This window comes from Coffea eugenioides, unplaced genomic scaffold, assembly GCF_003713205.1.
Source record: "Coffea eugenioides isolate CCC68of unplaced genomic scaffold, Ceug_1.0 ScVebR1_3427;HRSCAF=4637, whole genome shotgun sequence".
Classification (NCBI taxonomy): domain Eukaryota; kingdom Viridiplantae; phylum Streptophyta; class Magnoliopsida; order Gentianales; family Rubiaceae; genus Coffea; species Coffea eugenioides.
Genome location: NW_020864003.1, coordinates 1 through 71407, shown reverse-complemented (window position 1 = coordinate 71407; position 71407 = coordinate 1). Strand labels below are relative to the sequence as shown.

At 34.1% G+C, this 71407-nt stretch overlaps 7 protein-coding genes across 8 annotated transcripts; 5 read left to right on the top strand and 2 right to left on the bottom strand.

Moving 5' to 3' along the window:
- Positions 1-15580: 15580 nt before the first annotated feature.
- LOC113757922 (berberine bridge enzyme-like 24) lies at positions 15581-17197 on the bottom strand. Its single transcript, XM_027300986.1, has 2 exons — positions 16447-17197; positions 15581-16290 (listed from the first exon to the last, which is right to left on the bottom strand). Exons 1-2 carry the CDS (start codon positions 17195-17197, stop codon positions 15581-15583), a joined length of 1461 nt encoding a protein of 486 aa, XP_027156787.1.
- A 20367-nt stretch (positions 17198-37564) lies between these two features.
- LOC113757927 (probable galacturonosyltransferase 10) lies at positions 37565-42662 on the top strand. The gene is made up of 2 exons (XM_027300991.1): positions 37565-37965; positions 40799-42662. Exons 1-2 carry the CDS (start codon positions 37813-37815, stop codon positions 42248-42250), a joined length of 1605 nt encoding a protein of 534 aa, XP_027156792.1. The 5' UTR covers positions 37565-37812; the 3' UTR covers positions 42251-42662.
- A 2316-nt stretch (positions 42663-44978) lies between these two features.
- On the top strand, positions 44979-48509 carry LOC113757921 (QWRF motif-containing protein 3-like). The gene is made up of 6 exons (XM_027300985.1): positions 44979-46217; positions 47330-47449; positions 47581-47697; positions 47796-47885; positions 47970-48077; positions 48414-48509. Exons 1-6 carry the CDS (start codon positions 44979-44981, stop codon positions 48507-48509), a joined length of 1770 nt encoding a protein of 589 aa, XP_027156786.1.
- A 1084-nt stretch (positions 48510-49593) lies between these two features.
- LOC113757920 (syntaxin-124-like) lies at positions 49594-50514 on the top strand. The gene has a single exon (XM_027300984.1). It carries the CDS (start codon positions 49594-49596, stop codon positions 50512-50514), a length of 921 nt encoding a protein of 306 aa, XP_027156785.1.
- A 4146-nt stretch (positions 50515-54660) lies between these two features.
- On the top strand, positions 54661-57497 carry LOC113757924. The gene is made up of 4 exons (XM_027300988.1): positions 54661-54900; positions 54986-55056; positions 56116-56202; positions 57136-57497. The coding sequence occupies exons 1-4, from the start codon at positions 54771-54773 to the stop codon at positions 57157-57159; spliced, it is 312 nt and encodes a 103-aa protein (XP_027156789.1). The 5' UTR covers positions 54661-54770; the 3' UTR covers positions 57160-57497.
- A 1261-nt stretch (positions 57498-58758) lies between these two features.
- Positions 58759-61767, bottom strand: LOC113757928 (centromere protein F-like). The gene is made up of 2 exons (XM_027300992.1): positions 61567-61767; positions 58759-60474 (listed from the first exon to the last, which is right to left on the bottom strand). Exons 1-2 carry the CDS (start codon positions 61765-61767, stop codon positions 58759-58761), a joined length of 1917 nt encoding a protein of 638 aa, XP_027156793.1.
- A 3028-nt stretch (positions 61768-64795) lies between these two features.
- LOC113757929 (formimidoyltransferase-cyclodeaminase-like) lies at positions 64796-68430 on the top strand. 2 transcript variants are annotated; one of them, XM_027300993.1, is made up of 3 exons: positions 64796-64837; positions 65178-65591; positions 67652-68430. In XM_027300993.1, exons 2-3 carry the CDS (start codon positions 65207-65209, stop codon positions 68164-68166), a joined length of 900 nt encoding a protein of 299 aa, XP_027156794.1. In that variant the 5' UTR covers positions 64796-64837; positions 65178-65206; the 3' UTR covers positions 68167-68430. The 2 variants fall into 2 exon arrangements, with proteins under 2 accessions (XP_027156794.1, XP_027156795.1); XM_027300994.1 differs by having other exon boundaries at positions 64798-64830.
- The last annotated feature ends 2977 nt before the right edge of the window (positions 68431-71407 follow it).

Here is a 71407-nt window from a genome sequence, read left to right as displayed (position 1 = left end):
CTTCACCCTAATGCAACCAATGATCGCCCTCTCTCAATATAATGTTGATGTTGGAAATGATAATGACTCTCATGATGATGTACTTGTTGAGTCCAATGATTAGAAGGCAAAAATAGCTAATTCGTGCTAATCAAGTGAATAACATATGTTTAGAGTAATATTGACAAGTTAACCTGGCTTTTAAAAACAAGAGTGGCCTAATGTACTTGTTTATGTCTTTGTTCTCAGCATGTGTCTTTGTTTTCTTTTCCATTTTAGTGTGTTTCTAACTTGTTTTTAGTATGTGTCTTTGTTCTAATGTACTCATTTGTATTTTTCATCTTAGTATGTGTGGAAGTCTACTTTTTTGCAATTTGCTTAATTCACGTGTGTATCTTGTTTGATAGGGCATGGGTATACTGTTTTTGTTCTCTGTTGTTTGTGATGAATTTAATCTAATACAACCATTGAGCTTAATTTTCAGATTGGTACAAGAATTTCTATACAATATTGATTAAATTTAATTATTCTCAAAGCAATTCAATTTTTTCATTACAATGTCATTTTTGAGGTTGATTTATCAATTCAAGAGTATTTGCAAGAACTTGATGTTAAACGTCAATGATTTTCTGTATTTTGAGATGGTTAAATATGTCGAAACAAAACACTTTTTTTAAATGCCCATTTGCAGCCCAATGCATCGTCAATTGCCAATCATATTACTGCTTATAGGAAAGGCAGAAGCGGTTATTGAATGTTGAAACTATCGATACAATAGTTTCTAGATAGTTTCACAGCAAACTAATTTATATATTTTTATAACAGAAATGTTATATATATGAAAGTAACTATTTTAATTAGAAAGTTTCTCATTCCTACGTGGCATACCTAATTGATGAGAATTAACGAATTATGAGTCATTTGGATTTTATCCATATTGAATATTATATTATATGTTTAAAAATTATCCCTAATTTTAAAATAAATTTAAAAAATAACTAATCTTATCTTAGTGATATCTAAAATGATTTTTTAAAAAAACTAATCTTATCTTAATAATATCTGTTTTCTATCAAACTATTACATAGAACTATAGTAAAGCCACGACATACTGTAATTACAATTAGGATTAACAACATAAAAGCCCCCTGTGGTATAACTATCATACATAAAAGCCCCCTGTGGTATAACTATCATACATAAAAGCCCCCTGTGGTTTCATATCATACGCGTCGGTACCCTATGGTTTGAATTATTCTGAAAAGTCAACGAAAATCGTTAAAACATACGGAGTTGAGTGAAAAGACGAAAATACCCTTTTGATATAAGCGAAAATTGCAGAAGTAATTTTGAGGTGCGAGGGAGGATGAGTCCAAGATAGGGAGGGACAGAGCAATCCAAAGCAAAAAGGCAGAAACTTTGATATCAGAAGCTATTGGAAAGAGAAGAAGAAGGGTTCCCGAATACTGTGGGTGTTTCTGAGGAATGGCAGAGCTTTGCTTGGTGGCTTCACATGGCTCCCATCCTGGGCTATTTGTCCATCCAACTGAACAAGGAGGCTTAGGCAGGGTCTTTAAGTCTGCTTTATTTCAGCTCAAATTCAACTTACTGAGCTCCCTTCCCAGTGCTGGACTTGATTACTAGTTTCAACATGTTCAACATTTTTGGTTTATTGTAGGTTGCCACACTGTTAGTTGTCAAGTGGATAAGAGGGTTATCAAACTTTCCTCACAAACACTGGATCCTATCAGGGTTCTTTGCAGCCATGGTATTACAAACCAAGGCTGCATTGGACAGAGGATCAATCAGAAGCAGTGGGCAAATCCCAAACAGAAAGAACTTTGATCTGATCCCAAGTGAGCTTGAGGAAGACATCGTCGACCACTTTCTGCACTTTCCCTTCAATATTTACAAACAAAATATAAGCAGATATATTTTCCCCAGCTGGTTGCTGCACTTTCCGTTTCCTTTGCTGGCTTTGAGAACTACATCATCCTTTGCTGGCTTGCAACCTCTGGTTGATTGATTACTTACAATTTTTCACAGGCTTCGAATGCTGGCTTGAGAACTGCTCTATGTCCTTCAATTTTGGCCGAAGCCGAAGACCAGAACAAGTTCTCTTTTCATTAAAGGGTGAAGGGTAAAGTAGGCATATCAGGTGAAAGTTTGTGGTAGAAATCTATTTTCCGCAAGAAACACGCGCCTTTCCACTTTCCAGTGCGTTTAAGACAAACGCCGTAAATTTGACGATTTCCATCGACTTTTCAGAATAATTCAAACCATGGAATACCGACGCGTATGATATGAAATCACAAGGGGCTTTTCTGTATGATGGCTATACCACAGGGGCTTTTTTGTTTTTAACCCTTACAATTATTAAAATCTTATATATTCCATAAATTACTTACTTTCATCACCATATCGTTGATTATTATTTAAATTGTTCATCATCTCTTCACTTAATTTTGAATTAACTTAGTGTAAAAAAGAAAATTAATTGTTACACCAACAGAATTACCAATATTGTTGGAAAATAAATATTTATTGATGAAAAAAAGCAGATTGCTGGATCTTTTCTACTTAATTAAATGTGAATATATAGTTCTAGGTTTGTGGTCATTATAAAAATTTAAATTATCTAAAAGAATATTTATATAAAAAAAGAATATTTATCAAATTTTTGATATGTGATACATTATTTGATGTATACTATCATATTATAGTGACAGCATGTAAACAAATTTTTAAAAATTAGTAAATAATTAAACATTTAGAATACATTAATTTTTTAAAGTTAATATAAATGAACATGTAGGATTGTTGTTCATTTTCATATTTAAATTATTCATATTTGTATAAATTCACAATAAATAAAAAAAAAGACCGTGCTAAGGCAGGAACAAAATTCTAGTATTTAATTAGTTTTCACAATCATTTGTACATATCAAATTTTACAATATTTTGCCAAATAGTGATCATACATTATTTGGATACTTGTATTTGACAATTGCCCCACCCTTTGCCCTTTGCTACACAAACTCCATGCAATCCTCTATTTAACTTGCAATCTCAAGGACATTAGACCCAGGCATGGATATATCTTCAACTGGTCTAGTTAAGAATTTTGTGTTGTTATCCAATATCTTTTAATATTCTATAACTAAATGTTTTTATTGTATATGAAACTAACTAGTTTATAGTAGGATTTAAATTTTTTCAAATTTCATTATTTTCAATTTAGTTTCAGATACCATATTTTAGAGGTACAAGTAATAAGAAATTAGAATAAATGGAAAAAATTAAGTAATTCAAAGTAAGGGTAGTTCTCGTAATAACCACCTAAAATCATGGAATTTAGGAGCTGCCTGAAATTAAATAGTAATATATTTGCACTGATACTAAAAAATGGAGAAATGTGAAAAATATTACACCCTAGAGGCTTATATATCTCTCACTGTCAACTTAAGGATCTCCATTTTTATCCATTGATTTTATTACTCTAATCAACATTGACATTTATTAAAAACTTAGGATAGAAAAAAGTAATGAAAAACAATGGAAAAATTCTACAAGTTGACTGATGCACAAGATTGACATTGGTTTAAAAATTATAGTCTTTTCCTTTCTTGCCCTCAGCCAATATACTTTCATTGTAAATAACTTGCCTATGACATAATTCAAAAGTTATTTCCTTATTCCCTATTCTATTGTTATGGCATGCTGCCCTAGTGCAATTTTAATACAATGAAAGAAAAAAGAAAAAAGAAACTGCTTCTCTTGATAACATTCAAAGTGCGGACATCGTGCGACCAATTGAGTAGTTTGATCCTCAGCAGTTTAGGTCTAACAATGCATATATCTTCAGCTTCTTCACTCTTTATCATTCTGATTATATGTTGATATAAATTCCATAGTTACTATGACAAATATTAGCACATTTACTTTCACTTGGGAATTTCATTCTCATCCTACTGAGCTCATAACTCATGAGATTAAAAAAGTTAAAATATAATCTTGAATTAGTGATTAAATTCAAGTACTCTTACAACAAAAATTATTGTACTTTAATTTGACTCTCCATTTCTTCTTAGTCAAATTAGTTATCATTTGTCAAGACAAAAAACAACCACACCAATCATAAAGGAATTCCACCCCATTCTTGGACTTAGGAAGCGCCAGTCTACCCATCATTGTTTCAATCCTATCCATCCTTAGAATCCAAAGTCGAAACTAGCCAATAGTCCTGGAGAAGAAAATCTAGAGACTGCCAAAAGGTTGATATGTTGCAGATGCAAAATGAGCAAAACCCACAAGTGACTTTTTCTAAAAGGCTAGAAATATCTGCAGCCTTACTAGTTCAAAAAATCACCTTAGTGGTTTTCTCTTCTAGAGAAAAAGTTCATTGTTTTGGTAGCGTTGATGTAGTATTCAGAGATTTGAATCCCAAACTCCTATATCAATTGATCCCCAAACCCCTATACCAATTGATCACCTATGCCTTCTTTTGGAGGTTCATCACAAACTTAATGTTCAATATCTGAACAAAGAACTCACAACCCTTGAAAATCAGTTGGAGGCTCTAAAGAAAATAGTGAAAACCCTTAACCAGTATAGGGAAATCTGCTAAAATTATGTTAAAAGTGATCAATTGAAGAAAACAATACGTGAGCTAGTATGGAAATCAAAATCCAAATCTCCATGGGTTCAATCCTTATGGAATGAGTCAATTTGGCATCCATGCTAGGTAAAACCACTTGAGATCCTCGGTGACATGTTTTCTATGCCAATCCAATGCCACCTATAGTATTGCGCCAAGTGTCCTATTATTATTTACACTTGTGTTAAACCAAACCAAGTTGAATTATTTGAAAATTAAAGTGTAAATAATAACAGGACACTTGGCACAATACTATAGGTGGCATTGGATTGGTATAGAAAACATGTCACCGAGGATCCCAAGAGAGGTAAAACGGTCCTAGTGTTTTTGATCTTTTTCAATCTAAACCATCAAGCAGCATGGCATTTACCGCAGGGGCTGGTTCCTCTAGGGTAGTAAATACTAGCAGTTCAATCAACGGTGGCATGTAAAATGGTTTTTGCTGTGGAAAATGGCCAAACTTCAGTTTCTTTAAGTCCAAATTTTTCAGAACCTGCTAATGCAACTATGCCTCCTCAACCTTCTCAAGGATTCAGCAGTGGCTATGGTGGTTTCAACTGGTTCTAGATCTAGGTTACCAAAATCCCTTGGCTGCTATTAATTAATGGTTGTCATTTTTTTTCCTCTTTTTTTTCCGTCATTAATGCACGACTGGTTTTGTTGTTTTTTCCTTGTTATCTTTAGCACCCTTTGTATATCAAGGTGTAGGATTTGCTTCTTTTCTAATATTTGATGTATTTTCAGTTGTTATGTTGTTCAAATAGATCAGAATCTGGCAGGATTAATGCTTGTCATTTTCCTTTGCCTATTAATGCACGAAGATGGTTGTTTTGCCTTTAACATCCTGTATATCAAGGTGTAGGATTTGATTCTTTTTTATTTTCTGTTTCAGTTTTTCAATTGTAGTATTCTGATTTTTGTGCTGTACCTTGCCAATCCTGCTTTTAGCAGCGAACTATTTTCCTGTTTACTTAAACTTTTAAATCTACTTTCTTTGTTAACTTATATGTAATTGTTTCTATCCTATTCAGAACTTTCAGACTTGTACTAAAATTAAAAAAATTGAAACTCGATAATCTTATTAGGATAAATTTTGCTAGGAACATGTTTTGGTACTAAACTATTTTACAATCTTATTTAAAGAAAATTTGAGGAACCAACGTTTGTAAAACAATAAATTCTAATTCTATTGAAAAAAAATTGCATTTCAATGGTTCAGCATGGTAGTAAATTAATTTCACACAAGAACACTGAGAAACCAAGATCTACATGATCAAAAAAAAATTCAAGTTGCACCAAATTATGTAACCCATTATGAAACTTGGTAAAGTTTGACAACTTAGCCAATTTTTGGCGACTCAGTCTTATAGAATGACATCTTTGGTTCTTTTTTATAAGGTGCTATATACGCTTGATTTGTTTGATGTAATTATCCAAAATAAAAATCAAGAAGTAAAATATTCTCTTGTTTAGGACACCCAAGAAGAAGCGTACGAACATCGCACGTCATAGTTGTGAACTAAAAACTTTTCTTTTTCTTTGTTTGGGTAAGCTATTGTGAACTGAAATTATTTTGATTTTTTGAGTATCAATTAGGAAGAAGGAATTTAGCAATCATCATTTACAGTTCAATTAAGAATTCTTGGGACATTTTTTAGACCCTTTCATTTTTCAGCATAATTGATATTTTCTCTACAAATAAGAAAGCTCAGATGTTTACCTGCCTGATTAAATAGTAAACTCTTTTGTAATATCGGAGTTTTCGTGTCATGAAAAAAGAGCTAGTACAAATGACTACCACGAATTTTCACAATTTTTTCAACAATTAGTAATATTCCAATCGCATTTATATTTTTTGTCACGTCCTGAGCCCGTACGCGCCCGTCACGTGACATCCACCGTATTCCCAAGTCCCACTCAAGAATACAAGGCTACATTAATTAAATTACTTTTACAAGTATTAAAACAATATAATATAATTAAACAAAGTACGGTACACATCTCATATAAAAGGTAGTCTACGAATACCCAAAACGTTCGTACATTTATTTTCTAATTGAAACCATGAAAACAAAAGTAAATGAAGCTAACAACTAGAGTAGCTAGCCTACCAACTTCCAAACTAATAGAAGTCATCCTCAGGGTCTTCTACGTAAACCAATTTATGCTCCTCAGAATCTACAAAATGGTAAAAAGTGGGTTGAGCGACAAATTGCCCAGTAGGTAATATCTACCCCTCTATTGGACCATGTATTCGTAACTTTATAGATACATATCAAATCCTTTGCACATAAATCACCTCTATAATTTTGAAAGTAACGACATTTATAAAACAATCAGCAGTAAAGAATGACAAGGAATTTAAAAGCACTTTATTAACAACCATACATGAAAAATCGCAATGTCATAAATCACTTTGCAACAATTCATAAGTCTCTTCATATCCATTAATGAATCATCCCATAAAACGTCGCATATCCGTTCATAGATCATTTTAAAATAGTTCATAAATCATTTCATACCCGTTCATAAACCTTCTTTCAGTTCAGTTCATAACAAGTACATGCATTGACCGGCTACTAAGTACTCAACCTAGAGATTTTACCCCTTCTAGGTGGGCGACCAATAGGTTTCATGACTACCGATTGATCTCATTTCATACATGGGTCAATCGGCTAGACTTTATACCAGACTACCCTGACCTTGTCAATCGGCTGGACTTTATACCAGACTACCATGACTTTGTCAATTGGTCAATCGGCTGGGCTTTATACCAGACTACCATGACTTTATCAATCGGTCAATCGGCCAATCGGCCGGCTTTATACCAGGCTACCATGACCTCACCAATCGGCCGGACTTTATACCAGACTACTATGGCGATTAGACAGGACTGTAGCCTGGCCACTACCGTCTATTCCATGACTGCTCTGACCTTTACTTGTCAAAATTTATCTCATATACCGTATACATAAATCTTTGCTTTCATAAAAGATTCAGCTCATTTTGTATATAAGAAACATATCAAAACATTTCAAATAAGTCACATGGTCCATTTTTGTATAGTAAAATATAATTTTCATAAATATCCAAGCAAAGCATTTAATCAAACACCTTTCGAGTCACCACAACAAAATAGGATTGAAAACAAGAATTTCACTTTGCACATTTGAAATCTTAGAAGGGTAAGTACCACCTACCTCTGTTTGGCTGCTCGAGTGGAACTACCTTAGATCCTTGTATCGTACCTATCAAATGCATAAGCTTCCTAATTAGTTGTTATTTCCTATAGATGCATAAATATACAAACTCTAAACGAGTCGAAGATTCATGTCTAAACCATTATATGAACCCAAGCATCCTTTTCCTAAATTGAACAATTTCTATTTTTGAAAAATTTTCTAAATTGGAAAGTTTCTTAATTCGAAAAGTTCTCCATTTTGTAAAGTTTCTTAATTTAAAAGAAAATAATTATTCATAATCATGTTTATTAACTTGACTACTATCTTACTATATTTACTTATAATTTATAATTATTCATTATTATTATTATCGTCCCCGTCGTCGCTAATTTATTTTATTACCACTTATATATATATGTTAAATAGTTACTATTACCTTTCCCTTTATTTCCACTTTTATGCGTGTGTAGGTGTTATTATTATTTATGTATATATGTACATATATATATATATATATTGACTTATTATAATTATTATTGTCTTAGTTTATTCCACTCGTATTTATATTTTTATCTTCGTTTATATCCTTAATTTATTTCCTCCATGCCCATATTGTTAATATCCTTACTATTATTGTCTAATAATTATTATTTACTATTATTATTATTATTAGTGTTATCATCCGTATTATTATTTACTACTACTACTACTATTCTTATTATTATTTTAAGCGTCTCGTTTAACAACTTAAAATTTGTCTTACATTATCTAAATTAACCTAGTAAGGCTAGATTAAGATGTTTTAAATTTCCATTTAGGTACTTTAGACTTAATCAATTAAGTAAGATTTCAAATAACTAACCCTTTAATTCTAACGACTACTTTAGATTGGGTCCTAAATTTTAATACTCACGATAAACCATTAAAAAAAAGACTATTTATATTTAAAATTTATTTATTAAACATTTACTAAATTTTATACTATAGTTTGGTCCAAATTTAAATTTGTCGTTTTTCGTCCTTGGGTTGGACCCATGGTTGGCCAAAAGCCAACCTAGCCAACCATGTCTGACCATGGTCACAAGACTCTCTGGCGACCCAAATCTTCAATTGGTTGGCCGAAAAGGCCAACCATAATCTTATTCTATTGTCGCCAGCAGTTGCTAGTGACATCATCAATTTTTTTATTTTTTTTTTTGGTTCTTCGGCCAACCTTTCCTCTGTACCAAGGTTGCCGCACTTGCGAGCGACCTCTGTCTTCTTTTTTTTTTAATCGCTGAAGCTTGGCTTCAGCAATGGCAGAGAACAGCAACGGCGAGTTCTTTTCTTCTCCTTTTTTTTCCTCTTAATAACTTTCCAATCAATTTGGGTAAACCCTATTCATCCCATAATAAAATTTAATACCTTAATCCTACTAATTCAGATACAAATCCTCTTAAATCTCATATACCAGCATATATATCTATATATATATATAATATAATACATGTCCGTAAAATCTTTGGAATAATTAATCCGGCTACTAGAACTTAAAAGAGAAGTTTCACGTGAATTTGGGACTTACAGGTTTGGGGGTCTAGTCATCTGATCGATTGACGGTGTCGCCTACTTCTCCTTCTCTACTCTCTGACGGCTTTTGCTCTAAAGAGGCAGACGAAAGAAAGGTAAGTAGAGTGTTATTTTTCTTCTTAGGGTTTCAATAAAATCCTAAACCTAGCACCACCCACTAGTAGGTGGTTTGGATAAGAGTTTTAACTACTGTGAACTTTCACCCTATCTTATCTCATATTACCCCTTAATTAACCCTTTAACCTAACATGCAATTATTTTTTTTTCTTTTACCCATAGTAAATTACCATTTAATTAAATTGGGCAAGATAAAATGAGCCCAAAAACCGTGGGTTTTACATTTTTGTTCTAGAATAAGAAATTGAGAATCATATGTGTACAAATGGAAACTCTAGTTCCAAGTACAAGAATGAAAATGTTGTGCATGTGATGTTATAGGCAATGTTTTAAAACTTGAATTATTAAGTGAATTGGATGAGCTTTTTGTTTACAGTTCAAACTGGTTCAACCGGTTTAATTCAGTTGAAATGTTTTTCTTTTTATTCTTTTATTTACTACGTAAATTGGATTGACTTTAAAATTGAAAAAAAAAATAGTATGAATCAATACAAAAGTCTAATTTTTCTTTATCTATTTTGATCGATTCGACTTGTTCTTGACTTAATTTGGTTGATTTAATTGATTTTTTGGGTTCACTAGTGAACTGGACTAGTGCCATGGCTGCTTCATAGTTTGATCAGTCCAAACTGACCAATTTAGTCCAATTTTCAAAACACTACTTATAGGTAAAGTGCCGAAGACTTGAAGGTATTTTGACTATTGTTTGAATCATACCACTAAATTTAGTTTAAAATTTTTCAATAGAAACCAAATGATGATTTTATACCACTTTTTGAATCATACCACTTTCATTTTATTTTTTAAAATGAAATATATCAGTATTATTATGAATTGGACATATATGTATATATTGACAAACCAACGCAATTGTATAGTACATTAGACTAATGATCTACAGTGATACACAAATATAGGCACACAAAAAGTAGATATGTAACATGTAATAAACTGTATGTATGCATGTCTGAATATACAAATTATTTCTGCCTCTTTGTTACATATAAAGATATACTTAACAGGTATATATATTTTTTATTATGTAAAGTTTAAGAATTGAAAGAGAAGGTTAAGAACTTTTGTTATATTAAGAAGATAACCGAATAAAATCAAAACTCTAAATCATGTCTTGCTTGTGAGGTTAAAAAAGAAACGAAGATGAGAAATATTTTCAGTTAATTGGCAAGTTGGAGCAGCTTTAATTTTCAGTTAATTTCCAAAATTTTCAGTTAATTGCCATTTTCTCTCTCCGGTCCCACACTACCACGCCGTTCAAATTCGCCGGTTGATTGTGCGTAAAAATGGCCGCCACTTCACCATGATTTAAAAGATTCTGTTCATTTTTTAAAGCAAATCCCTTGCTACCTCAATCTCTTTACGACTTGCTCTACGCTCCCACGGAATAGTGGTGCCAGAGATGCAGCGAGGCGGCTCCGTCACTTGTTTAAAGGGAAGATCAAGAAATAAAAAAAAAGTCTGTGATTCTGTCCACCCTGTCCACCACCGGCGGCGATGCTGCTTCCAAGACTCCCAACAAACCCATTCCAGAGTCCACCACTACCGCCGAGAAGCGCACTGATACCAATAACAATGGTGACAAATCCGAAGAAGCACGAGGCAGAGGACGTAAAGGCGGCTTCTTTGGAGGAGGCATTCGGCACAAGTTGAGGAAGATATATCAACATGTTTCGGATTACCTCACAAGGAGATGAATCCACGTATTAGAAACAGAGAGTTCCCTGAAAGAGTCCGTAAAACAAATAGGTGGTGATGTGAAGGAGTTGAAATGAGGGATTGAAGAACTGAAGGATGAGGTTGAACGGGTCAACAAGAAGGTTGACGAGATGGAAAGTAAGGAGAAAAGATGGTGGTGGAAGATCTATTGGCTGTTCTGAGATGAGGTAATTCAGATTAATCAGAATTGTTAGATATGATCATTTTTCTTTTTCTTTTTTGCTTTTCTTATTAGAGATTAATCGGAATTGTTAGAGATGTAGTAATTCAGTTGATGTGATGCTAGCAATTGATGATAGCTAATGTACGGACAATTATTGGTGGTCGACTTTTAGGTCCTTCGTAAAGTTGCCTCTCTGTTTTTCTGAGAAGAAGCTTGTTGATCTTGTCAGTTTTCTTTCCCGAGGAAATTTCGGTCATTTAACAAAAAATTGTTTTTTTAATCTGAATAAAAAAAATATGTCATGTCTCAAATTGACTCATTCTCTTGGGTTAGGAGGGTCTACAGTTTTTATATTTGTTAAAATGTTGGTTTGTTAGTGGAATTTAGGACCATTTCTAATTGGGGTTCAACTTCATTGGGAACCCCATCCAATAATGATTAATACGTGTCCCATCCAATAATGATTTAGAATCTAACTTTTAAAATATCTCTCTTAACGAGACACTTGTTACTTTAAAAAGTTCTGCAATATAAAAACATGTATCTAACTTTTAAAATATCTCTCTTAATAAGACACTTGTTACTTTAAAAAGTTCTGTAATATAAAAATATGTAACAGAAGATCCAAACCAATTTCAGGTGTTGTTTGTGCACTTACGCTTTCCAGAGTTTGATATTTGGCCCATGTAGCATACCCAATGAAACAATTAGCTGATACATTTTCATAATGCCAAGATATCTAATACCTTTTACAACAAGTTGGTGTTTACTCTGTTGGAAATAGTTAGTGATAAATCCCATATTGAAAGTATGTGAAGGAAGAGGTTTATAATCAAGTGCACACCTATTTAAATCAATTTGGTTTATAGGAAATTTTGGAGGGAAACTTCAAAATTGCACATGCATTTGTCATGTTGACTATTAAATTAAAATATAAATTTAATGGTCAAAAGATTGGCATTTGGGTCTTAAGAACCGAAATTAATTTTAATTAATTTCATTTTAATATTTATTCTTAACTAAACAGTTTTCTTTTGGGGTTGTATCTGGTGATACAATGCATACAACCGTTAAATGTCCATTCATTTTAAAAGGTACCTATTCATGAAGAAATACATTTTCAAAAGACATGACATTTCTTTTGGGGTATCTGAACGTTATAAATAATAGTGTTCAGATAACATAGGCCTTACTTTTACTTCTGCTTTACTATTCTTCTATATTGTTCAAAACGAAATTCTCTAAACCGTTTTTGGGAGAATTTCTGCATACAACTGTGTGGAAATTCTGGTTGATTTTGTTAATTCTAGAGGGAATTGCTACAAACCAGGTAGTAGAATAGTGGGGGCAAATTTTTTTAAGGAAAGTGAATTTTCAGGTCAAAACCGTTTCCTATTATTGTAGTTATTACTGTTTTCCTATAAGCATTTTGGATGGGATTTAAGCTTAGACAAATCATAACGCTTTTTACTCTCCATCCTGGTTCAAGATGACGATCATACTTTTATATTTCTAGATCCATTAATCTTTTTTATCAATATAGATCTGGTCGTGGTACACACGGGTTTGTAGATTAGTGATACATTTAGCTGGGATCATCAACCTTATAAGAAACATTGAGAAAGACGTTCCAACAATTAATATGGATCTATTGGAATTATGGGCCCAAATATCCGGTGAGCAGCTCTCGATTTTAAACACGCTAAATGACTTGTCTTGACTCTTGATGGAGAGATTCTACAATATGCATGGAATAGATTATATTCAATCTCAAGTTGCCCCAGTTAAACACTAATTTATTTCATTGTCCGGTTTTTCACGTTTTCATATTTGAAAATGATGCATGCATCTACTTATAGATATCCTTCTAACCTTCCACAACATAGAGCATCTGTTTTTCTTGTAGTAAAGAACCATTTACACAGCAATAATGAACCGGCATGCGTTCAATTTTAGCAGCTGCTTCACAGCAGATATCAGTATCTTTTTTCTCCCTCTCCTCTTCCTACTGCCCATCTTCTTGTTCATCCTATACAAAAGAAGCTCTTCTCTCCCACCAGGTCCAAATCCATGGCCAATTATTGGAAATCTTCATCAAATAGGGAGCAGGCCACACATTGGCTTGGCTCAATTAGCACAAAACTTCGGTCCCCTCATGTCAGTTTATCAAGGGAGCCAACTTTTTATTGTTGGATTAATTCTTCTTTGCAAGAACTTTGTATCTTAATTAATTCATTACTTGCAAGGAATTCAAAGAACTAATACCAAAATTTTGAATCAGCTAACTTGTAAATAATTTTGAGACAATATAGTTCGTTATCATTGAGCATAAGTGCGTAATACGTGCAGCAATTTAGCAAGCATTAGGCATCACGGAAACAAATAAAACAATAATGTCTCGTTAGCCAAATTCTTTGCCAAACAAATTAAGCTACCATCAAGAGACGAAGACGGATACCTTAAATCACCAAATTTCTTCAACTCGTTCCTTGCATATGACCTCTACTAATTTGATAACCGATAAGGATATCGATCTCCTTAAATCTGCATGCAAAGAAGAAGCACAAAAAGACATGAATGAAATTCTCCAGTTCCAAATGTACTGAAAAACAAGATAATTTCTAGGAAAATGAATATCGTCGGAAAAAGGAAAATCCCAACCGGAAAAGAATTTAGACATCTCCATCACTAACAACAAATAAAAGGAGGAAGAAAATTATGGCAACTTTTCATGCATAATAGTCAAGAAACTCAGGTCACTGCAACTTTCCTTGACCATCTAGGCATTTTAAGGTTAGCTCTTGGAATAAACAGAAATGGTTATTATCTGTGAAGTTATCATTACGATGTGAGCTATAGGTCATCACATTTTAGTGTTGATTTACTCAACTCATCCATAAGAAATTAAACGAACGACAGCTTGAACACAAAGTCAAGTTTTAAGTTATTACAAAATCAAATAAATGGAGCCATAACTACCAGAAGGTTAATTATGTAATCTCTTGGTTTCTTGTAAACTAACTGATGATTTTTCACATTAGTTTGAAATGTTGGATGCAAGCAAATGTATGTTCGAAAATATTAGAGTTTGCAAAGTAGACGTAAAGTCCATTGTCATGACCACTTGATTATGGACTTCAGCAACTGCATTAATTGAATTAAATCTTCGTGTAAATTGGACGAAAGGCTATTAAATTGTTTCAAAATCTCTATTAGTTTCTATATAATTTTTATGTCAATTGACCCACTAAACTCCTAAAAGTGATCAATTGGGTCATTTCGGCTATTCTTTTGTTATAACATAGAGCTCGTGGCACACTAGCTGCACACGACATTTGTTAGGGTATTTTTGTCATTTCGTAGATGAAAAATATTATAAAGGGTTAACTAAGACTTAGAAAAGATTAATGACTATGGAAGCGCTCAATAAAGAAAAGAAATTTCTTAGAAAAAAAAAGCTATTACAAAGATGATTCTCGTGATCCTTAATCTTTTGGAAAAAGAATATAAGTATGTTAGAAATAAAGTAATTGGATTTACATTTCGAGAACCACAAAGGAAGAAAAATTACAAAAAATAGTCATGATAAAACTATTATATTCTTGAATGGGTAAAAAGGAATAAAAAGAAACTATTTTTAATTAGAAAAAGCAATGCAAAATTCTTATTCTAAGAAATTTCATCTCTTCTAAGAAATTCCTTTTTTTTAAAAAAATTTCTTTACCTATTTGCCAATTCAATAGTTACTTTCTTCTCGACTTTTTTCCCCCTTTTTTCATACTATTTTGGTTCCACCCCATTCTTAGACTTAGGAAGAACCATTTCCATCCTACCTCATCCTTGTTTGTTTCCACCCCATTCTAATTAGACTTGAGAAGCACCATTTCAATCCTATCCCATCCATTACTGTTTTGAAGACCATATGAAGTAGTACGTTGTAACTACGCTTGATTCAGAGAGTAAAATTTCCATAGCATACGAAGTATATAAATAGTTGACCCCAAGTAGTTGTTTGACAAAAAAAAAAAAAAAAAAAGTAGTTGTTGGATTTTATTTTTGCTGGCTTCCCTCATCGTTGAGTAAAAAAAAAACACAACACTAAAACAAATACAACAATCATAATTCTTCATCTCCTGGATACACTAAGATACCAACGTTTTTCTTCTTCAAACATAATGATCATTGAGAAATTGGGATACTCTGTTCATTCTTGAAGAAATTATAAGGATCAACTTTGGTTTTCACTTGGACCAATCTATCAAAATTATCCTTGAAATATGGAGCACCCCAGATCCTTGCTTTTTCAACACTTGTTTTACCTTTGTTATTCACACCCAAATCGAGGTCCCGACTGTTAGCATAGCCAGCTCTTGGATTGTTAGGAACATATTTTCCAATGACCTTGTAAAGCTTTCTCAGCCAATCAATACGCTGCTTGGACACCACTTGTTCATCCCACGAAACCCCTTCACACATGAGGTACAAATTTCCTCTATGTGGGAATGGAGTTGCTGATTCGGGAATTGTTTCCATTACCCCTCCTCCAAAATGATTCCACTCCAGCATTCCCATAAAGGGAGGTAATTCATTAAGCTTTCTCAATATCTCTTCAATCCCATTTTCAGGGATAGGCTCTTTGACAAAATCGGATTTAGCCTTGTAATACAGTTTAGCTGAAGAGACTCTGCTGGTCAGGGACTCTGTAATGTTACTAGTTGGTAGACCGCTGGCATAAGCAAAATATTGGATCCATAGCCATTTCGGTGGCAGATCCTGCTTCTTCAACCCCAACTCAAGGAAGATTGTTGGGTCATGATTGAAACAGACAGTTACACACTTCGCCACGGGAAAACAGAACACAAATGTATCCTTGTTACAGGTTCTCTTACCTGTTTGATTTGAATTGATACTGACAATTTTGGGGTGGTGATAACAACGGTTTAGTGGGTTAGCTTTGGGGCAATAATCTTGGCCACTTTATATAGAAGTTTTGAGTTGGCATTTTTGTCCCAAGGTTCTGTTGATTGGAAACATGGCAGGTAAACTTTCCTCTGGAATTTCAACCAATTTCAACTTGTATCCAAGAATGACAGCAAAACTAGCACCGCCTCCACCTCTAATAGCCCAAAAGAGATCCTCACCCATGCTCGTTCTGTCGAGAACTCTTCCGTTTGCATCGATGACACGAGCATCGATGACATTGTCTGCGGCCAGGCCAAATTGCCTTACCAATGGACCATAGCCTCCGCCACTGATGTGCCCACCAATGCCAACAGTAGGGCAGTAGGCAGCTGGAAATCCCAGAGTGCTATTCGCCTCATAAATGCTGTAGTATACTTCCCCAACGGTTGCTCCAGCTCCAACCCATGCGGTTTGACCTTTAACATCTATGGAGATTGAACGAAAGTTGGACATGTCAAGGACGAAAAATGGGACGTTAGAAGTGTAGGAGCTCCCCTCAAAGTCATGGCCACCGCTTCGAATTCTCATTTGTAAGCGGTACTTCTTAGAGCAAAATATTGCTGTTTGAATCTGATTTTCAGTCAAAGCAGTGATAATGACTAGGGGCTTTGGAACTTCGGGTAAAAGGAAGCGTAAATTGTGGATGTACTGGTCCAAGACTGATGTGAAAGAAGAGCTGTTTTGGGTGTATATTGCTTTTGCAAAATATGAGGGGCTATCGGTATAATTCAAAAGGCACTGAACAAAATCTCCGCGGGAAGGATGAGAAGCAGAAGCCCACGAGATGGAACAGAGGAGGAGGAAAGCAAATTGAAACATTGTTGAATAGGACATTTTCCTCATTTTTGGGTGATTTTGGCACGATTCCTGAGTATGGTATTTATAGCGTTTCTTGAATGAATTGACTTCAAATCTAGTGATTAAAAAAAAAAGAGTGTCCATGGTTTCACTCCTAACTTACCGCCTAACTTTGATGGCTTCAGTCATGTGCAAGCTGCAAAACCACATGAGCAGCTCTTATCACGAAGAGCAGCTCTGCAGATTGGCAAGAAAAATTTCTGACCACTATTTTCAAAGAATTATAACTAGCATGCATGCATCGTTAATTTTCTTGCCAAAGAGAAACATTAAATTGGTAAGCAGCTCATCCTTAAGTAACCGTACACGTTAGTATTTCTTTATGACAGGTTGTCTTGCAATTTCTATGGATAATTTCAGAAACCTCCCTTGAAATCTTTGACAATTTCACTAATCTCCCTCAAGGTTTTTAAAATTACATGTACCTCCCTTTCCATTTAAAATGACAATACTACCCTTAAACATTTTTATGAAATTCCCTTGTTTGGTAATATACTAAGAATGAGTTTTAAAATAATTTTTTCATTCTTTTTCCTTCTTATTCCTCTTTTTTTTTTATTTTTTTGCCAATATAATATATCAAGAACTACTACTATTGCTTCTAGTTCCTATTGTAACCAAATGTCGAATTATTGATTTTTTTTTGACAAGTTAACTTAAATGTGATCCAGAACTTTTGCTGATCATTGTTTCCTTTTTTTTTATTATCAAAATCAATAATAAATCAAAATGAAATGGCCCAAAAGCACAGCCAAATTATGGCACTTTTTCCTTATATATTTAGATCCCTAGTAAAACATGATAAAAAATATCCTATCATAGTGGTAAAATCATCATTATTATTATGGTTGTTTATCAAATAATAGATTTGGACATGACAAATTTGGCACATGTTCCTTATTATTATGCTAGACAATCTTATAGTTGTATAAGAAAGTAAATTAAAATACATTAAACAGGAGCATTTTAGGTTATTCATTTAAAAATTTGACCAAATCAATGTCATTTTAAGGTTTGGTTACTAAAAACTATGAAATGAAGGGGATATGTGTAATTTCATAAAGCTCAAGGGGTCTAAGTGAAATTGTCAAAAATGTCAAGGGAGGTTTCTAAAATTATCCCAATTTCCGTTTAACTTTGGACTACTTTCTTTTTCCATACTTAATTACTACTTCTGGAGATTTATGCTTGCCATAATGGTTTTGCAGACATGAGTGATGCCAGTATAACAATGTGATTAATCCTTGCTTTGTAGCAGATTTGATGGCGCGTGATTTATTCGAATAACAATGTGGTACAGCTCAAATGGAAAGTTATAGAAAATCAGAAAATATTGCTTCCATTTTTGTTTGTCAGCAATACACCTTGTATCATAAGAGCACCTAGATGCTAGATACTTTATTTTTCTGTTCTCTTCCCCTACTTTGAGCATAGAAGTAATAATAGATTAGAACATTGAAAGAGGCAAGTATGGTAACTACATGTATTATAATTCAATTAGACTATATGGTACCAAGGACATTTCGTTTGATTATTATAATTCAATTAGACTCTATGCGCAAATGGTCTTACATGTGTTTCTGAAAATGAGAAATTGAAAAATCAGATGCTTTGTCAACTCAGTCAGAGATTAGAGTCTTAAATAAATACCCAATTGTGCTTGAATTAAAATGGTTCAATCTTCAAAATGTCCCCCAACAAGATAGGTACTTCTTCTCTTTGGCAGTTTTTCGAGGTCGACTTACTAAAATTGCGATCTGTAGTTTTGACCTGGAGTCCGTGGAGACCAATATACACACAAAAAGGAGAATGAGAAGGGGAAAAAAAAATCAAATGTGACCCAAAATAATTAATTTAATCCTGAAGAGAGATGTAATTCTGTCAAATCATTAAATATGGAACTTTCGAGAATGATAATTTTGGATTCAATTTCTCGAAAATCAAGATTTTGACTAAAAAAAAAAATTTCTCATGTGGTTAGTATTGTGTTAAAAGTCAACTTTCGATGAGGCATTAATTCAATGGCCAAAATTAAAGTTTTAGGAGTTAAAAATCCTAAATCCAAGTTTTGCTAAATGTGAATTTTTTCTAATTAAATGGTACTTCATATCACTGTTTGTTGGTTCTTATTTGTAATACTAATAAATTATAGAGTAAATTTTTTATGCACTGAAATATATACACACTAACAAGTTTGGATGCATGCTTATATATATATATATAATTATATAATTTGGTGTTCAAATTTAAATTTAGACTATGTGGTATGCATTCAAAAAAAATTAATCTTAAACTAAAATATATTGACAGTATATAAAAGATTAATTCTAAACTAAAGTATAAATATATTGATCCCACCATGATGTTCATGTTAAAAAGGAAAATAAAAGGTTGATACTAGTAAGTCGAAGTTTAAATTTGAAATGCCAATTAAAAAAAAAAAGCCTCGTTGCTACTATTGATGAGATAAAAATGAAGTTGAAACTCAAGATACTACGTCCACGTTCATGATACTTAAGCTTACAATTAATACTGGCAGTGGCGAGAGGTTGACTCCTTTATTTTATACTGCTATTGCCCAATGAAGAAGGTTTCATTGTCCAATAAGGTCCTAAAACTTTATAGAGTAGAGTGCAGACAAAACAAGTTGACTTTTTTTACTTTAATCTTGGCCGTTGAATTAATGCCTCATCGAGCGTTGACATGTGGTCATCAAACAAGTTGACATGTGGGGGTGCAGACAAATAAATCGACGTACAATTTTTTTCCCCCCTGCTTTCGGATAATCAGCTGAAGAAAGGGTGCGGTGGGAACATGTGGTTCTGTGCACAGAAAAGCTGTTTCTGATAAGAAGTCAAGTCAACCATTGAAAATTATGGCAACTAGTCTTAGCTTCGGATTAGCAGCTTTAGAATATATTAACAATACATTAATCACTGTCAAGATAACTTTTATTTGCCCAAGTGATTTGAGTTATCAATCCCTATTAATTCCTCATTGAATGAAATAGCACAATTTTCCGTGTGGAAGCAAAATGGCCAAAAATTATTCAAGAAGTGACGTGCATTTCGTAAGGGAAACCACATAAGATAAGAACACGAATTAATACTTCATTTATCTTTTCTAAGGAAAATTGATGAAATCAAACACAACTAATTAAGGTTGTAGGTAGAGAAACTAATTTTTGTACATTACAGTTTTCATCTAATACTGTGTCTATGGACATTACAGTTTTCATCTAATCCCAACAGCTATAATTCTCTTTCTTTAAGGTCTATTTTAAATGCCCAACTGCTAGCTGATTGATCTTCATTTCAAAGTTTTGCAATTTGCTCATTCTTTTGAACATGCGATGGTAATATTTAGTTGAAAAAAAAAATTCAAACAAACTTACTGGATTCTCATATGTCTTGTTTCCAATGGTTATATTAAAGCCAACTTTCTAGTAATTTCTTTTTGTTCAGCATTTAGCGTCGTATTTAGTAATTGTTACCTTACTAAGTTATTTCTTGTGCAAGTCAACTCTCCTTCACCAATCCTAGTAAGTCAATTTCACCCTATTTGTTGAAGTATTTTCTGCAGGAGTTTAGAATGTTTATGTATATATAACCCAAAGGGACTATTCTTTGCTTTTTATTGATGTCGCAATTTTTTCATCATTTGAAATATTTGTAATTCCGCGACTTTGTTTGTTCTATCCCAAAGATAACATCGTGTTATTATTCTCTCTCAATTTCATATTATTGCAAGTTGATATTATAATTCTAGAATATTAGTTCTACATTCTCCAAACATATATGATCGAGAAGCTTTTAGATCATTTGATACATGATTCGACCTTTTTTTTTTAAGAGGATCAATATTGACTCTCTACTTACTCTTTAATGACCTTGAACTTTTGACCTGTTCGTTACAAATAAAGAATTTTATCAATTAGGTTACCAACTGGGTTATAGTGAATCGTTTTACCAACTAGGTTGCATTTCATTATCAATATTCAACTTAATCTCATGCACATTTGTTTTACAATACACTATTTAGGGCTCTAGAGCTATTAGGCAACAATTATACTCCCACAATTTATTTATTTATTTCTTATATATTCCCACAATTTAGGTCAATTGAATTTCCTATTCTCATAAGGTAGCAAAAGTTGATGTGCGGGAGTACGTGTAGGCAAACATATTAAAGTATTCAAGGTACAAATTCCTTTACTTTTAGTTCACAATAAGGCAAGAACATGGTGTTATGCACAAAAAAGTTGCTTATGAAAATAAATCAACTGTGTAATATAGCTGCAACGTAACTAGTCATATATATATATATATATATATATATATATATATATATATATAATGGCGGAAGTGAATTGTCACAGGGAACCATACTAATTAGAGTTATCAACGGGCTTGAATAGCTCAAGCTTGACCCATTTAGCTCCAAAAAACCAATTTTGATTGGGGCCCAGTCCATTCATATGTATAATTATATAATATGTATATATTTACATATTAAATGATATATCTAATATATAATTATACATATTATAACATTAAAATATTAATAATTTATGTACAAATTTGTAATAATTTATATATATATTAATATATTATATATAATGATATAGTTAATTATGAGTTTGGACTGAATCTGATATGAACCCAAATCTCATAGTAAATAATAAGTTGAACTTGAGTCTTTCAACCTAGGGCTAAGTCTGAAAGCTAGAAAATCTCATTTATATTTTAAGGCGACTTTGGATTTGCCAAAATCCGACTCATGGAATCTGATTGGCACCCCTAATACTAATACCTCGTTAAATGAAGTTTCCCAATTCTTTTCCATTAGGTTAATATTTTTGCAGCCAAATGGATGACTTTGAATGTTGTGGAAGTTGGATTGATGGAGGTAAATTGAGGTATATTTGAGTTTATGAACTATTTAAGAAACAAGGGGGAAGGTGCAAAATAAGCTTCTTTTTTTTTGGTTATTAATAGAGCTGGCAAAAAAGCCCAAAACCCAACAACCCGCCCAACCCGTCCATTAATTTTAAAGGATGGGTTGGGTCAATTGGGTTATGGGTTTTGTTGGGTTGGGTAAGAACAACCCAACTTATTCATTGGGCGGATTGGGTTTTTTATTTGGGTACCCAATATCCAATTTGTTTAAAAGTAATTGAAAATAATAAATACAATATTCAATACACATATGCCCAACTATTTGTATTTGGACATGTGTTAATAATTCATTGATTAATTTGTATTCAAAATTCTCATATATATATATATATATATATATATTTTTTTTTTCAATCAATTTTTTAAAATTTTATTTAAAAGAAAAAAGAAATTTAAAATAAAAACTCATGCTTATTTTATTTTTATAACAGTAGTTAAACATGTTCAACTTCTATAATAATTTATTATGCCAAATATAAATTGAGGAGCGAAGATTTCAATCGGATGATTGACGGTATTATTAAGCAGCGGCAGAAATTTCTTATGGAGCAGAAATTAGCCGAAAATGAAGAGCGAAGAAAGACGTTAGGAAAAGTTACAGATGTGCAATGTGAGTTGAGAAGTTTTCACTGATCTATTTTCACGAGCAGTAGAAAAGATGTTGGATGAAAAATATGGTCTGAGTTTATTTTCCTTATGAATATTCTAGTGACCATGGTTTCGGATGTACAGAGACAGTAGTATAGGTATAGCAGCTTGTTGTTACTTCTCTGTTTCTCTATAATTAGCAAGCATCTTTTATTGCACCAATAATGAGTATCTTTCTCCTTTCTTTTTAATTTATGCGAGACTTGTTCTTATTTTTATAGGTATGCTTTTATTTCCAAGTAAAAATAATTTATTACTTTTGAGTGTAATAATTGTAATTGTGATTATTCACATGTTAAATACCCTATATAACATGTCTTATATATTAAGAGTAGATGCACGGCACAAATCAAAGTTTTTTAAGGGACACAAAAATTGATAGTGGATCAATGGAAGAGATTATTGAAAAGATTAAGGTGGTGTTTTGTGTGGGTTGGGGGGGGGGCTATGCTCTTCGTTAAATGTATAATTTATTATCTAAAATTCACAATACAAGCAATATAAAATATTATTCTATTTATGATATGTTTCCAAGGAACTTAAGAAGTGAGTGTGTGTTTGTGTGTGTGAAAATACATTTATGCATGTGAAAATGTGTTTATATGTGTGAAAAAAATCTTTTTTGTGTGTTAGAATGTATGTGAAAAAGTTTATGTATTCAAAATGTATTAATTAATATGTTGGGTCATATTTGGATAATGGGTTTGAGATAACCCAATATGACCCAACCCAAAATCAACCCAATCTAAAGTTGGGCGGGTTGGGTATAACCCATTTAAGTGAAAACCCAATATTAACCCGCCCAAAACCCGCCCAACCCGCCCAATTGCCAGCTATAATAATGATCAGATTTGTCTAGTCAGAATTTTGGAATTGTACTCCAAAATTTAATCTTAATTGTCTTATATAATTTTCTTCTGTAAAGCACCATAGAATTTTAGCAGGGATTCTGGTATGGAGAATGCCCGCTTAATCCATAAAACTGAAAAACATTATAGTGTAAAGGAGGTCATAAACCTCTACTATAGGGAACAACTAAAGTTCAAGTACTGACTGAAAATGCCTACTCTATCATTTTTTAAGGTTATCTGAGACCAGTTTTAATAACTCTTCAAAAGTTTGGCATGTTCGCACGAAGATAATTATAGGGCTACTTTATCTTTTAGTTCAAATATTTCATGTATCTAAACCACATAAAATTGACCAAAATGCCAATGCTATAATTTCTTTGCTTATGGGACTTCTTACATACAATTTTCGAAGGTTGGTGTCTTATTTTGAAACTAGAAGCTTAACAAAACATTATAGCATCCACCGACGGTGACAAAAAAAATTCGATAAAAATCCAAGTAAACTTGTATACACGTTATGTTAAACTCGAGACCACACAAAATTAATAGATTCTATTGTTATTTATCCTTTTTTTTCTCCATAGGATCAGGGCTCAATCTGTATCTTCAATTTTTAACAGATAGAGTAAATGAAATTACAGATCAAGGTATACACATTACAGACAAGCCCATGTTAAAAAGATATGATATTAAATCATTTCCAAATTTAGGTAATTAAAGTGATTATTTTTTCCAAATTAAGATATAGGAACAACATTCATCGTTACAAAATCGATAGGTATATATTAAGCAAGACTCTCGTTTAGGAGCAACAAATAGAAGTGCACATATTACTTGTGAACTAAAACTCTTTTTTTTTTTTTTAAGGTTTGCAAAGAAATAGGTTTTTGTTCACAATGAAGTTCTCCAAACTTTTTCTTCTTGTAAAGTAGGGTTACAAGGGAAGCGAATAAGTTCAGTAAAAACTCAACTCGAGCTCAACTCAATATATTAAATGCACAAATGACATGTAAGTGGAGCATGGATCTCTTAAGACGAATGCATTCAGTACTTGGCGTTTTATTGTTTAAATCATTGTTTTATAAATTACTTCCCCATCAACTAGCTTTTTTTTTTCTTTCCTTCTTTCTTTTTGTATTTAGAACCCCTCCCACAGTACTGCCCAACACAAGCCTCCCCCTACCAACTAGCTTAAAGTATGTACTAGACTTTAACTTGTGTTGTACAGGTTGATATAGTTTATAGCGATTAGGAAAAATTTTAACACTTACCTAGTATAGAGTGTTTAAAACTTTTAATAAATTAAAGATACATAGAACTATTAGATAGGATTAAAAGAAAGAGAGCAGAAAAATAAATACATAATATTGCGTTATATTCTAATTTAAAGAAGGAAAAGCAAAGAAATATGAATTGGGCAAAAATTAGATTTGGGAACAATATTATGTGTGTATATGTATGTGTGTGTGTAGCCGTGTAGGAGTGAACTAATTTCTAAAAACCTACATATTGTTTCTCTAAAAAAAAAAAAAAAAAACTTTATCTTGCTTACCATGCAAGTCTGTCTTACTTTCCTTGCCACACATAATCGATTAATTTAAGCAGAATTAGGGAAAGAAAAAAAAAAGAAGGCATAGAAAGCAATGAACTAATTAACTAAACTAATGTAAATTAGAAGAACTTACACATACGTTGTACATTTTCATGATCGAAAGGTTAGATGTTCAAATGCAATCTTCTTGGTACAAAGTTAAGCCTACATTAAAAAAAAGATTCGATAAATAAAGCAATTAAGAAAGCATGAAAAAAGTAAGAACTTACAATGCATTCTTATAGTCAACAAAAACATCACGCAAGAGCATTGCAGTTTCAAAAATAACCTTATACACCTAAAAACCCTAAAAAGGTGGGCAAAAATTTTTAAAACCTATTACAAAATTGATGTATCAAAATAATCATTACTAAATCGTCATAAGGAGGCATAAAGTTCCTCAAGGAAAAAAAGTAGAAATCAGTAGATGAACTAAATAGTTCTTGAAATGATTGACATCATTACTTGCTAATAAATTTTATAAGGACGGGAATAGGATTTCAAATTTGGGGTTAATCTGATATGAGAATGAAATTTTTTATTTTGTCGATATGGATTATTTTATATCTGACTTTTGACAATCGATAACAGGTTTATTAAATCATGATCAAAAGAAATAGATACTATCTACGTAAAAAAAAAAAGTAAATATTCTTATAAAATAAAATAAAATAAGATAAAATCTAATATAGAAGAAGATAAATGAAAAAATTTTAGAAGATGTGGTGATTTTTTTTAAAGCGTAAGATTTTAAAGATATATGATTAAGTGTATAAGATATGTTTATTTTGAAAGTTTGGAAAGAAATGATTTTATTAACACTAACCAATTAAATAGGACAACCTAAAACAAAATTTTAATCATAAATAATGTTCAATTAGGCATGCCAAGTAGGAGTAGAAAACATGCCTAATTGAAATAATTACATAAGATATGTCTATTTTGAAAGTTTGGAAAATAACGATCTTATTAATATTAACTAATTAAATGGGTCAACCTGAAAGAAAACTTGACTTATAAATGCTGCTCAATTAGGCATGCATTAAAATATCCACTTATAGTAGATATATAGACATACACACACATTTACTTATTTGGTAAAATTCCAGGATAATTTGTATTATGTGACATTTCCAAGTTCCTTGGCATTTACCAGCCATCAAATAAATGAGATTTTTTTTCCCCTTTTCAAGTAAACATGATAAGACAAATAAAGTACTTCAGACTATTATTTCTCAGTTGTGTTCATCAAAAGCCGTCCCAAACCTTTGGACAAATAAGATTCACTTTTGCTTAGCGTCTTCCAATATGAATTCCTTCCTAGAAACTAAGAGAAATTAATGGTGATCATCCCTAACAAAGACATAAGATTTCAGTTTGCAAATTCGTTGAACATCCAGGCAATTTAAGGGTAACTCTTGGAAAAAAGAGAAATGGATATTATCTGTGACGTGAGCTATACGTCATCACATTTTAGTGTTGATTTCCTCAACTCATCCATAAGAAATTAAATGAAGCACAGCCTGAAAGCAAAGTCAAGTTATAAGTTATTACCAATTCAAACAAATTGAGCCATAGAATTACCAAAAGGCTAAGCATGAATCTCTTGGTTCCTTAAATAAATGGAGCCATAATTACCAAAAGGCTAAGCATGTAATCTCTTACATGATTTTGAAGAATATTTTAGAGTAAATTTTATATACACTGACACTGACAGTGTATGCACTATTATAGTTGAAAACATAACATATGAGCAAAATTTGAAATTCAAATGAGTTAGTATACATTTAATGGTAATATTGTATACACTGTCAATGTATAAAAATATTAATCCAATATTTTATCGGATGTAAACTAATTGATGATTTTCACATTAGTTTGAACTGTTGGATGCAAGCAAATATACATGTTAGAAGAGATTAGAGTTTGCAAAGTAAACGTAATGCCCATTGACATAATTTATGACCAATTGATTATGGACTTCAGCAACTGCATTAATTGAAATAATCTTTGTGTAAAGTGGACAAATGGCTGTTAAATTTTTTCAAAATCTCTTTTTATATATAATTTTTCATGTTAATTGACCCACTAAACTCCTAAAAGTGGCCAATTGGGACATTTCCACTATTTTTTTTTATCTTAATATATGGAGTTCATGGCACTTGAGCTGCACGCTTCATTTGTCGAGATATTTTTGTCATTTCATAAAGTGAAAAATATTATAGTGGGTTAGATGAGACCTTAGAAAATATTAATGACCGTGGAAGCACTCTTTTGGAAATAAAAATAACCATACCATTTAAAAAAAAAAAAAAGGTGGTCTAAATTGTAATGTTTGATGTGTGTCTCGAAGAAAGGATGATGAGAAGAATTCCTGCAATTTCGCACCTTCTTCTCTACTCTAACCATTCCCTCTTGGTCGAACAAGTATAGTATGTTGATCCAAGTTTTTGATACCTGAGTTTGGAACTTCCTGATTTGTTCTCGGGATAGATGCACGATCCCTCTCCAATCCACTTTCTCCAAATATTTGAACAGTGGAGCACCTAGCTAGCTCTAATGAGAAAGTTATGTTCCTGCAGCAAGTTATATTCCACAAATTTCTGCCAATCATCTCCCAGAGGCACCACCATCGTCAGTCTTAGCTACTTTAACAGACCAACGGTTTCCATACGGACTCTCAAGGATTATTCTTTTAGGCACCTCTATTAGAACATCCCTGTCAAATTGTTGAGGAATTTTCTGCAACAGATAGCGAAAGAGAACAAATCAAGAAAACTAGTTTGGAGATTTTTTTATCATTAATCATTAGCATGAATAGCCAATTTTTTGGTGATTCAAATATTGTAACATGGCACCTTTGATTTTTCTTCTCTCTCTCTCTCTCTTGTAGGGTGCTATGTCACCATTAATTTATTCTTGATAACCAAGAAGGGAAAAACAGTTTCTTCCGCAGGAACATTAAGGAGAAGAACACAGATATTGCACACAGACATTGCACGTAGGACCATTAATGGCAGCAGTGGCGTGAATCTATTAAAACCCAAACAATTAATACTAGCCGTTCTATAATTTGTGTGGTTGTCTTACTGCTAATTACTTTCCCATTAACTAGATTTAAGTGTGAATATATCTACTTGCCTTTGGACATTCTTGGATAGCTTGTATTACATGACATTTCAAAGTTTCTAGGCATTTAGCAGCCATCGAACAAATGAAATTTTTTTCATTGTATTATGTTTTTAATTGTTTGGATTTCAATTTTCAAATTATTTCACCACCTTGGCATTTTTAAGGTGGCTAACTCTTGGAATAACGAAAATTTGTTGTTATTTGTAATGGCTCCATATAATGTGAGCTATATGGCATTATTGATTTAGTTCTGATTTACTCCACTCTTTCGTGGAGAAATAAATGAGCACTAGAAACAAATTTAATTTGTCATAAATAAATGCATGAAGCAATTTGATAAAAAAAAAAAAAAGGTTTTTCTAATGGGAGCCCAAATGAGCATCCGTTAACACACCAAAATTCTACCTAATCTATCACGTATATGCACACATTAATAATTACTATTATTTATACATTTTTCCAATTAATCATATCTTTTGAAAATCTAACACTTGAAATATATTTTAACTAGTATCCAATAAGCATCTGTTAGATAGACCTTTAAAAAAATGCATGGAGCAATAGCTATAAAAGGCTAAACTCCCAATGTTCTTGTACCTATACATGATTTCCGACGATATTCATCGCATTTAAACTAATTAATGCTTCTCATACTAGCACATGAGGTCTTTGGATTTTAGCAAATTCAGGAGACTTTGCAAGCATAGTAAGTATTTCAATGATAAAGTTCATTATCATAGCCACAAGTCAAAAGGACTTAAGGAGCTGCATCAATTGGCATAAAGCCATAAATTGCAAAGTGATAACGATTGAACAGAAAGCTCCTTAAGGCAAGGCTATGGAAGAGCTTCAGTAGCCAGAATTTCTTCAACTTCTAACTCTTGAACTTCTTGAACTTTGAAGCTGAATTTCGATTCTATACATTCCCAGAATTGGGAAGCTCCAATTCCATCTTATTCCTAGAATCTTAATTAAGCAATGACGGAGGAGAAAAGGAATAGGGGCCAGCAAAAAATTGATATAGTGAAGATGCAGAATGAGCAAAGTCTACAAGTAACGTTTTCTAAACGTCATACATACTGGCATTCTCAAGAAGGTCAGCAAAAATTTGTTGCCTTATTAGTTCAGAAGTCGCCTTAGTGATTTTCTCTCTTGGAGAAAAAGTTTATTCTTTTGGCAGCTCAAGCATTGACGGTCCCTGGTTGCCTCAATTAACACAAAAAAATAGACCCTGAATTCATTAATTTTAATCATTTAAAAGGGTCATCAAACATCCCTAATTTAGTCGTGGCATTAAGAGTTTTTATATTATGTGAACTTATAAGTCATGAATAGTCAATCTTTCTTTCGGTGATTCAAATCTTGTAACATGACATTTTTTTTATAAGTTGTGCTATGTCACCATTTATTTTTTTTCCTTGAAAATCGAGAATGGAAAAACACTCCCTTCCTTAGGACCACTAAAGAGAAGCACACAAATATTGCACGTGCTGATTTTTTGTGAACTAAAACTTATTCTACCTAGTAAGACCATTTTGATATAAAAAAAAAAGTGCAAAAATGAAATGGCGATGGTGGCTTGGATCTATTAAAATCGAACCAATGAATACCAGGCCATTTATAATTTGAGTCATTTTTTTACTATTGAATTAATTACTTTCCCAAAATCTAGATTGAAGTGGAATATCTACTTTTATCCTTGAGTCAAGATCAAACAACACACGCACCCAATTAGATTAAACACTCAGTGGGAACCGAAAGAAGTGGAGTATCTACTTGCCTTTGTACATTCTTGGATACATGTCATTTCAAAGTTTCTAGGCATTTAGCAGCCACATGTCCTAAGGACTTAAGGAGCTGCATTAATTGGTTGACTTTCACAATTGCAAAGTGATCACGATTGAACACAAAGCCCCTCAAGTCAAGGCTATCTTCTAACTTCTTGAACTTCTTGAATTTGAAGGCGGAATTTCGATTCCGTACATTCTTAGGCTTAGGAAGCTTCAGTTCCATTTATTCCTAGAATCTTGATTAAGCAATGGCGCAGGAGAAAAAGACTAGGGGCCGCCAAAAGATTGATACAGTAAAATGCAGAGTGAACAAAATCTACAAGTAACATTTTCTAAATGTAGTACTGACATTCTCGAAAAGGCTAGCAAAATCTGATGCCTTACCAGTTCAGAAGTCACCTTAGTGAATTTCTCCCCAAGAGAAAAAGCTTATTCATTTGGTAGCCCAAGTATTGACGTTTTTTGATTGTCTAAAATTACCCCCAAAAAAGAATTACAAAAAAAAGGGGGACTATCACATAGACCTTGAATTCATTAATTTTAATCATTTAACGGGGTCATCAAACATCCCTAAGTTAATCCTAGCATTAAGAGTTTATATTTTTTGTGAACATATTAAGTCGTGAGTAGCCAATCTTTTGGTGATTCAAATCTTGTAACATGACATCTTTGATTTTTTTTTAGTACCACTAAGGAGAAGCACACAGATGTTGCACGTGCTGGTTTTTTGTAAACCAAAACTTATTTGGTGCACTTGTTTTTACCTTTTTTTTTGTCGCACTCATAACATTTATATAACCTATTCTAACATAGTCTAAGATGAGGGGGAGTCGACAAAATTTTTCCGTCGGAGCAAGCTACAATTAAGTGATAAAATGGGAGGCAAAGTTGAACCCTTGACCTTTCACTCGCACTCGCACTCCCACCAAGACTTAAATGTCTGGTGGTACCAAGTTTTTATCCCATTCGGCTTTTTCAAGAGGTCACGGTCAGATCATCTAACAAGTAAGACCATTTTGATATAATAAATGCAAAAATGAAATGGCAATGGTGGCGTGGATCTATTAAAATCGAAACAATTAATACTAGCAGTTCTATAATTTGAGTTATTGTTTTACTATTATTCTCTCTATCTCACTTCAATAGTCTTAATTTTTTTTCCATACAGTTTAAAAAATTAATTAACATTACTGGAAGAGGAATCTAGTATACTATTTTTTAAAAATACTCTTACATTATATATTAGTAGTATACTAATCATTGTACCTTTACATTAATTGCAAAAATAATATTGATAAAAAATTGTACCATTCAAGACATGAATTAAAGGAATTAATGAATAAGGTAGATAATATTCATTGATAACAAAGTACATTATGATAACAAAGTACTATTGTTGTGTTTCTTTTGACGCAATTTCAAAATGTGCTACCCTTTGTCTGATTTCATAATGATCACATTTTGTAATCAGTCAGAGTATTGGAATTCTACTTCAAATTTACTTTCAATTGCCTTATATTCTCCTTTGAAACAACATATAATTTTGGCAGAGCTTCTGGCAAGGAGTATGCCTGCTTAAATCATAACTGAAATAGTATAAAGGAGGACATAAACCAATACTAAAGTCCAAACTCTGTCTTTTTTAAGGTTTTCTGAGATCAGTTTTAATAAGGTTTTCTGAGATCAACTAAAGTTCGTACAAAGATACTTATAAGGTTAGTTTATCTTTTAGTTCAAGTACTTTAAGTATCTCAACCACATGTGATCAGTAGGTATATTAAGCAAAACTATAGGAAAGAAATGGGCATACCAAATCAATTCCAACCGATTATTGAAAATAAGAAGTTCAACAACAAAATACGTTAGGCTGTCTAAAAGCTAGAAAAGACTACCCCTGAGAAATTACAATAATCAGGTCCATTCATATTCCTAGCATTGTTACATGCACAAATAACACCTGTATAGACTCAAACGTTTGGTTCTTTTTTTTTCTGTTTCAAAGGATTGGTACTTATTAAATATTAATGTGGAGAAATAAAGTTCTGAAATACACCAGTATATCAGTTTTGTAAGGTAAAAGCAGATAACTTCATCACTGAAGATATTGGTGAGAAAACAAAATCTATGCTTCCCACAAGGTCATTAGGTCCACAAAAAGACGTACGAAATACAAAATCTCAGTAGTTATTGGTGATTACTGATTAGCAATCCCTTATAACGTTTGGCAACTTTGCCAAATCTAATGATAGTTCCATAAAGCCAGACAATAAAGACTTTTGGCTTCTGATGATATTCTTGATTCAGTTCGAGGAAAGTTGATCTTTACCAGTTTCGAAGGACGGACTCCTTTTCAGTCCCTTAACGAGTGAAAATTTTCCATATACTAGTTGGAGTAGGGGCCTCACGCAACGCAGGCTATATAAGCTCTGAATATTGGTTTGTTTTATTGAATGAATAAACCAACAAATGAATAGTTCATGCTGAACAGAAAAAGTTAACTACAAAGGTTTTAGAAAATTTGAGGTCATTAAAGATTCTAGATAGTAAAAATAAGATTGATATAAATATGGTGTACCCAATCAAGAATATATAGTAACTATATATGCAGTCAACAACAAAAGATTAGTTGGAATCATTCATACATAGTAAACTATATATATATATATATATATATATATATATATATATATATATGGGAAAATGATCGGTTTCATCCTTCACATTTCACAAAAATATTCTTTTCGTTCCTCACTTTTAAAATGAAGCAATTTCGTCCTTGACATTTAAAAACTGAAATTATTACATCCTTGAACCCAAATTTCAATCTGAATCAAACCACCAATCAACCTAATTACAAATTTTGGGAGTGTAATTGGTAGATCACTTGGTTAACTCAACTTGATATTCATGTGAAATTTAATGAACCTACAAAAAAAAAAAATTATAACATTAAAAAGAAAGATTAATCTTTTCTACGTTATCATTGTATACACTGACGGCACCAAATTTTATATTTATGATACACATTTAGATTCGCAAGCGGATATACTAACGGTGTATGAAAAGACTTATAAAAAAAAAACTCTACTATTCCAAGACAAAGAATGGCCTTTTATGTTATAATTTTTATTTTTTTGGTTTAATAAATGTCATGTGAATATGATGAAGTTGATCGAATGATCTATCAATTCTATTTTTGAAAGTTATTACTAGGTTATTGGATGGTTTGATTCAGATTGAAAATTAGGTTTAGGGATGTAATAGCTTTAATTTTTAAATGTCATGGACGAATTTGCTTCATTTTAAAAGTGAGGGACGGAAAGAATATTTTTGCGAAATGTGAGGGATGAAACAGGTCATTTTCCCTATATATATATATTTACATACATTAAACTGTTACATAGGCTTGTGATGTTTACTCTTTTTTTTTTTTTTTGGTTTATTTCCTATAGTGTCTACAGACCAAATTAATAAACAAGAACTTCAATTCTGTTTTTGTTGGGTTATAAATTAAAGAAGTATACAAGAGCAAAAATCAACTGTTTTTATTCTGATTTCTGAGTGCAACTTGGAAAATGTGGGTCATCTAAGCGTTGAATGCTTAATTTTGTTTTGATTGGTAAAAGGATGGTTATTTTCTTTTTGCAGTTATCTTGAGGTCCAATGTTCTTTCATTTTGAGTCATGTTACTTGGTATGTAGCATTATAGATTGCCAATTCTTGTAGAACAAGCAGAAGGCAGAAGAGGATGGATGCTAGGCAGTATCAGGCGTTATCTCGTTAAAAACTAGCAAACAAAAATTACTTTCGAAGCTGCAAAATTTTGACGGATATGTATTAGTTTAACAGTTCAACCATGAACAATAATAGAGGGAGAGAAAGAAAAAGCTTGATACAACAAGAAAAACAGACGTTAACTATGCATATGCGTATAAAAACATTGGCTTGGCTGTTCTCCACCAAATTCATTTGTAAGAACAAAATAGTCCAAAGTTTCCATCCTAGCTCTGTGTATGTTTGTACATATGTATATGTATACACACATATATGGAAGTTATATATATATATGTATATGTACGTATGTATATGTGTGTGTATATATAAATGATTTAACTTCTGATGTATGTAGACTTGAGTCAAAATTCCCCACATTAAAGGTTATATCTAACGTATTTAATTAGAAGGCAAATGGTTATTTTTTTTTTTGGGTGGTTGGATGAAATGCATATTTTGGTCTAATCCTCGGCCCTATAATTACAATTAAACCACATCAAGAAACATGACACAGATTGACGTTAGGTAATTATTGACGAGAAGCTTTAGTTGGCCAATATAGATAAATTGAAGATTAGGCAAAAAAAAAAAAAAGCGAAATCTTTAAGTATGGGGAAAAAACAAAGAGAAATCTAAGACAACTCTCCCATGGGCGGGTAAATTATATTTCATACGTTTGTTTTGCCCTTTACAGCTTTCTGCCTGCAAAATTCCTCTCCCATTATGGAAAACTTTTATTGTCGTATCCCTAGAACAGTTTTCATGGAGGTGCCACTTTCCGCTTACAAAACAGCACACCTTTTTGGTATCTTTCTTCCTTTGAAACCTCATTTTTTGTCCCTTTGCTTCCCAATTCTCTCCGCTCCAATTCAATATTTCACGTGTATTGTAAAGGGCAACAAGATTTTCATACCATTCATCAGCCCTTTTTCCTTTTTAGTCCAGAAACGGCTAAATTGTAATCTTTGGTAAAACGTGAAGTGTTTATCGCATCATCATATATAGAAGTTGAACAAAGAGACGTGAAACCCACTGTGTAGTTTCACCAAAACAAAAATCTACATATATATGAGCGACTTCTTCCTGGACTGGTAGGAGAGAAGGCGTATTAGAGGATCACGAATAATTCAATAGATTTGGTGATTCTTTCTAAAAACGTGGGAGGACTTTGTGGTTTGCTTGTCAACCTGAAATTCTCTCCAATGGATGCTGATCAAAACAACCGTAACAACCGTGTCCAAAGCCATCAAAACCAAGATCCCATGTCGCAACTTCCTCCTCTATTCCGGAACTTGCCTGGACTTGACGAGCTGAGGGAAGCCATTGAGGAGCTCCAGCGGGAAGAGATGGAAGCAGCCTTTGAAGCCGGAGATGAAGCTCAAGCTCCAGATGACGTGCATGTGGTTTCTATCACCAATGGCTTCCCTCCTCCCCCTTCTCCTCTGCCTCCTCCTTCTCCTCCTAGTTGGGCTGCTGAGGGTGGAAATGAAGGGTTTCACCCTAATGCAACCAACGATGGGAGCCATTCTGCACGAGCCGCATCCACCAACAATGGCCACCTTCCTCCTCCTCAAAATCATGCCGCTGAGGGTGACCTTATAATTGATTTTTCAACTGGCGGCGACTCCGATGCTGATGATGCTCCTTTGAGTCCGTAGATGGTTGGTTAATTTCATGGTTCCGTTTTAACATCCATCAAGGATGTCCAATGTAATTTTTTTTTTTTTTTGTGTCTTAGAATTAACCAACTTAAGATGAAAAATAGAGCCCTTTTCATATCCTTACAATTAATGGCTGAACGTTGCTTACTAATTCTTGTACTGTATGGCTCTTGCAATAACATTACCTCTAGTACTCTAAACAGGCAAGAGCTAATTAAAGTTCAGAAAAATGTTATCTTGCAATTGATATTTTGCTTCTGCAGTCTTTGTCGTCCCTTAATTTTTCAACTAATTAATACGTTTCGAGACAATCATACAATAATATATCACAAAAGGGATATAAGTCGCTTATACATTATTACGACTGGAGTACTCGAATAAGGAAGAAAAAGTACGAGAGCAAGCAATTCACGAATTAATTAAAAAAAAATCAATTACTATTCATTTAGTTGTTTTTGAGAAGTGGAACTTGAAAAATGGTGTTAACATTCATTCACATTAGTGTACTCGTAGTAATTTGAAAACATAGATTTAAGTAAATACAGGTCAGAAGATATATGAGTTTACAAACTGAGGTAAGCAAATGAATGCAAATGTCGTTTAATTTATATCCACACGTCATTACGGGCTTTAATATCTGCATTAATGGAAATAAATCTTTGTTGATAGCGTGCATGTGTTTATATATATATATATATATATATATATATATATATGCATGTATGTATATGTATATGTGTATGTGTATAAATATATATATGTATATCAAATATATATCCATTTATATATGTGTGTATGTGTGTGTATATAGAAATAAAACTCTACAATGTTCACCTTCTAACTAGTAATTTGAATTTATCCCTTATTCAGGGTTTGAGTTATCCATGTAGGGAATTTTAACGAAAATAAACTTAAGAAATTGAATTATGCTTGCTGATGAATATGCACACAGTCGGTGAGGCATCCTAATTTACGTGACCAATTGGCCAACCTATATTTAAAAGAAAATCTATGTAAACAAGTAAAAATATTTAATTAGGTCGAATCGTAATCTAACTATATGTTAATTTATATTCACAAATTTTGTCTAGCTCTAAAGATTTCGGCTTGGAATTGGATTTCCTATTATTTACTTCGAACTTTATTAAAATCCTTAACCACTTTGCTACTTCTCGACGTAAATGCAAATGAGTTGTAATTTAAAGTGCAATTTCCAAAGTTGACATCGCCTTTAGAAAAAATAGAAAAATTATTTGTGTTACATTCCAAATTGTTCCTTAAATTTAGATAAATATTTTCGCACTTAGGGCTTCCATAATTCACATCCTAATTTTTTCTTTTCTAAATGACTTTTTTCTAAATATTTAAAAAAAAACTTTTGTGCCTCAAGCTTTCATAGTTTAGATTATATGACATCACTCAAATATATTGATAAATTTTGTTTCCTCTAAATAAGCAAATTCTATGGCAGTTAAATTTACGAGCACAAAATTAGTTTATTCTATTCCTAATTTGCTTTTGGAACAAAACCTAATTAGATTTTCGAACAACAAAAACACAAAAGAAGTCAAATCTAACATTCATCACATATAGCATAGTCCAAGTAGTGCTAGAATATATTAAAAAAAAAAGAGATTGTTTTTAAATTATGGCTCTCAACGTACTCATTAGGATATATAAATTACATCTAATTTACAAATTCACATTTACTATATCACTATATTTAAATAATGTTTGGAACTAATTTTATTTTTACCAAAAAAATTAATACTTGAAGCCCTTATATTTGATTATCCATTAGCCAAGCTCTAGAGGGGCAGTGGTCCAACAACAACAGTACTAGGTGCATGTCGGACAATAATTTGTCACATTTTCTTAACCTAAATGACAACTCAAGAAGTCTAGTCCAATGCCGTTAAAGAAAATTGAACAGTTTCTATTAGATGAGCTCTTTCCAGCTACATCCAAGAAACGTGTTGCTAGATCTCTAACCCCTTTGCTTCTCCTGTTTCCATCTTGCTCTGCTGCTACTGCTACTTTTAAACTTGCAGTAAAAGCCATCGAAATTTGTCGGCAGGGAAGCAAATCCTTAATTTTTCTGAGATAAGCTAGTATGTAGTGAAAAGGGCTCAGCTGTTTTTTGTTCTTTCTTTTTTCTGAAATTAGAGGATACGATTTGAAATAGAATGAGGAGGAGAGGGCCAGATTTTAGACGGCCGGCTAGGCGGCGGCTTTCGAACGTATTTTGGTTGACCCTTATTGGGTTGCTAATTTTGCTGTTTATTGTTTTTCTTAGCAGAGATAGCCATCAACCCACCTCGAGATCGCCTTATACCAAGGTAAATTTGGATTCAAATTTATATCTTTTTAAGAAAAAATGAAAATTGGGTTTTATCTGCTTTCTTGAAATATGAAGAAAAGTAATAGTAATTTAAGCTCTGCTGAGAGATATAATGTGCAGATTAAGGTTCTTATTGTTTTGATTAATTAGTACATTAGAGTTTAGTATCGTGAATTGCTCTTACATGTGTTTCTTCTGCTTCTTGTTCTGTTGGTGGGTTTTGGTCGAAATTGAATTGTGCTGTTATCTCTGAGCTTATGAAGTAATTAAAGCTAGCTGCTTTTTTAGTTCATGGAGAAGCTGACACAGACTGTCTTGTGGCAAAATTTCTTGAAGCAGACTGGGGATGTGGTTCTTTTTTTTTTTTTTGTAATGCTGGAATGGGGAATCATTTGATTCTTTTTGTCTTAATATGTAAGATGTAGTAGCTCAGATTATTGCTCAAACAAATACAAAAATTTAAAACATAAACAAAAATTTTAAAAAAATAAAAACAGAAAACAAAAGTTGCTTAGATTATTGTTAGATGTAGAACATTATCACATGAACAAGTGCTGGTAGTTAGTTATTTGTCGCATAGAATAGCTAAAAAGAAAGGTAAATATGAGATCTTAATAGGCTAGGTTTCTAATTTTGTGAAGGAGTTGCATGCGAGTTGCATAATGTGTGGAAAACTGGCTGCTTTAATTGATTGAATTCAGAAGTATATATAGGAAATACATGAAACAAAAGGAGAAACCGGAACATTAGAAGGGGCAAGAAAAGTGGTGATGCTAGATATTAAACAAGTTGAAAGCTTTTGGGAACGATTTGATGCAGATAAGCAGTATTAAAGGATAGGACATGTTATTAAATGTGGCTTCTTCTTACTCGGAAAGGAAACAGAAGACTGTCAGTAAAATATACCTTGAAGCTTAGAAATTAAACGTGCCGAGTTCAGGCTTGAAATGCCTGTCGATCTGTTTGACATAAATTCCCAGGTGCAAGCAGTATTTGCATCTTTTTCTAGGCAAGGTAGTGAAAGTGGTTATTATTAACAAACTAAAAGCAAATCTGGGTGAACTGAAGCTGATGTGAATGGTTTATGTTTATGTCTATCAACATTCAATGTTGAAAATCTATTCAAAAATGCTGATCATGGATAATTGAATACTAATTATATCTTTTTGTACTGACTACTTGTATAGCAGCTTGTTGATGTGCCTCAAGTTTGAGTGTATTTTTCTGCCACTTGTATGAAGTCAAAATGAATGTTTGTAAAGTCTCCTTGTGCAAATAATATTGAAGCTGACGCTGAAAACTGTTGTGGGGAATGAGCAAGTGGGCTTTTTGTTCTTTTAGTCGCATTTGGTTGCTCAGAGAAGTGTCTTGTTTCCAGCTGTAGGATGTATAATTAGGATTCTATTGTTCTTGAATAAAATTGACAGGTGTTCAAATTTTTTAAGTTTAATGAGATAATGATGTAGTATTAATTTGAATAAATGGCATGCAATTCATGATTATTTCAAACACAATAACAGTAGCATGTAGACTGATAGTGTTAGTAGTGGTGGTGGCATATTTCTGCTAAGGTTACTATGAAATAGGGTTGGGATGCATGAATCTCCATCTGTGCAGACAAAACGTCTACTTACAGAAAGGGATGAAAATGCTTTTTGACTTAGAAGAGTGTAGCTCAGTGCAGGCTTTTCTGTTTCATCTAGTGCTGTTACCTTCTTGAGCGGAACCCCAGGAATCCATCTATTATGCCATACTTTGCAAACGTATTTAAATTGAGTACGGATATCATCCTGAATGTCACATTTATATTGTTGGGTACAGAACTTTTAATGTGAGTGAAATGCCAAGCAACCTTGTTTGGACTACAAGAACTGCTTTTGTCTACCTTTATCCACTTGTGTAACCATTCTATGACTGTGGTGCCATATTACAAACTTGAAAGGTTTGAGGAGAATTTAATTTGTGATCTTATTGATGATAATAACAGTAACACCTTATGAGGAAACTAGTGCTGTTGCTTATTAGACTTTGACGTGTTTGACACTTGCATCATTTTTCAAGAATCTCATACTGAAATCTAATAAATCAGGGAAGCACTAGAATTTCTTGATGTAAGATGTTTTAATGTAGCAAATTTGAAAAGTGGAATTAAAATATTCAATGAACTAGGAAAGCACAGAATTTTCCTAATGTAAACCTGGACTGTATTGATCTAATAGAGTTAAAAAAGTATAATTAAACTATTTCTGGAATAAGGAAGGCTGATCTTCTCTTAAAATCGTTTTGCATGGCTGATTTTTTCTTGGAATCCTTTTGCATGGCTGATTTTCAGATGTATCTGGAGTAGCGTCATCTGGACAGTTTACAAGTGATCATATTTGAATTTTTTTCCCTGTCATATTGAACTTTCAGCGTCTTTCTTGCGTGAACTTTTGCATAATTATCATTTGCTTCCGGATTTTTGCATAATTTTTGCGGAACAGTTGAAATATGCGACCTTATTTGTTTTATGTGAAGATAAAGCATGATATTTAAAAGAAACTAGGAATCTTGTGGCTTACCTAGACTTGTTGAGTTTTTTTTGTCTGATATCATAGAATTTACATGCATAGGTCCATGAACTTTATGAACTTCCTTAGAAAACATTGATGTATTATTCTTGTACTTGGATCTGTGTTGTTTTTGTTTGAACTCAACTCTCCCTTAGGATTTGAGGATTATTCTCTATCTTCTCTGTTAGTTGGATTGCTGTTTTTGCCTAGTGCCTTCCTCATAAGTTTGGACTTGAAAATCATTTTTCCTCTTTTTTTTTTTCTCTCTTGGTTCTGCAGAAATCATTTAGACATGACAGAACCATAGAAGGCCTTAACGTTACTGAAGAAATGTTGAGCCCAGACTCAGTTGCAAGACAACTTAATGATCAGATTTCTCTTGCCAAGGCCTTTGTTGTAATTGCAAAAGAAAGCAACAACCTCCAACTTGCATGGGAACTCAGTGCTCAAATCCGCAATTCACAAATCCTTCTTTCAAATGCTGCCTTGAGAAGAACTCCCTTGACTACTGGAGAATCAGAAACTACAATTCGTGATATGGCCCTCTTGCTTTACCAAGCACAACAACTACATTATGACAGTGCAACAATGATCATGAGGCTGAAAGCTAAAATCCAGGGGCTTGAAGAACAGATGAATTCCGTCAATGAAAAGAGTTCAAAGTTTGGACAAATAGCTGCTGAAGAAGTCCCCAAGAGTTTGTATTGCCTTGGTGTTCGGCTGACAACTGAATGGTTCAAGAACTCAAATCTACAGAGAATACTACATGATAAAAGGCAATTAGCCGCAAAACTGGAAGATAATAATCTTAATCATTTTTGCGTCTTCTCTGACAATGTCCTTGCAACTTCAGTTGTTGTGAATTCAACAGCTTTAAATTCTAAGGATCCTGGTAAGGTAGTCTTCCACCTCGTTACTGATGAGGTGAACTATGCTGCAATGAAGGCCTGGTTCACCATGAATAGCTTCCGTGGAGTTACAGTTGATGTCCAGAAGTTTGAAGACTTCGGCTGGTTAAATGCTTCTTATGTTCCTGTTCTTAAACAGCTTCAAGACTCTGAAACTCAGAGTTATTATTTCTCTGGCAGTATCGACGATGGCCGAACACCAATTAAGTTCAGGAATCCCAAGTACCTTTCTATGCTTAACCACCTGAGGTTCTATATCCCAGAGGTTTTTCCTGCACTGAAGAAGGTGGTGTTTCTAGATGATGACATTGTAGTTCAGAAGGATCTGTCTCCTTTGTTCTCCATTGATCTGAATAGCAACGTTAATGGTGCGGTTGAGACGTGCATGGAGACATTCCATAGATACCACAAATACCTAAACTATTCTCATCCTCTGATACGTGCACACTTTGACCCTGATGCCTGTGGGTGGGCGTTCGGGATGAATGTGTTTGACTTGGTAGAGTGGAGGAAGAGGGATGTTACAGGAATTTATCACTACTGGCAGGAAAAAAATGTAGATAGGACATTGTGGAAACTTGGCACACTTCCACCTGGATTGCTGACCTTCTATGGATTGACACAGCCATTAGATCTTTCTTGGCATGTGTTAGGTTTGGGCTACACCAATGTAGACCCTCACGTGATAGAAAACGGGGCTGTGTTGCATTTCAACGGGAACTCAAAACCATGGTTGAAGATTGGGATGGAGAAGTATAAACCCCTGTGGGACAAATATGTTGATTATGGTCATCCTCTACTACAACAGTGCAACGTTCATTGAGTTGCAGTCCTGGTGATTCATCCCTTGCAAGGTATATTGGGGCTCATTGAGGACCCTTTTTTTCCTTTAATGCCGAGAATATTCACACGAGTTGTATCAGGTCTTGCAGGGATATAGTGCTTGTAATCTAGGAACATAGCTGTAGTGCCTGAACTGTTGTTGTATTCTTTCTCTATCTTGGGTACAAGTTACACAGTCTACCTGTTCAGTAGCATTTGTCCATTATGATTTCAAATTCATGAAGTTCTACATTGACCAGATTTCTTTGTTGGATACTGATACACAAGATACCCTGTTTGGAAGCACAATGTTGGCCTGCAATTGGCATCAGTTGTTTGTATTCTCAGGTTGACATTGTAAAAGAAGAAGCATTAGTTGTATGGCCTTGATACACAAGGCCATACAGTAATCATTTGTAATGATTCTTTAAAAATAGGAGTAAACATACTCAAACTATGAATTTTATTTTTCATTATAGCACTAAAACTTCAAGAAATATCCTTGTTCTTTTCTGTTAAATGTTAGTAAAAAGTTGGTTCTTGTTTTAGGTAATTACCCATATCAGTCAAAATAAAATTTAAAAACTTCCCTTAGAAATTAAATAAATATAAACAGTCTGATAACTCAAGCTAATGAGGTCGTTGTAGTAGAGTGGTAAGTATTTTCGCCTGTCACTCATTTTAACTCCTGACAATCTTTCTCATAAATTTCTAATAAATTTCATATCAAAGAAAAAGAGAATCAATAAATTTTTAAATCACTTAGTCCCATGGAATCTATCACTGACTCGGAATATAATGAAAATTTGCTTTGCTTGAAGTTGTGCATTGATGTAACAGATGTGTGAAAGAATAATTTAGATAGACAATTTTTATTAATATCTCAACATGCACCTCCTCATATTGCCAAATGTCTCTCTATATCCACTTCTAATCTCATCATTCACTTTCTAAAGATGTACAAATCTTTTAAGTTATAATCCTCCAACATCAATAGCCAATCAGTTTCAATCTCTGCAACCAAAAAAAAAAAAAAGAATTGAAATGCCGGCTAATCTAATTGACAGAATCCTGAAAAAAACTACTCCATTCTTATCAAAACTTCTTGTTTTGTCTTCTGCACAAACATCCATATGTTAATCTCTCCAAATCTTCATTCAAACACTCAAAAACTTGTCACTAATGAAATCTCAAGCTAGCCCTTTACCTTCAACAAGGTCATTGCAATTGGGCTTGGTTTTGGAAACCTTAATTGGCTTGTTTTTTCACATAAAAATGGTTAAACATAGGGTCTGTTCTAAGTTGTTATAGATTTTGCAAAAATCTAATTAATCATAATTAACAAAAGCTGCTCATGCAAATATGTTAGACTTTAGTTTTTGATTGTTCTATTGTAAACTTATTTTATAGGGTCATCAAATAAAAAAGTGAAACAATCGAATGAAATTATACTCTAGTAGTTAAGGACAAGTCTACATATATTGATTCTACGTGCTTTTGTAGAGTATATAATCGCTAACTTCATTTGATTTGTTCGTTGCGAAAGGTCAAACTAATTAGAGACAAGAGTCCACGCCAAAAATCTTCTATTCTTACTAGAAGTGTAGAATTGTAGGATGAGTTAATCTTTATACAATAAAAGTGTATACATGATCATGATTATGAATGACACACATGAAAATCAAATCAATTGTTATACATCTAATATTGATAGTGTATTGTTTTTTTTCTAGTAAAAAGGACAGTATCGTTCTAAAATCTATACTGATGGCAATAAGTACATCAAACATGACACAGATCCATATAAATTTGAAAATCAAAAGATAGATGACATATCTAAACAACTAGTATAAATCTTCCAAGGATATCTTCCATTAGATAGATGTCACTACAATTCAAGAAATATGTACCTATATCTTCCATTAGTTAGATAGTCAAATTTGATAAAAACTACTTCAAATCCAAAGAAATTTTAGACTTGACTTCCATATTTGGTTGTTGAGATCTACCAAATCTTTAATTTCACTATTTGTAAAAAGACAAAAAATGAAGATCACTCTCACAAGGATATTCTAGAAGAGAATGAAACTCTCACCAGAGAAATTGAGAGAAGAATCCCTCACTAGAAAATCCTAATAGAGAACATGCTCTCACTAAAAAATCCAGAAGAAAAATTATTCAAACAAAGGAAATAAAACTAGAAAAAGAGCCCCCTTCCACAGGGATACCAGGTCTCTCTCCTATGGGAGAGTCAAATAAGACATTGGTCGGAAGAAGTTTAGAAAGAAGGAAGAGAGAATGAGTTCTAAAGAGACGAAAGATAATCTACAGTTATTATGCATTCAATAATAATATAGAAGATTAATCCTTGTAAGCTATTGTAAATAGTCAATAGCTTTATAGAAAAGAAGTTGAAGAATATTAGCGGCTAAAAATTCCAATTGCCAATAAACCAAAGTTAATAAAACAAAAAATAAAAATAAAAGAACAATGTCATTGACGTTAATTTCACATCCATTTACCAAGACTCCTGTTGAAGCCGGCTGGACTACATCTAAATTGCCGCCACTTTTCAAGTGGTTGTTTTACCTATCGGCTCTTTTCTTTGGCAACGTGACCAACAACATCCATGTGGAAAGCCCCCAGAATCCCAAATATTTCTCAAACTTTAACCATTCTTCAATTCCCTCTCTTTGTCTACTGTGTGTTGTGCGTGTTTTCTGATCAAAATGCCTAGTCAAGAAGGAGAACCATTGGTTCTTGATCACCAACGGTTGAGGCATAGGAAGGCCAAGTCTCGTGAAGTCAGCTCAAGATTTCTGTCATCACCAAGTTCAACTCCATCAGTGGAAAATGTGGTTAATTCTCCAAACCATAGTCCTTCTACTCTTCGACAAAAGCCCGGTAGATCACCTACGGATACTCGAAAGAAGAGCAACTTGGATAGTACAGGGTTTATGCGGGGGCTTTGGCCGTCATCTTCACCATCATCTACAACTTCAACACAACCTTCAAAGTCCAAGAATGGCACTCTTGCTGAATGCATTGGAAATGAGAGACTAATAGACCTTGCGCAGCGTAAGAACCCGGAGAAATCAAATAATCCATCGTTTTTGAATAGGCAGAGAAGCTGTACAGAGTTTAAAAGATTTGAGAATGAAAACAAGATTTGTAAAGAGAATCATAAGCCTCTTTTTGGTGCATCAATGCGTTATACAGGGAAGTTTAAGTTTTCTCGAAAATCATCGAATTCACCCTCATCATCAAAATCACCTAACGTGTCTGATGATAATATAGCCCCTGGAAGGCTTTCAGTAGATGAAACTGCGCTTCGAAGACGAAGATCTGATTACTTGGCTGATATGGTGGTGGACTCAGAGTCTGATCAGAGTGAAATGCATTCGGGCACGAGTTTTGATTCTGCAGTTACTGGAAAAAGCTTTCCAGCGTCCTATATGGCACCAACTGTGAGTTCAAGAATGTATGGACTCGAAATCCCATCAAAGTATTTGCAAGATTCATCGTTAAGGTCTCGTAGATGGAGTTCAGATTCTGGTACAGTTCAGAAGCCTGTATCAGGAGACAATTCGCCCAAAATATTTACTTTGAAGAATGCAATGAAGAGGTCCAATTCACTGAAGGCTTATGGCAGTGAGACATCGAAATTGGGAACATCACCTTTGAGATCTGGCTCACCTGCAGGGTCTGAAGAAAACAAGGGGAAGACAATGCCGAATATGAAGCCTCCGACTAGTCCTTCAAAAGTTAAGGGAGTTGGAAATCTGCTTACCATGGGTCTTGAATTGTTGAAGGGAAAGAAACACTCTCCAGGTGTCTCATCACCTCTAGGATTAGGCATAGGGGAGAGTGTTCATCAATTACGTATGTTTCATAGTAGGTTGGTGCAGTGGAGGTATGCAAATGCCAGAGCTGAGGTTGTCAACTCAAAGATCACTAAACAATCTGAGGTTTGTATAATTGCTTTTCCAACAATTTAGTAGCTCAGTAATGTTGGAGCATGTGTGCTTAAATTGGATACAATTGATATCATTTCGGACAAGAGGAGAAATATTGCTTTAGAAGTACTCTCAACCCCTGCATTGGGTGGTTGTTTGGACCTGACAGAGGTTCTCGCGTCTTTTAGGTAGAGCCAATATTGCATCAGATTATATGTCTTTTATATCTCTATTCTATTTCTTTCTTTAAGAGAAGAGTGCAGTTTGCCAAAAATATTGTTTTATCTTCCCTTTGAGGGAAAAAGTTTTGCTGATTTTGATAAAATCCTTGTAAAAATGTATGATCATGGCCAATTTGTTTTAGATGACAAAGCAGAAAATTCGACTGATCATGTATACAGATCAAAACACTTATCCCGTTCCTGTACCATTGCCATTTCTTTCATGGAGGCATCAAAGAACTCTATATTTACTTTGCAGAAGATGTAACTGGTAGTTCTTATGCAAATAATCCTTGAGAGATCAACAGACGTCAAAAAAGTTTACCAAAAAAATGGATCCAATTTGTCCTCAGATACCCTCCATCACAAGTGTTCTTTTTATAGTGCAAAAATATCCTTAAGCATCATTCTTTTCCTGGGGTATTGGTACTTTTGCACCATTTTGGGGTCAAAGGAACTTCATACTTTTGATCAAATTTCAGAGAGCCTTGACTGAGCAACAGAAATCTTACTTTAGTTTTGCTTCTAAGAGATCAGGTTGAATGTTGTTGATGATGTACTTGAAGTTAGAAGTAACCTAATAGATCAGCAGTCAAACAATTTGTCATGTATTAAGTTCACTTTTGAGTGTTCAGTCAGATATTGGAATCAACATATTCTAGAAAACATATTACTTTTAGTTGCACATCAGACCAAATTTATAGCATTTTATGGCTGTTTTATTGATATTAAATGGCAAACGATATGAGAAAGTGTTCTTGATATGTGCTGTTCATTATAGCATTTTATGTCTGTTTTATTGACAGGTGTAGTTTATTAGTGACTTTTCCCTCGAAAGTGTTCTTGTTAGATTGGTTGACATTCAACTTAAAGTTACTGATGAGTGCCGTTTTGATTTTGCAGAGCAACTTAATATATGCTTGGAATGGTATAGCAAAGTTGCAACACTCTGTCAGACAGAAGAAATTGCGGCTAGAGAGGGAGAAACAAGAGATGAAACTAAATTACGTTCTTCAATCTCAAGTTTGTAAAAATGCATTGCTACTCTTGCTCACTTCTTTTAAAATTTTCTAACAATAGCCAGTATTGACTAGATCTCTTATGCACTTAGATAGAAGTGTAAGTAATGCTTATATGGTGAACTATAAGTGCAGATCAAGTCACTGGAAGCATGGGGTTCTATGGAGAGGCAACATAAATCAGCAGTAAATGTGACCAAAGATTGTTTGCAGTCTGCTGTTTGTAAGGTACCCCTTGTTGAAGGGGCAAAGGTAGGTTGATGAGCTGAGCTAACTTTTTGAGAAACTTGCATTGTTTATGGAAGGGATAAAAACAACAATAACAAAAATAACCAAACACTGTGCTGCAGATGGAACCACAATCACTCTCTATGGTTCTTCGAGCTGCATCAGATCTCACTTCATCAATCAAGTTGACAAATTCTAAGTTTCCAGCTATGGTATACAAAGATTTAATCCGTTATCAAAAATTTCTTTTGTCCCTTTCCTCCATATATACTTAGTTTTAGTTGCAAATGTTGCAGGCTGACAAGACAGCAGCAGCGTGTAGAGAGCTAGCAGAGATAGTTACACAAGAAAAGTTGTTGTTGGAAGAGTGCTTGGAGCTTTTCAAGTTCATTTCTGCCTTAGAGGTACGAGTATAACGCATTGAAATCTGACTATGCTTTTTATTGACAAATAAAGCTATTTTTTGCCAAACATAGTTAGTCTGCTCTTGCTTTTTTTTTTTTACCATGACCAAAACAAGTTCTCTTTATATTTCAAATACGTGTGCCAACATACATAATATAGGATAAATAGTGATATCAGCAAAATACATTGAAAGATTTTGGCATATAGTCATTTGAAACGAATTAAGTAGGCAGTTATCTTACACTTGCTAAAATGTATGAGAAGAGCATCACCTATTTCGGTTTATCTTACGATAATTTTCCTCTGATCAGTGTTTTTCTGGTTTCATACGTCAGGTTCAAGAAACAAGTTTAAAATGTACTCTCATGCAACTAAAATTACAAGCGGAACAGCAGCCTCAGCACCGAGCAAATTCTGAAATCCATACATAAGTTTGTTTCACGTTTCTTGTTTTTGTTCAGGCACATATAACTGAACAGAAAATTTTCTGGATTCCCAAGTTAGCTTTAGGAAACATAACTCAAGAAAGTAATAGAGCCGCTTGCTCCAGCTAGTCGGAATGATCGATGTTATGATAGGATCTTTGGAAATCTTGATACTTGCAGCATAGAACATCCCCAAATCGAAACTTTGAGAGTTTGGTATGGAGTTTGGAGTCAACAGGTTATTCCTACATTGTTTATTTTTCATTCTTTGTCCAAGTTTCTTGGTGGCCTGGTTGCTTGGTTATGCTAATTGTTATTCTCCATTTTTCACTTTTCCTTTTATTTCTCTGTCCATCTTCTAAAGTAGTTTTTCCAGAGGCGAGGAAGCAATTGGGTGCATAGTTACAAGACTGAAAGATTCAGCGAGTCACATGTCCAATGTAATGAATAAAAGGAATTTTCAAAAGTTCCTCATTTGCTCTATAGCAAATGAAGAAATCTCAAATTTCCCATTCATTTTCTGCTAACCAATTGGTTGCAAACGATAAATCCGTCACAATCTTTTGGCTGGCATGCTAATGATCATTTTACTTCCAACATTCAATTTAATGCTAATGACTTCTTGATCCCAGATTGAACTTGTATTACCTAATTAGCCTTCTATTTATAGGTTTAACTATAAATTTACAAGTGGACCAGGTCAATCCTAATTCTTGGGACAATTTCTCAGAAGTCATTGTCCAAGTGTCTGAGGCAAATTTAATGAGTAACTTTCTCCACTTTTAACGTTAGTCCACAGGTTACTTTGGTTGAGCTTTGATAACTACTACATACCTCTAATAATAATCATCTATTCTTTCCAAACAATGAATCAAAATTGTTTCTTAATGAAGGCTTTGCTTTTGTCACCTTCTCTTCTTCCCTCAACTTTTCATGAGTATGAAAATAGCCATTGGCAATTACATGCTTACCTAGGGAGAGAAGAGAGAAGGTTAGGACAAGGCAAATCCTCCCTGTGTGGAAATCCTGCTTTCACAGGAGAACCTAATTTGGCAAAGAGAGGAGGAATTGCGCCCAGAGAGTAGTCAAGATGAATGATCTATTCTCCCATTCCTTTAAAAAATATCAGGACATCAAACGTCAGGTCATTGACGATCTTGAGGCTGGTAGCCCGTCTGGAAATGATGATAGTAATCTCAATAAATTTTTTGACGATGTAGAGAATGTCAAGAAAGACATGGAAGATGTCGAGAAACTCTACAAGAGATTGCAAGAATCAAATGAAGAGAGCAAAACGGTACACAACGCAAAAACCATGAAAGAGCTCAGGTCTAGGATGGATTCAGATGTCTGTCAGGTTCTAAAACGAGTAAAGATTATTAAAGGAAAGCTTGAGGCTCTCGATAGGTCTAATCAAGCTAATCGAAAGGTTCCAGGATGCGGTCCCGGGTCCTCTACTGATAGGACTAGAACTTCTGTTGTCAGCGGCTTAGGCAAAAAGCTGAAGGATTTGATGGATGATTTTCAAGGGTTGAGGGCTAAAATGAATGCTGAGTACAAAGAAACAGTAGGAAGAAGATATTTTACAGTAACAGGGGAGAAAGCAAACGATGATCTCATTGAGAATTTGATTTCAAGCGGTGAAAGTGAGACATTCCTTCAGAAGGCAATTCAGGAACAAGGAAGAGGCCAGATTCTGGATACAATTTCTGAGATCCAAGAAAGGCATGATTCTGTCAAGGAGATTGAAAAGAATTTGATTGAACTCCACCAGATTTTCTTGGACATGGCTGCGCTTGTTGAAGCACAAGGGCAACAGCTGAATGACATTGAAAGTCATGTAGCACACGCTAGTTCATTCGTTAGGCGAGGCACTGAACAACTTCAGGAAGCTAGGGAATACCAGAAAAGCTCAAGAAAATGTACATGCATTGCCATTGGTCTTGGAATTGTTCTCATCCTCGTTGTTCTCTTTCCACTTTGGTCAAATTTTTTGTTGATGAATATGTAGAAAAACTAATCTTCAGGCCTTCCCCCCAACCCCCCAAAAAAGAGAGGCTGTTGGTGTTTCAGATTATGAAAACAGGCTCAGGTTTTGTAATTCAGGATACTTCTGGCATTGTTCTCCCTTGTAAACCTTTCTTTCTCTTGTCACCTTTTCTCTTTACTCATTAGATAGTGGATATCAAGTAGAATACCTTCAGTTTCTTGCACTAAATAATTTCCATCTATTGGCACAAGCTCATCCTTTGATCTGCCAAACTGGACCTGCCACAATATGTAGTTGTAGCGGATGAAGTAAAGCAGTCAAATATAATAGAGTGAATGGCCCAAAAGGTCACTAAACTATTAAAAATGGCACCTTCTGGTCACCAAACTTTTTTTGTGGCCGAAAAGGTCACTAAACTCGCAAAAACTCTCCAGCGAAGTCATTTTACCGAATTTCAACGGTTCCTCATCCGGTGGCATGGGCAATGTGGAGTGGAGGAATATAGTAAATGGGCAAAAATGTCCAACAAAATATGGTAAACCTGTTTTTCTCTCAAAAGACGTGCCTTAGATCTAGAAATTCGGTGACTGCTCAGATGTGGCAAGAGTTGTAGATTAATTTTCCTGTTCGTGACCCAATGACAGCAAAGCGAGGATCAGAGCCTGTCCACTCTATTAAGGCCAAGCTTTCCCATCGATAAAGGATTCGGACCGGACTTTGTTGGTACTCTGTCTGGGATCTTTTTTCTTTGACTTTCAATTCCTCCAACCTTGAGCAATCTCGCATCCAACCCCTTCAACATGCCGATTCCCTTAATAAGTCACATTCAAATCGTTTTAGCCTATGTTTTTGGCTTACTTTTAGGCATAGCCCATGAACTGACAATGAAATAAAGAACCATTGGAACACTCGTCTGCTTAAGAGACTCCACAAAGGAGGAATCCAGCCCCAAAATAGAATTGATGGCCCTTAAGAAACAGGGAAAGGGCCCTGAAGTCGAGGCCTACCGCTATAGAATTGATGGCTCGGCTGGTGCATTCCTTGAGAGTGGCATCCAAAGATCGGAGCTGTGGATCGGCTTGGCAGGCGGCTTCGTAGGAGCTCAGATCCGGAGGCAACATCGTTAGCTTTTTCCCCATTACTACTACTATGGTTGCTGTGACTGGAGTTGCTGCCTTCTCGTTGCGGTGGGGTGAGTGTGCTCTGTCCCTTGGTTTTGCTAAATTGACTACCCATTTGAAAACTGGATGAATCCCAATTCCGAATCAGCTGTTTTTGCGTGTCTGTGTCTGTGAAGGTGTTTGCGGAGGAGTTTACTACTGTTTTTGGGTGGGTTATTTTCTATTTTCATTTGGTTTACAGGCAGTCACAATCACCCTTTTTACCGCCGAAGAAGATGAAGTAAATCTCATTAGGTTGGAGGTTGGTCAACTTTGGGAATTAAACAATCTATTGTTCCAATAGCCTTTTGGACATTTTTGCCCATATTAGAATATTCGTTCAACCCAAGTGCTTTTGTCACCGGGTGAGAAACCGTTGAAATTCGGTAAAATGACTCCGCTGGAGAGTTTTTGCGAGTTTAGTGACTTTTTCAGCCACAAAAAAAGTTTGGTGATCAGAAGGTGCCATTTTTAATAGTTTAGTGACCTTTTGGGCCATTCACTCAATATAATATAACTCAGAGTAGGATTTGATGTGTTCATTGGAGTCAATGCGTGAACTAGGCCATAGAATTCTTCTCTTTTATAATCTTCAAATGAAAGACTAGAGGAATATCAAGCAATCAAAACTTGCATAACTAGCAAAAAGATGTGGAATTCACAACTATTATGGGACTGATTTCATGATTCATCTCTGAGTAAGCAATACAAGCAAACTAACGTTCTGCATTTTGTCCATTTTCTGACATTCGAGACCTGAGTACTTTGTTTTATAAATGCTCCTTTTATCTGAACGATGGAAACAAGAATGATCTTAGATATTATCTTAGTGCTCATGCATTGAGCAATTATCATGATGTAAAATTGGTCAACCCCAACTTACTGTGCTAAATGCACGAACATATAGCACATCCGAGCCTTTGCTCGAATTGTGTATACTTTTGACAATTATATGCATCTATTGTGTTGATAAAAAAAAAATAATAACACAAACCGAACTTATGATCTATACTGCAGAATCAAGCGATCCCGTATAATTCCTAGATTCTGTGGTACCCGACTAACCCTCTCATCCTCTAAGGCCATCACCAAGCTCCCCACAGAATATCTAAGCTTCAAACAATTGCAAGGCTAGGTTCAAGAAATTGCAAGTCCTTTCTCCCTGCACATTGTATAATGGGGGGGCTCGTGATGAAATGGGAATATTTTATGTGTACGATTGAATAGATGATCATGTGTATTATGTTTTATATGTACATGTTGTACTAGTATCAATCATTCATCGCTAAATAATGATGGTGAGTCATTCCTTATCTAATGAATACTAGACAACAAATGACCATTATAATACTTATAACTTTTAATCGAGAGTCAATACTAATGTACCATGTGATATTATCACCAGCTACACATGGTGTACGTGATAATTCTTCAGCACAATCCATAATTCAGCTTTAAACATGAACTTGTAATAGGTAAACATAGTACATTTTCTTTGACCCTCCCATAATTCAGCCCTAAACGTGAATTTGTGATGGGTAAACATATCTTTTTCTCTTCGACCACGTATCATTCTCTTTTAATCTCTCGTGGGAGCAATTCCATGCTTTGCATTTGTAACTACTAAGATCATGTGGCAACTTGCTCCTAGAGAGGAACAATTCATGATTTTTACAAGGATTATATTGACAATGTAAAAACTTAATTTGACCGACCCATACAATGAAATTTGCGAAATAACCATTTGCTGTATTCGTGGCTTATAGTTAGAGTATTCCACGCGCAACATTCAATTTCTGTTTCAGCATAAGATATGTTCAGTTCTTAGGCTTTCATTTTTCTTATTCAAAAGATTACCAAATTTGTTGTGTCCATGATGTTGAATCAATCAATTCTCTGAGAAAATGACACCTAATAAAACATTCAAATATATCACTTGGTTATTATTCGAAGTCTAAATCGGATTTTCAATTAAATTTTGCCCAATTTCTTTTTCTCACCTTATTCTGTGGATTTTAAAAGAATTTCAGAAAAGAAGAAAAAAGAAAAAGAAAGAAAGTACACTATGCCAAAATAGTAATTGTCAACTTGTGAGGGCAAACAGAAATATTTGCTTCAAAAAAAAAAAAAAGAAATACTGGGCGGTATAGAATTTTGGGTTAATCACACCTTGCCCCTATAGAGTTTTTTTTTTTAACTCACAACCTTAAGAGATACGCATCACCTTCCCCTCCTCTCGTGAAGAATAGCCATCTTGAAAATCTTAGCCCCATAAAAGACAAGTGAGAGTTATGGCATAATTGCCCATTTTGTTGCTGAAATTTTTTATAGTTTACTATCATTGGTCCCCCCCCCCCCCCCCCCCCGCGCCCACGGCCCCAAAACAAAAAAAAAGTAGTTTAATTGAATCTCTATTTTTCTTCTCTAAATTAAAAAAAGGGCATATCAAACATTTTTAACAATTTTGATTAAAAGTTTAATAGTTGATCAATAAAAAATGATAACAATATTATTCTAATAGTTTACATAAACTAAAATAATAAACAACTATTATTTAAAAAATGAAAAATTATTATTTCCTTTTTCTTTCAAAATTTTGCTAATTGTATTTATTATTAATACTGTGTTACTTATTCCTTTGTTTGATTTAAAATTTAATAAATTGAACAAAGTATATATAAGAGCGATTAATTCAACAGGAAAAATTTCAACAAGAATAAACCAAATATAAACCTTTTTTTAGCCCTTATCAATTTGATATTTTGGTATAATATATAATATACAAAAGATGTATATCTTTTAGCAATAAAAGAAAATAATAGTAAATTATAGATAATCTCACAAATAAAAGTCAATAGTGTCATTACACTCACTTTTGTGTGTGTGTTTCTAACCTCAACTAGTTTTTATGAGAATAAAAGTGTATATTTTTAACGTTGACTGTCGTAAAATGCGACTATCCCCAAAATTCGGGGGGCCAAGGTTTTATTAACCCAAGAAGTTTTGCTTCTAATTCTTGGTCATCAGCTGCGTTCTTATAAAGAATTGTCGTTTTGATCATTTCCAAAGCCTTTCTTTGATTCATCACTTCGACTGAGCTAAAACCTCTATCCAAAAATGGCGTCTTCAATAGCTTCAATGGCGGCTCGACGAGCGGCAATCCTGACAACTCGGTTCGCTTCTCCTCCCAGCTCGGCCTCGCAAGCGGCTTCTCTCGTCCACCGCCGTGGCCTCGCCTCCGCCGCCGGTACCAACTTCAAACCTACATTATACTTTTCAAATCGATTTCCAGCCTTGAAATCTGACAATCGTTTAAAAATTTAATCTTGTAGATCATCATGGACCTGCGAAGGTGGACTTTTGGAAAGATCCAATGAGTCCGTCTAAGTGGAAAGAAGAGCATGTAAGTTCTCTTTGTTTATTTATGTATGTTTCTAATTTGAATCTTGTGGGATCATTTGTACTTTTATTTGTGAGATTAAGGTACCATTCTAACTAATGCTATCATAATCTGATGAGGGTTAATCCTAGTTTTCTTTTTCTTTTGACCTTGTATTCCCAAAAGGCTGGCCTTTTTTTTGGGCTGTTTATTCTTAATGTTAATTATTCAGATTAGCAATACTAATTACTTTTCTGATTTGAATTTTTTGGGATTATTTTGACTGTTATTAGTGAGATTAAGATACCATTCTAACTAATTCTATGATATCTGAGAAGCGTTGATCCTAGTTTTCTTTTTCTTTTGATCTATAATCACAAAAAAGCTGGCCTTTTTTTGCGCTGTTTACCCTTGATGTTAATTGTTCAGATTACCCATGCTAATTACTTTACCTTAGCTTTTGAAGTTAGGCTCGAGTTTGGTTGATAAGCATAAGATTTGAAATTTATATATAGATAAATCAAGCGACTCAAGCTGGGATAGACAAAAGCTAGTTTCTTGAGTACAATTTTAACCTTACAATGCAAACCAGGCTTGAATATTGTATTACTTGGCTCAATTGGGCTCATTTATATTGCTACTTTAGGTAAGGTTTGAAACTGTAATAATGGATTGAAATGGAAATATGGGTGTTGGGTAACTAAAAACTACAACATTGGTTAAACTACAGTACTGTAGAATGGTTGTAGGAGTAGGTTTCCCGTCGCTTCAGAAGGTAATTTGCCTAGCATTTATTTGGACCAGGCAAAAGTTAGTACTTTATTCCTGTTTTTGCATGTTGGTTAGGTTGAATAGGTCTATGTGCCTAAAGGCATGAATTTTTTATCCCTTTATTGAATTCTAGGCATTGATTAATACAATAATCTTACTTGAAACTGCGAAGATGTCTTCTCTAGGATATATTCATGGTCCTGTTATCCTTTCCAAAGTATTATTTTAATGTATAATTGCAACTTGATGGTGCTATGAATTCTTGAAGTGGAGAAGATTGGAATTTTGCTCACTACGTGTCATGTATTGCAGATTGTGATTATTTGTTGGACTGGCTGGGGTTTGCTTTTCACCACGGCTTACAAGTTTGCCACTGGAGGCAAAAAGAAGGAGGAAGGGGTAATCTTCTCTTGCTTTTCAAGTTTGATTTTTTTCATGTATTTAGAAATTTGCTAGTTGTTAAATTTATCCTCAAATATAACTGGTTTTAACACTTAAATACATGTATTACTGTTTACTTTCTGCTTTAGGAAACAGTACTTAATATGTTTGTCATTGTTTGAAGAAGTATCAATGAAAGGCTAATATCAAATGCCTCTTTTCCAGTGTCAGTAGCACAAGAAGGTTTTTCACTGGAGCATTTTGCAGATTTCATGTTTATATCCAGATTGGAAAAGCAAAACATTTCAAGCATTTGTGTGGATCAAAATGTCTAAAATTGAGTAGTTTTCTGCTTTTGCATTCATAAAATTGCTGATACTGTAAATGACAAAACTTGGTGTTAGTTTTTATAAAACATAAATTCGACTTAGTCTTTTTAATCTCAGATGTCTTTTTCTTAGTCACACCTGTTTGAAGTATATAGTACAGTATTGGGCCCTGTTAAGGAACTTTTTACTTGGGATTTCTGTATTCCCATATCATAGAAAGAGAAAAAACCAAGAAAAAAGCTTTGTGACAAGAAACTCTAAATCCTCCACCCTGCCACTTGAGAAAAGAATTCCCATATCATAGAAAGAGAAAAACCAAGAAAAAAGCTTTGTGACAAGAAACTCTAAATCCTCCACCCTGCCACTTGAGAAAAGAATGAATTTTTAATAAAGGCGGAAGGCACGATATTGATGTAAGTGGAAGCAGATGACTCTATTTTAACAATGACATGCAACTACAGATGTATGAAACTCAAAATCTGATGGCTAATTTGGAACACAATCTGCCCAAATTTTTAGTTTACATTGTCGTTATTTGTATCTTATGCTGCTATGACATGAATTTACTTGATATTTTGCAAAATCTGATGGCTGATTTCTTATTTTAATCTTATTTTTGCAGAATGTAGTCGAAGCTTCAAAGTAGGCCGAAGACACCCAAAACCCATAATGTTAGATGTCAGAGGTTTCCTTTCACATATGCACTTTACATTTCCAGTTTCCTTTCTCACTGAATTGGGAAGTTCTCTTGATCCCTGTTCATTGAATAAGTTCTAATACAAGAATGCGATGTAATATGTGTGAATGACATCTATTGCTGGGAAACTAACTAGTCAGTTATTAGGCATTTGGATCTTGGCATTCTAAGCATGTTTTACGTTGCCTGTTAGAAACAATTTATACAGCTGAAGTTTTTGCTTCTACACCAGAATGTTTTCTCAATAACGTCTTGGTGCACAGCCAAACTTCCTCCATAAGCTTCAATTTCAAATGCTCTTATTTTACTTTTCCAAATATGTATGTTGAAGCCGCAGGTGGAAATTGATAAGGTTTTTGGATCCTAATCATGTGCGGGGTGATTCTATCATTGTCGTTGGGGGTAAACTCATCAGAAGTGATAATCTGTAACCTATTATGGTTGTCACTTGTTAGACTTGTATTTGACGATTGATCTCATCAATTTCAACTATTTTTCTTATGATTTTGTCTGAATTCTTTGCTAACTTTATCTAACCTTTTCTCCTTCTTTACACCCCAAGAATTAGGTTGGACATTAGATAAGGTTTTTCTCTTAAGGGAAGGTTTTTACTGTACTCTCTTGACTTGCACAGTTGCACTAGGCCCCTTCAAGTTCGAGGTTAATATCTCCTCACCCCATTTTTTAGCTACTTAAAACCTATTGAGTAAACAGAAAAAAAATAACAACCTTGAAGTTACAGGCGGTTAATGTTCAACTCTTCTGTTATATAAGATTAACAGATCTAACAGTTGAAACACTTGCATGCAGCATGTATCCAGTGAAATGGTCAATGAGACATGGAAATGACCATAAGGACCGTTAGACTCCAATGAAATGTCTCATTTTCATCGCCTTCTTCTGTTTGACATCTGGTGCACAATCATGTTAACTTTACTGGAAAAGGAAAGGAAAAGAACAATTTCTAAATGAGTATATCTAACGTTTAAAAGGGCATAAACTTGGAGAAAACGTCACAATCTGACGTGTTCTCTGGTAAATTTGCCTAGCTTACCTGACAAAAAGGCCTAGTGGAATAGTGCAGTATTTTGATAAACAGATGCAACCGCCAGCTTGATAAGACTTGTTTTGTAATGGCTATGTAGATAGTTTGATAAGTTGGCTATTGTAGCTACATAAGGTTTGCTTTGACTGTTAGCAAAGGAACTAAGAAACAGAAAATACCAATTCTAGGTCCAGAGTGATATTGACATTAAGCTTGGGAACGTGCAACTTACTTCATTTTAAGACTTTTTTACCTGGTTGTAAAATTAGCTAATCAAGGCTGCAATTTGTTTATCTACCTCTACTTTCTTCTGGAAGTCTGTCATCTTCATTAGCTTTTGGTATACTTACAATTCTTCAACTTAGATCTCATATGTATGGGTATAAATAATGAAGAAGTCCTTCAAAAGATAAAGCAATAAAATTCCCCAAATGCAGCCATGGAAGTATCGTTTGTAAAGCTCTAATTGTATCCAATAAACATCGACCGTCTATATGCACCTACTAATACTCAGGCTCGTTAGATCTGTCAGAGTTCGATTCTCCATCTGTTACAAAATCTGATAAGGATTCTCTGGAAGCATCACTTTCTGATTCAGTCTCTTTAAAATTCTCCATCTCAGGATTGTCTAGTTCTTTGTCATTGCTACCAGTTTCTGTTTGTTCTGAAACCTCATCTTTATGAGCATCTATTCTCTCTTCCGGTCGATGGAGCTCTACGGCTTGTTTCTCTGATTCTTCCAGATATGGTTGTTTCTGATGTTTGGCTTCTGAGGATGTTGCTTCCTCAATGTGGATGGTTGTGCTTGTTGGTGTGTCCTCCAAGGGAATGTTTTCAAGTTCAGTGCTTATGCTTGTATTATTTAGTGTCTGCCATTTTTCTGCCATCAGATGAGTGGTAATATTTCTATCTTCTTGATGTTTTTCTTGCTTTAGCAACCGAATGCCTTTTGGCCCATCCTTACCCTCTTCTGTGTTGTTTTCTGCTTTTTTCGGGTCCATATCCTCTTGCAGTTCACCATGCTCTAGAAAATTTTCATTGGCCTCCATTTTTGAATTTTCACCCGTTTGAAGATCATCAGATGTCTTTTTATCATGATACACTGAACTGGATTCAGTTACCACAGTCAAGTTCTCATTTATGACTGCAACTTCTTTGCTGACGGAGTTCCCTGTGCTTCCTTTACTTCTATGTATTTTATTCAGCCATTTTCTTTTAGTTTTCTTTAAATAGCGATCTCTTTCCAGCCTATTTTGCCGAATCTGGGGTTGGTCTGGCACTTCTAACTTCATTCCGCCCTTGTAAGTAATCACAGCATCTTGATTTTCAGCACCTTGGGCATTAACTATTTTCCCTGCAAGACCATCCCCTGATGTTTGAAGCACTTTACTCTGAGTAGTTTGCATTTCATTTATATCATCTGAGGCCCTTTGCACTTCAGCATCATGGTTCCCAACAGCCTCAGTCCTTGCAATGTCATTATTTTCTGGCACTACTAAAGCTTCCCCACTTTGAGACTTAGTATTGATGTTCATACCTGCATCTCCATCAGTTCTTTCCCCAGCAGGGGTGCTTCTATCTTCCGACATACTTTCTTCTGAATCATCCACTTTATGACTCTGTTCTCCAATCTCTTCTCTGCTTGCAACATTAGTTTCTCCATTCTCCATTCCATCTTCACTTGGTGTTGTTTGTTCTTCATTTTCACTGATCACAGCTTTGCTTCTGCCGCTCTCTGCTTGTTCTGTTGAGCTGTCTGCAACTTCATGGTTTGTGGATTCATTCATCATGGCACTAACTTGCTTTCCATCATTAGCATTTGCTTGATCCCTTTCTGTCAAACTTGTCTTGGTTTGCAGATTTATAGATGCATTTGATGGATCGTCTGTGCTCACCGACCAGATCCTGACAGGAGCTTCAAGATGGTTCTTCAACTCCTCAACTCCCGATTCTTTCTGCTTTGCCATCTGTGATAGGGCTTTAAGTTGAGGGTTATCATTGCTGACATATGTCTCTCTTCCTCTGATTAGTTTGATCTCATTTTGCTTTTCCTCGAGTACCAACTCAATTGTCCTTTGTTCTTCTCTAAGGGAAGAGATTGTAGATCGCATCTCCATGATCTTACCATCAAGTCCCCTTTTTTGAGTTCGAAGAGTATTTACTTTGGCTTTCATCTCTTCAAGTTTCAATTTAGTTTGTCTGGCATGTTCTCTTTCCTTCTGAAAAATAGTGCATAGGGCATGGTCTTAGCTCAGAGATATTGCCTTCAAAGCAAGTATTAGTTATTCCATATGCATTACTAACAACACTGTATATGGATATGTTTCATATTCTAGATTGTAGGGCATGAGTTGTCAGAACATATCCTGCATACCATTATTTGCATAGAATTGCAAAAGTTTTCTAATTTAGACGGCGAATCATTGGATGTTTGCATCTCCCTAAACATTGGAAACTTAAAACACATCTCCTTCATAATTTGTTAATTGGAAGTTTAACTTTGGGAATTAAAGCAGAAATCACTTGCATTTTTAGAACCATAATTTGGAGTCGGATTTACTTGAGATTCATTTAGTTAAAATTGGTAGGAACGAAAAATTGATCTCCATCATCACTTCTGGCCAAGCTTATGTAGAAATTGGGTGTGAAGTTCCTTGAAATCGAAAATTGCAGGTATACTATAATTATGCTTCTCAAAAAGGCAATAATTCCTGCTATAAAATTTCCAATGTAACCTTATTCCCTTGGGAGTTTTTCACCTCATGCTCTCTAACTACCTTTGACTCACTAATTGGTACGTTGTCATATGTCCTCTTTACAGTGGTTGTTTCATGCAAAGCAATAACATAATAGTTTCTTGGGATAAAAAGGGAGGCCTAATCTACTCCCAAATATGCTCAAAGAATATTACAATAGCTGCACCCTTTTTTTTTTCTAGTGCTAGGCAGGAGTCAAAAGATTCAAAGCCATTCAGGTCTTGAATCTGTTTAAACTCGGTGATTTCAGAAATGATTGCAGATAATCCTGACTATGCTTTTCTCTAGAAAGCTAGGAAGAAAACAAACTGCAGTGCAGTCTAATGCAAGAAGAATAGCGCATCAATAGTAGGATAGGAGAAGATGATTGAGGAGAGAAAACCCTCCACTGAATTGTACAGATACCAGTTATAGGCATGCTGCAACCAGCAATTCTGTGGACTTCATTCATGCAAGAACTTCAGGAATTGGGTCGAGTGCACATGACTGATAAGCATTTGCATAGACAAGTAAGAGATGTATAGACTCATATAGGGAGAGATGAGGAGCTCGAACCTGCAGTAGAAGCTGAAGAGCTGTGAGTTCACGGTCTTTTTCTGTGAGAAGAAGGTTGAAAATTCGTCTCTCTCTGAACTTGTGCACCACCATAACTCCAATAATGGCAGCTCCAAATGCTATCAGAAGCATTAAGCCGTAAGGCTGCCCTCTATTGCTGGTACCATGTCCATGATGATACACCTTCATCAGTCCCCCCATTCCCTTAAATTACTCTCCCTAGGAGTGTGATCAATCTAACCTCAGAAGCGAAGCAAGAAAGTGATAGAATCAGAAGTCCTCTCTCTTTTGTAAGCTCTTACGTGTTGTGCTTTTCTTTTCAATCACAGCTCTCTTGTTGGTTTAGTCATCTAAATTGGACCTTCAAACTGCTCTCTCTCTCTCTCCATACACATTGTAGCGGAGTTAACAAGAATGAAGAAGGTGCATGGGAATTGTGTCCAAAGGCTTAGATGATGGAGACTTTTATGCAACTTTGGTTGTTGCTTTCGAGGAGTGTTTTGCAAATGAGTCAAAGACTGCCCACAGCAAATAGTGATCAATAGGAAAAAAAAAATCTTTTCTTTTTTTTTTTTGTTTTTCAGTTCAGGGCTTAAACTTTGATTAATTTTAAACTGGCACTTTTCCAATTGTTAATTAGGCATGCACACGAATTTGTAAGTTCTACCTGTTAAGGTTATTTTTAGCCAAAAATCACTTTTCCTATTTAAAGACTAGCACAATCCTTAATTCTTTTCTTAATAATAATGAACAAATCTTTCTATAATAGTTCTACATTAGTAGCAATTTAGGAGACGAGGCGCTAAAAAAAAACTTAAAAGAGGGTTGTTAATTTCTACATTTTTGCACTCGGAAAATTTGCATACATTATGACACAAAAAATGAAATTTATCATGAAATGCAAGTTTTTGCTGGTGTATTATGAAATTTTATCTATTCAAAAGTGTTAGAGTTTGCACGTAATATTTTGATTACATACTAATATGGTAATAATGTGAGTGCCTGATAGTAGATTATTTGAGTTATTATTTGGATTAAATACTATAATACTTTTTTGTGATTTGATATATGTGAAATAAAAAATTAATTAAAAAACTTTTTTGCGATACAAGCAAAATACTATTGGAAATGATTTGACTAATCCAAATGGAGAAATTAGAGGCGGTGAAGATGCCCCCTGAATTCACATGTTTACCAAAAGAACAAAGAGTTCATTCTCTTTACTTTTTCCAATACAATGAACTCTGATTTTTTATTTTTTATTTTTTAACATCAGATTGTCCATATACAACCTGCCTAGCATCTTTTCATTATTCCACAAAACACTACTGCCTCTTAAAGGATTCTTAACTTGGAAAAGAGTTAAATCATTGTGGCCAACTATACTTAATGGCTTTTTGTTTTCCCTTTTTAACGCACAAGCAACTATTCTAGCTTCTTTTCATGCGTAGGGTTGTAGTTCTTTTGTGTTGAGTTCAAAATGGAGGATATTGACAGCCCAAGAAACGATAATTCAATTGACCCCAAAAAAAAAAATCAAGAAAAAGTAATGGAAATAATTTTTGGTAGATGCAAAATGTGTAGATGAATACAAATCAAAGGAAAAAGAACAATTAGCTTAAAGAACAAGCCCTCCTCTTTTTTTTTTTTCTTTTTTTGTGGAGCAAAGAACAAAAGGGTTTTGACTTCAATGAAGTCTTGTATTTGTATTAACAACTGGGAAAGGCGTGAAAGCCTTGCTTCACTCCCAAGCCCAAGTTCTTAAATCCTGTCCCATGTGGAGTTTTATACTTATGGGGAAGACCATAATCAAGAAAACCAAAGCCTTGTAGCTGTGGTAGAAGCATTACTGAATCTCCTTTTAGTATGACAGTTGTTATCTATGGATTAATCAATCTCCATTCTTGTTAATTAACCACACTTTCTGCTCTAAATTTGCATGGCTCTACCATGAAACATACAAGAATTTGTTTTTACGGTTTGGTTAGAAGCCTCATAAGTCCAAAATTTTGGCCAAATCCACGAAAGGACATAAACTAAAAGTATGGAATTTAGGAGGGGTTGTAGCTGAATTATGTCATAATTATGTGATTGAGAACAGTTGTAAAAATTTGACGTCTGGTGTAGCAAATTAGCTGCTTTAAGTTTAGGGAACGGCATAGATATGGTGAGCGTGATTTCTGTATAGAAGTATGTGTAAAAGCGCGATATTGTGTGCCTTTAACTCCAAGGCCTTCTGAGGCATCCGCAAGAAGACGCGATCCGCGATCGGTCTATCGATGCAAATTAAGATTTAAGATTTAAGCCCTTTTGTTGGTGTTGAGGGTGTGATTTCTACACCTTCACACCTCTAAATGCATTTACATCATTTACATCATTTAAAGAACATTTTCTTCTCTCTTTTGGCCGGGGAGCAAGTCGCAAAAATGGTCATAATGTTTTGGTCATTGGACTTTTTATTTTAGTTAAAATGGTGATTCAACTAATTAAAACGTACATTTTACAGTCGAAAAGGTATACGTTTTCATTAGAAGAGTAAGAAAAAATATATACATTGTTATTAGTTAACTAACAAAAATAATACTTTTTTCAGTCGTTGAGCGACCATCTAGACTGAATAAAAATTTAGTAACCAAATCATGAAGTTTGAAATAGTTTCATAATTATTTGTGCCGTGTGCTCTATAGGTGGAGACAATTGTTCCAAAGGAGATATCCACTAACATAAAAAATTTACATATAAGAAATTCCAAATAATGTACTAAGTGTAACGGATATGTCAATTAACACAACAAACAAATTTATAAATTTAGATAGATAAAAGAAACCGGACTTGAATAGAATAAATGAAAGAAACTAAATTTAAACACAATTTTAAACTCATTCTCGAATACTAGTAGATAATTAGAATTTTTTTCCTCAATAAAAGATTTCAAACCTTACAAGAAAAAAGATAAAGAAAGGGGTTCAGAGTCTCTTTACTAATTACCAATCAGCTAACCAAGGTCTTAGGGATTAGACAATTGGAATTCAATTATGAATGGCCCACAGTCGGTTCAATATTCTGATCCAGTCCAGATAATTCTACGAACTCCACGCCCAGTCTACTGCAGCCCATTAGCATCTTACATTGTTCATAATTGGTCTCCTTGGGCCAGATCCACATTGAAAGTCTACATTCTTCCGCCCAGCAAAGAAACCATATCTTACTGAAACGTCAAAAATTCCTCCACTCTTTTCACTTCAGAAGAAGAAAATCCTCATCGTAATTGGTACATGCCCATTTTTATACAGGCTCTAACATTCCCTCTGCAAAATTCTTCAAATGATTGACATTTTTTCTAATGTGGGCTGATGCTAATTAATATTCATTTCTCTTCCAGATTTTTTTATTGATTAATAGTATCAGCTAATGCTTTTCTCCAAGAATTTAAATTGTTGTTTTATTTTCATTCTGTTTTCCTGTGTAATTAGTCCTAACATTGAAATTGATATTCATGCTCCAGTATCTGAATCGGAACTCTGCTTCTTGGAGTTATAGGGTTGCATGAATAATGTCCAAAAAATTTTCCAGTGGTCTCAAATTATCTGCTAAAAGTATTCATTATGCAGATTAAGAGGGATTTTCAGAACAAGAAAAGATGTCAAAATTGATGTTATCTTGCTGCAAAGTTTACATATCAGAAAGCAGGAACAAGGCTGCTCTTGAGGCAATTGAGAGGGCTGCTAAGTTGTTCCCAGAAGCTCCAATTATTAATAAGTTTGAGGATGAAATTTACAATAGAGTTGGTTACACTCTTGTTTCAAAGTTGGGTTCAAAACCATCTTCTGATCCTCTGAAAGGGGCTGTCTTTGCCATGGTTGAAGCTGCTTTTCAAAGCATTGATCTTGGTGCTCATTCTGGAAGTCATCCTAGGCTTGGTGTTGTGGACCATATTTGTTTTCATCCATTGGAGAGTACTAGTTTGGAACAAGTGGCTGGGACTGCAAATGCTTTGGCAGCTGATGTTGGTTCAAATCTTAAAGGTCCGAATTCTCCTGTAGCTCTAGTTTTATACTGCAAATTTGCATTTTAAGACCAATGCTTGATTTTATTTGTTGTCAACCAGCGTTGTTAATAAGATCATATGGTATTCAGGACAAGCTACTTCCTTAAGAATTTTAGTGAAAGCACTTGCTCACTTAAGACTGCTCGTTGGGTTGTGAGTGCAGTTTTTGTGTTGTTGTGGTTCTTTCCTGTCAGTATTAGTTTCTTTTATAGGATATTCTGTTCAAGATTGAGGGTAGCTAAGTCTTCCCTTGTGGCTCACTTGGGACGAAAGGGGTGTGTGTGTGTGTTAGTCTGTGTAATACGCTGTTTGTGGTGTCTTGATGTTTTTTTGACTTTGTGAAGAAATTAGCTACTTTTGCTGATTAAGGTTTTTCCCAACAAGTACATTAATCAGCTAGAGAATGGGGTACTGAGTACATTAGCATCTCCTAAATAACTTTCATTTGACAGTTGCTTGATTATCTATGCTGACACCTAATGCTCCAACGTTATGCTGATGCATTGTTAGTCTTTGATGAAAATTTCCTGTTAGGATTTTCATTTTATTAGTTTGTTGCATCAGATTTTGAGCCGAAAGAAAGGCAAACCTTGTGCTGCACAACTGAATATCCTACTAAACCTCCAATTACAAAAAGTCATTCATACCTGTTAGGTGTCAGGTGGCCATTCTTAATCTTAATTCTAATCAGTAGGATCAGTTGTTCCCATTGAATTGCCTGCATATAAGTTTCACAAGACAACACTTTGCCCAACTTTGTCTTCTCATTCTTTATTCAGGCAACTTTGTTTTCTCAATTCCCTTTTGGTTCAAAATCCTCATGTTAGCCTGCCATAAGTAGTTTAGACTGGTTTATAAATCAAGCTTTGGAACTTCAATTACTGAAAACACGTCATGCAATATAATTGTGGATGCCTGATAGATGAACCCTTTGAAGCGTTTAGAATTCCTAGGGCACTTCTTAACATGGCATCCTTAAAAAGCAGATGTCTACTCTGTAGAGCTCCAATACTTGTTGTTTGGTTTTGATTACATAGAGCTTATGTACTTCAATCTTAGTGTCCTAACTAGAACCTTTTATAAAACAACATCAATCTGTTGTTGGAACTTCTGCTCTTTCTTTGAACTAAGATATGCTTCCAGGGCCATTTGTAAACTTAGCCTTGTGAAGTATCTTGGTTGTGACAATAAGAGATAACATAGCTCATTGGTGGAAATCCTTATTCTAGTATGCTATCCTCTGAAAACCGTGTCTTCTCTCCTTTGTAAGGCCAGCAGACATGTGTTAAGCAATGATGAGCACCAGGCTTTTTGAGCTCCAGTCCAGTCCATAGGACCCTTAATATTTTTTGAAATCATTTTCATCATTCTTAGTCTGAATGACTAGCAGTCTTGAGCATAAATTGTATGGTGCAAATGTTGAAGTAAATGAACATTGGAAGTTTACCTGATTCATCCCCAAACATGCGATGAAGCTGCTGGCACACTGCTTACTCACACATGTTTAATACTCGAACTCAAGGAACTTTGTTCTGCTTATAGCTTGATTTGAATAAATTGTTGTTTGTTGCTCCTCCTCCTCCATATTGGTGAATGACTTTCAATTGTTCCAATATAATTAGGTCCTTGCACAACAATTATAAATATTAACTGACTGAACCACAAATAAGGCCAAGTTTCATTATCTTGATTCAACAAACTATTAATCTTGAAGATCATTTTTATGTCAATGTCTGTTTTATCCAAGAGCATATTTCCCAGGTTTTTCTGCATTTTTTTTTGGTACTTTCACTTAATTCATTCTTCTGTCTTTATTTATTCTTTTTATCTTCATAACCCCTTCCTTTTTGTGGAGTACCTTGCAGTTGCAAGCACCTCTCTTGTGCATCTTTCTGAGCAAATCTGTTTCATTATCTGCAAACTTGACATCATAATAGCCAAAAGGATTGTTAGTAACAGTTCTCTATATTTTTTTTATCCTTTTATTCTGCTACTAACATTTCCAGCTTTTCTAAGGATCTACACAATTACTTGCAGTTCCTACCTTTTTGTATGGAGCAGCACATAGGGAAAGAAGATCTCTTGCTTCAATCAGGAGGGAACTGGGATATTTCAAGCCTGATTCTAGTGGAAACCAATGGACAGGTGGGCCCAAATCAGCGATTTTACAGCTAAAGCCAGATCAGGGTCCTGATTTTGCAGTTGAAGCAAAAGGTATCATTGTAATAGGAGCTACACAGTGGGTTGACAATTACAACGTCCCAGTCTTTTGTAATGACACAGCTGCTGTTCGTAGAATAGCCAAGAGGTTAAGTGGAAGAGGAGGCGGACTTCCTTCAGTGCAATCTATGGCACTAACCCATGGTGATGGTGTCATTGAGGTAGCTTGCAACTTACTAGAACCAAGTAAATTTGGTGGCGATCAAGTTCAGCTTGAAGTTGAGAAGCTTGCTGCAGAAGAGAAATTGAATGTTGGCAAAGGGTATTATACAGACCTTTCACAGGAAAAAATAATTGAAAGCTACATGAAAGTGTGCAAAAGTTTAGACTAGACAACGCCTGCGAAGTTACAACTCCTAGGAAATACATCCAAGCTATGCATGGGGTCTCCAAATAGGTCAAATTTTCCTAACCTTGCAAACCTATTACTCGAGGGTTCTATCCTGTTGGCTGATTCAATCCATTTGTATCATGTTCTGTAAAGTATTACACATGCATAGTCTCATTGCTACTTTCAGTTATATGCTGATTCATGACTTCTAAATACCTCTTAAGAAGTAAGATTGAGTTCGATACTATGCCTTTCTTAACAGAAATATTCATTGTTCTTCTCACAAGTTGATTTTGCTGATTTTGTATCACAGTCTGTAAAGTATTACATGTGCATAGCTTTTGATTTATACTTTCAGTTATATGCTGATTCTATGATGTGTAAATACAGGTTAGGTTAATATAAGATTGAGTTTGGCATTATGCCATTCTTAACAGAAATACTCTGTAATTCTTCTCACAAGTTTGATTTTACCGAATGGTCATCTTGTTCTAGGGGATGCTGCTGCAACAAGCAAAGTTTAAGTGGATGCAGGATTAACCATTTCTTCCCTTCTTTTTCTTGGTTGATAAATCTATAAACAGCTATTCATCTCAAATTACAGCATCACTATTTCACTTGTTGCATGGCATATCACCTGTAACTACAGATGGAAGTTACTATCAATAATTTTATGAGTCAAGGTTGAACTTTAATTGACGAGTTACTATCAGGATTTCACGTGATGACTTTCTTTTCTAGAACTAGATTTTTTATTTCTTTTACGCCATTAATAACATAAAAACTAACATAAGATAAAGCATAATTAATTGAGTTTGGAGGATGAGTGTCATACTAGCATTATCACTATAATGGCTGAGGTTAGTTGCACGCAAAAATTAGGTTTGTTGTTGGAGAATTTGTCATCAACCATTACTTTTGCATTACTGGAATTGATTTGTTAATTCCATTTGATTTCACTATCAGCATTTTATTGTTTGGTACCTTCCATTATTGGTCACAATTATTTGGAAAGCCATCTAAACTTTAATCAATACAAATATCTTTTGTATTTGTTCTCAGCTCATGTTTCATTTGTACTTGGATTTTGCAATAGGGTTTGTCTAACGGGTGTTTAACAGACACTCGTTAAAATATTTTTAAAAATAAAGTTATAAGGTAAAGTGTGTAAATATAAGGGAGGGTAATAACTATAATTAGAAAGAAAAATGGTTTGATTTTTCTAATGGGTACCCAATAGGTACTTGTTAACACACCTATATTCCATCTAATCTATCATATATATACGCTCATTAACAATTACTACCAACCCTTGCATTTACACACTTTTTCGAATTATTCTTAACTTTTTAAAAATCTATCACTTGAAATACATTTTAATGAGTGCCTTTAAAAAAAAGGGTATATAAATGTAAGAGAAGTTAATAATTATTAGTATGTATATTTACATGATAAGTTAGATATGATTTAAGCGTGTTAATGAAGATATGGGCACCTGTTAGAAATCTCTTTATAATAAGATGGAAACAATTCATGTAATCCTTGATTAACTCCATCAAGGCCTAATTCAAGTCATAATGTGCTCTGCAATAGATGTTGATGATAAATAGTCATACATACCGACAATATGTACGAAGAAAGATTGTGTCCACTCATTTAATCAGATATTAATTGATTTGTTCTAAAATGACTGATTTCATTTACACGCCTAGTCACCATGATGATGATATTTATTGATAGGGTCTGTCTAACTGGTATTGGATGCCGTTAAAAATATTTCAGGTGTCATATTTTTAGAAAATATAAGATTAATTAGAAAAAGTAAATAAATACAAAGGAGGATAGGTAAGATTAAATAGAGAATGTATATAAATGTAAAGGAGAATAATAATTGTTAGTTTGTATGTATATATATATATATATATATATATAGCAGATTAGATGAATTTTAAGTGTGTTAACGAGTGCTCAATAGACACTTGTTAGAAAAACCCTTATTCGTAATAGTATTTTTCTTACCGGTGCCTAATACCCCTATATTCTATCTGACTTATCATATATATACACACTAATAATTATTACTTTCTCCTACATACATACATTTTTTTTAATTAATTCCCTTGCATTTATATGTTTTCACTAATTAATCTTATATTTTTAAAAATTTAACACTTGAAATATATTTTAACGAGTGTCCATATGACACTGTCCGAAAGACAGTTCATAATATTCACGTCGAACAAGTATTTGAACTTTGGAGCCACTGGCCATTTGGTCCAGTGGTCATCACCATTAAAGGTGATGCTGGAGGTCAGGGGTTCAATCCCTGCCTCCCACAAATTTGCCACAATTTGTGACGGTCTTAATTGACCTTCATCGATGGAGTCTGTACTCACATCGAATCCCCTCCCCTTCCCCTTAGACTAGGCTAGATTAGGTTATAAGCTAAATTAGGTTATAGGACATCTATCGTTTCGACAAAAAAAAAAAAGTATTTGAACTTTGGATGATGTCTACAATCTCGTCACCACGAAGCAAAATGCAAAATTGATGTTCAACCACATTTCACCAACTTACTTCGATTTGAAAATCATTCATTTACAGCTTTGATGGACATCTATAACACATTTCACGTATACTAGGGGAAGATAAAACCAAAGTCCCAAAAATCATGCCCCAAAAATATGAGGAAAGTTGATAGTAATACATTTGGCAACTTGGACAATAACAAAGAGATCATTGTCCCAATTGTTCCAAGGCCTTGGGACTAATTTCTTGTTTTTCAAGGGGCTGCTGCTCCCAAGATTTTAGAAATCTTTTTATGGCACTTTAAAACAATCAAGCTTTTTACTTATATTCTAGTAGAAATTAGATTTTGCTCTCTCCCCCAAAATGTTATAAATTTATCAGCATTACCTTAAAAGCTTTAATTTTTTTTATGTAACATATTAGAGTCATCCTACACTCCACCCGCAAAACAAAAAATTTTAAAATATATAAGAGTGGTATCTTTTTAGAATTAATTTTTCATGCACTGACAATGTAGTGATTTTTTTTTACACTAACAGTTTTGAATGTATACCACATATAAATAATTTGAATTTTAAATTTAAATTCATGTTACGTGCCATGATCTAAACTTACTTGTATAAAATATTTTTACATTGACAATGTATAAAAAATTATCTATCTTTTTAAATGCAAATCATTCCTTAGTCTCTGATTCCACCAATCATTGGGAG

What these genes read in the sequence shown, in the direction of transcription:
- LOC113757922 (XM_027300986.1), bottom strand. Translation starts at nt 17,197, where the DNA reads ATGTCCTATTCAACAATGTTTCAATTTGCTTTCCTCCTCCTCTGTTCC. An exon ending in GGTTGAAATTCCAGAGGAAA is followed by an intron (nt 16,291 to 16,446) that starts GTTTACCTGCCA and finishes CAAATCAAACAG; the next exon opens with GTAAGAGAACCTGTAACAAG.
- LOC113757927 (XM_027300991.1), top strand. Translation starts at nt 37,813, where the DNA reads ATGAGGAGGAGAGGGCCAGATTTTAGACGGCCGGCTAGGCGGCGGCTT. An exon ending in CGAGATCGCCTTATACCAAG is followed by an intron (nt 37,966 to 40,798) that starts GTAAATTTGGAT and finishes TTGGTTCTGCAG; the next exon opens with AAATCATTTAGACATGACAG.
- LOC113757921 (XM_027300985.1), top strand. Translation starts at nt 44,979, where the DNA reads ATGCCTAGTCAAGAAGGAGAACCATTGGTTCTTGATCACCAACGGTTG. An exon ending in AGATCACTAAACAATCTGAG is followed by an intron (nt 46,218 to 47,329) that starts GTTTGTATAATT and finishes TTGATTTTGCAG; the next exon opens with AGCAACTTAATATATGCTTG. An exon ending in ATTACGTTCTTCAATCTCAA is followed by an intron (nt 47,450 to 47,580) that starts GTTTGTAAAAAT and finishes CTATAAGTGCAG; the next exon opens with ATCAAGTCACTGGAAGCATG.
- LOC113757920 (XM_027300984.1), top strand. Translation starts at nt 49,594, where the DNA reads ATGAATGATCTATTCTCCCATTCCTTTAAAAAATATCAGGACATCAAA.
- LOC113757924 (XM_027300988.1), top strand. Translation starts at nt 54,771, where the DNA reads ATGGCGTCTTCAATAGCTTCAATGGCGGCTCGACGAGCGGCAATCCTG. An exon ending in TGGCCTCGCCTCCGCCGCCG is followed by an intron (nt 54,901 to 54,985) that starts GTACCAACTTCA and finishes TTAATCTTGTAG; the next exon opens with ATCATCATGGACCTGCGAAG. An exon ending in CTAAGTGGAAAGAAGAGCAT is followed by an intron (nt 55,057 to 56,115) that starts GTAAGTTCTCTT and finishes CATGTATTGCAG; the next exon opens with ATTGTGATTATTTGTTGGAC.
- LOC113757928 (XM_027300992.1), bottom strand. Translation starts at nt 61,767, where the DNA reads ATGGGGGGACTGATGAAGGTGTATCATCATGGACATGGTACCAGCAAT. An exon ending in CTCTTCAGCTTCTACTGCAG is followed by an intron (nt 60,475 to 61,566) that starts GTTCGAGCTCCT and finishes ACTATTTTTCAG; the next exon opens with AAGGAAAGAGAACATGCCAG.
- LOC113757929 (XM_027300993.1), top strand. Translation starts at nt 65,207, where the DNA reads ATGTCAAAATTGATGTTATCTTGCTGCAAAGTTTACATATCAGAAAGC. An exon ending in TGTTGGTTCAAATCTTAAAG is followed by an intron (nt 65,592 to 67,651) that starts GTCCGAATTCTC and finishes AATTACTTGCAG; the next exon opens with TTCCTACCTTTTTGTATGGA.